The 72,089-nt window shown below is 42.2% G+C and overlaps 1 protein-coding gene across 1 annotated transcript; it reads left to right on the top strand.

The window, feature by feature from the left end:
• The first annotated feature begins 13,854 nt into the window (after positions 1-13,854).
• Positions 13,855-56,692, top strand: tnfaip6 (tumor necrosis factor, alpha-induced protein 6). Its single transcript, XM_068036261.1, has 6 exons — positions 13,855-13,951; positions 20,345-20,482; positions 40,193-40,354; positions 50,780-51,008; positions 53,736-53,776; positions 56,562-56,692. Exons 1-6 carry the CDS (start codon positions 13,858-13,860, stop codon positions 56,690-56,692), a joined length of 795 nt encoding a protein of 264 aa, XP_067892362.1. The 5' UTR covers positions 13,855-13,857.
• The last annotated feature ends 15,397 nt before the right edge of the window (positions 56,693-72,089 follow it).

Genomic DNA, 72,089 nt, shown 5'->3' with positions numbered 1-72,089 from the left:
GACGGGACTGAATTGACAGTGCGTTGCTCCCACCGCGATAAGAATCATATATTTTGATTGGGGGTTTTGTCCTGAGCGGTCGTAACACATTTAACAGTCAAACACATTGCTGTGGGTCTGGAGTTACATGTGGGCTAGACCAGGTGAGCACGGCAGATTTCCTTCCCTAAAGGATATTCGCGAACCAGATGGTTTTTTATGACAATCGATATGGTTTCAGGGTCACCATTACTGAGACTAGCTTTTCTAATTCCAGATTTATTAATTGAATTCAAATTCCACCAGCAGCCATGATGGGATTTGAGCCCATGTCCCCAGAGCATTAGCCTGGGTCTCTAGATTGCTCGTCCAGTGACATTACCACTATGCCACCGCCTCCCCTCAATTGGTATACAGTAAGATCCCACAGCCTGCAGTGAGGCAAGTTACCAGTTAATCTTTTTTGGAGGTGTTGATTGAAGAATAAATATTTACCAGGATAACTCCCCAGCTCTTTTTTGAATCGTGCTAAAGGATATTTTACATCTGCCTAAACAGGGAGACAAGGCCTCAGTATAACAGCTGAGCTAAAAGGCAACACCTCTGACAATGGTGCACACCCTCAGTACTGCACTGAAATGTCAACCTAGATTAGGAATCTGTGATTTATTTGCATAAATTCTTGGTCTCCAAGTTATAAAGAGGATGCAGTATATTGTGATTTTAAAACCTCAACTAAACAAAAGCAGACATGATTTTGGCAATGTGCATAATTAGCTATGAATTGATCTTAGAAGCAGTTCACAGCTGAAAAATAGACAGAAGAGATATCTGCGTTCTTCCAAATCTGGTTTCTTGCCTATCTCCAACTTCAATTACTCCACCATTGCTGGCCCCGCCTTCAGCTACCTAGGCCTTAAGTTCTCATCCTTATTTTCAAATCCCTCTTTGGCCTCAACCACCCCCACCTCTGTAACCTCCACCACCCCAAATACTCTTCGAGATCTTTGCATTCCTCCAATTCATGAGCATCCCTGATTTTAATTCCTCCACCATCGGTGGCTCCGCCTTCAGCTGCCTAGGCCCCATCTCTGGAATTCCCTGCTTAAACCTTTCTGCCCATCTACCTTACTCTCCTCCTTTAAGATGACCTTAAAACCTATCTCTTTGACCAAACCTTTGGTCACCTGTCCCCATAATTACTTACGTGGCTCGGTGTCAAATCTGTTCAATAACACGCCGGTGTAGCATCTTAGGACATTTTTCCATGTTAAAGATGCTATATAAATGCAAGTTGTTGTTGTTGGTGTGATAACATAGCTTGCAGCTCCTCTGCAAATTGATTAAAATACTTCTGCTGTGGTTAAACAGATTAAGGGTGCAGCTAAAATTCAGCTCCTGGCCTGATACCGGTAGCTCTACTTTGGGCTGCAACCAGGCCCTATCTTGATCTCACTCCCTGACTAAAGTTTCACTTCTGTTACCAGGAGAGAATGTTGTGCAACTGTCCACGTGGTCAAAACATTTTAATTTACTACAAGTAGGATTTAAACATTTTCAACAGGTACAAGGGGCTTCCTGGTCACATTTTAAATCCAGTTATTTTTTTTTTATTTCCAAAATATACTTTATTCATAAAAATCTGTAAAAATTACATTGCCAAACAGTTTCCAAACAGCACGAAAAAATACAAACATTGCAAAAGAGATCAGTTTCTTTCAATAATGTCATGAGTTTCTTCCCAACCCTTCCGTTTCACAATTGTCATGTCAATTACAGTTTTACATTTACAGCAATTGAGAATATTAACGATACAGTTCGAGGGGCTTCCCATGGTTCCAGCCCCTCAGTCCAGCTTGGTGGGGGAACCTTACACTGTGGTCTTTCCCCATTGAGCCTTTGCTGCGGCTGCCCCAAGCTTTAGTGCGTCCCTCAGCACGTAGTCCTGGACCTTGGAATGTGCCAGTCTGCAACATTCGGTGGTGGACAACTCTTTGCGCTGGAAGACCAGCAAGTTTCGGGCAGACCAAAGGGCGTCTTTCACCGAATTGATAGTCCTCCAGCAGCAGTTGATGTTTGTCTCGGTGTGCGTCCCTGGGAACAGCCCGTAGAGCACAGACTCCTGTGTTACAGAGCTGCTTGGGATGAACCTTGAGAAAAACCACTGCATCTCTTTCCACACCTGCTTTGCAAAGGCACATTCCAGGAGGAGGTGGGCGACCGTCTCTTCCCCAGCACAGCCAACGCGGGGGCACTGTGCGGAGGGGGCGAGACTTCGGGTGTGCATGAAGGATCTGACGGGGAGGGCCCTTCTCACCACCAGCCAAGCTACGTCTTGGTGCTTGTTTGAAAGTTCTGGTGATGAGGCATTCCGCCAAATGACTTTGACGGTCTGCTCGGGGAACCATCCGACAGGATCCACCGTTTCCTTTTCCCGTAGGGCCTTGAGGACATTCCGTGCAGACCACTGCCTGATGGACCGGTGGTCAAAGGTGTTTTTCCGCAGAAACTGCTCCACGAAGGATAGGTGGTACGGCGCCGCCCAACTGCACGGTGCGTTCCGCGGCAATGTGACCAGGCCCATCCTTCGCAACACCGGGGACAGATAGAACCTCAGCACGTAGTGACACTTGGAGTTTGCGTACTGGGGATCGACACATAGCTTGATGCAGCCGCACACGAAGGTGGTCATCAGGATGAGGGCCACGTTGGGTACATTTTTCCCGCCCATGTCCAGAGATTTGAACATCGTGTCCCTCCGGACCCGGTCCATTTTAGATCCCCAGACGAAGCGGAAAATGGCTCGGGTGACTGCCACGGCGCAGGAGTGGGGTATGGGCCAGACCTGCGCCACGTAGAGCAACAACGTGAGCGCCTCGCACCTGATGACCAGGTTCTTACCCACAATGGAGAGAGATCGCTGCCCCCACATGCCCAACTTTTGTCGTACCTTGGCTACTCGCTCCTCCCATGTTTTGGTGCACGCCCCGGCCCTTCCGAACCATATCCCCAGCACCTTCAGGTAATCTGACCTGACGGTGAAGGGGACAAAGGATCGGTCAGCCCAGTTCCCAAAGAACATGGCCTCACTCTTGCCGTGGTTAACTTTGGCTCCCGAGGCCAGTTCGAACTGGTCGCAGATGCTCATCAGTCTGTGCACGGACAGCGGATCCGAGCAGAAGACGGCGACGTCATCCATGTACAGGGAGGTTTTGACCTGAGTGCCTCCGCTGCCTGGGATTGTCATCCCTCTTATGCTCGCATCCTTCCTAATAGACTCAGCAAAGGGTTCAATACAGCAAACAAACAAGACCGTTATATACTACACTGCACTTACACGACATGCAATGCCAAACCAAAGAGGTGTGAAACTGCCTCCTCCAGGGAGTTTCACTCTGCTTCACAGTCAGGTTGGGCCCTGATGCTAGATTTGCATGATAACTTTAGCATCAGTGTCCAAAGTAGCACTGTGTCTACATCCAGTCCTTAACCCTAGCATCCAGCTTCTGAAGCTCAAGCAACTTAATTGTATTTGTGCTTCTATTTCTTACTCGCTAGTTTCTATGGTTTGATTTTTGTGGGTTTGGAGACATATATTTTGAATCTCACCACCTAGAGTGGTGGGGGAGTGGGGGAGCTGGGGCAGTAATTATTGGGGTCACTTTCGGGTTGAGTCAGCTCCAAGTTAATATTATTGGTGTTGAATAGATTGTAACTGAACCAATTCTCTATGATAGTAATAAAAGTAAAATGCTGCGGATGCTGGAAATCTGTAATAAAAACAAGAAATGCTGGAAATACTCAGCAGGTCTGGCAGCATCTGTGGAGAGAGAAGCCGAGTTAACGTTTCAGGTCAGTGACCATCAGAACTGGCAAGTATTAGAAATGTAAAAGGTTATAAGCAAGTAAAGCGGGGGTGGGGTAAGAGATAACAAAGGAGAAGGTGTAGATAGGACAAGGTCACAGAATAGCTGGCCAGAAGGTCGTGGAGCAAAGGCAAACAATATGTTAATGGTGTGTTGAAAGACAAAGCATTAGTACAGATAGGGTGTTAACGGACTGATAATTGAACAGGCCTGCCGGACTGAACATTGAGTTCAATCATTTCAGAGCATGACGGGCCCCCCATTTTACTTATATTTTTAGTTATTTTTTTCTTTTTCCTTTTTTTTGTGTTTGTTTTATTTTATTTCATCTTTGCTTACCCACTTTTTTTTTCATGTTTGTACTTGCGGCTGTTCAATTTTCAGTTTCTAATTTCTAATAATAATAAACTTTATGGAATGCCATGGAGTTAAAGGGGAAAGTAGCAGTATGGATATGAACAGGAACAGAGGGTGGTGGTGGATGGATGTTTTTCAGAGTCAGTTTTGGGTTCATTGCTCTTGTCAATATTTATAAACAACCAAGTTGTAGGGAGTGAAAGTACAAAATTTATGGCTAAGGCAAAACTTGGAAATGTTGTAGATGATGACGAGGATAGTTGTAGACTTTGGAATGGCATAGACAGAATGGTGAAATGGGCAGAAGCATGGTAGATGGAGTTCAATGCAGTAAAGTGTGAAATGATGCACTTTGGAAAGACTAATATGGAAAAACAGTATACTATAAATGGTACAATTTTGAAAAGTGTAGATGAGCAGACAGACCTTGGTGCCCAAATCCTTAAAGGTGGCAGGGCAAGTTGATAAGGCAGTTAAAAAAAAGCGTATCAATTACTTGGGTTAGTGAATAGAGAAATAGAATATAAAAGCAAATATATCATGCTAGAACTTTATAAATCACTGATTAGGCCTTAGCTGGAGTACTGTGGACCATTCTGAGTACCACACTTCAGCAAAGAGGAGGTTTACCAGAATGTTAACAGGGATGAGGGACTTCAGTTATAAGGAGAGATTGGAAAACTTAGGACTGTTCTCCTTGGAACAGAGAAGGTTAGGAAGGGATGATGGGAGGATTTGATAGCATAGCTGGAGAAAAACTATTCCCTCCAGCAAGTAGGTCAATAACCAGAGATCATAAATTGAAAATCATTGACAAAAGATCTAGATGGGAGATGAGGAGAAATCAGATTTCTGGTCTGGCAGAGCTTCAACATTAAAATTCTGATCCATGTTTTCAAATCCCTCAGGGGCCTCACCCTCTCCCTCTCTCTGTAATCTCCTCCTCTCCTCCAGCCCCACAACTCTCTAAAATATTTGATCTCTCCAAATCTGGTCTCTTGTGTATCCCTGATTGAAATTGTCCATCTTTGACAGTGTGGCTTCAGTTGCCTAAACCCTAAGCTTGGGAATTCTCTTCCTAAACCTCTCCACCTCTCTCTCATCCTTTAAGATGCTCCTTAAACCTATCTCTTTGACCAAGCTTTTGGTCACCAGTACTAATACTGGTACGTGGCTCAGTGTCAAATTTTGTTTGATAATGCTTCTATGAAGTGTCTTGGGATGTTTTACTATGTTAAAGGCACTATGTAAATACAAGTTGTTGTTGATGTTTCAGCTGCAAAAACACTTATGAAACTTACAACATCCTGGACCGAGCAGTCTGCTTGTTCAGCCTTCCTGCTGCAGGACTGAATATCTACCCCCTCCACCACAAGCACACTGTGGCTGCAGTACCTGCAGCATGCATCACAACAACTCACCAAGCTCACTTTGAGAGCACTGAACCGTCCTCTGCCCTGTAGCAAAGGAGACAAGACCTTGGGAAGAGCAAGAAGACCGTGGGAAAAACATAACCTCTGAGCCACACACCATCCTGACTTCGGCAAACCACTGCTCCTCCAGTGTCACTGGATCAAATTCCTGGAATTTCTTAACTCCCACCAGCATGGGAGCACTGTTAGCACTATGTCTGCGGTGGTCCCTGAGAAGGTCCACCATGACCTTAAGACAGCAATGAAAGAAGAGTAATAGATGCATCCTTGCCTGTGTTTTCTACAACCTGAGGACAAAAAGAATATACAATCAGATTCATAGATTGAGTTGGAGTGGGGGTTCTCAACCTTTTTGCTTCTGAGGACCGCTCACCAGCTTTAAAAAAATCCAGGGATTCCCTGTAACACAAATGAGTACTTTATCGGCATAAAAATTAGTTATACAGTTAACTTATATAGTTAATATTATTTTTGTTTTACTTTCTTAATGTGAAACTTGTTGCTGGTGCTGAGCAACAATTTTGTCAAGACGTGGAGATATATTAGACAAGCACACGTGCATGTCATGGTCAATGTTCATCCTGGCTCAGGTATTTTATTTTTATTGATATCATTGCTGAAAATCCAGCTTAGCGTAAGTAGGTTTGTTATAAATGGGACTGACACTTTCAGTGCTGCAGAAGAAGTGCTGAATTCATTGGTGCATTCACACCAAACTGTCTCCAGTGACATTTCATGAATTTGGTTCTGAGGGAGCTATCCAGTGAAATGTCAATGAGCTCTTCTCATAGCTTTGATGGAATAGAGGGTAGCAGATAAGCTTCAGTCTTCTCACTAAAGGAGTCTGCAGCCCAAAGGTACATTGCAGATGGTCATGACATCAATTCCTGAAAATAAGTATTAAATTTGTTGTATAGACCAGAAAGATATGCTACCAACTGTGATTTGATTACGTCAATTTTTGAATGAAAGTATGTAAAAGTGTTAACATCTCCATAGATCCCACAGACAACAACTTTCCAGGCTTGTAGTTTCCTTTTAAATGTGTCAGTTCTTTCATATTGGGCAGAAACAAAATGAGTTCTCCCACCTTGCATACCTTTATTCAGCTTATTCATTTCAATGTCTGCAAGATAACCCAGTTTAGTCAGCCACACGTCATCATTCAGCACCTTGGCAAGTTCAGCTTTCTCATCAGCTAAGAAAGTACTTACCTCTTCCCTGAGATGAAATATACAGATATATGGGTAAACAGTTTTCCTCAAGATATCCTTCTCACCTCTGTATTCATGAGCACGGAATTGTGCTCTGCACTCACTTCCTCACAAAATGCAGCAAGTGCAGTTTGTAGCTCAGGATTTAATAAAATTAACAAGTATTGTTGCTTTATTGAGAACACCATGAAGACCTGGTTCAATATCTCTTGCAGCAAGCACCTCTCAATGTAAAAAGCAATGTGTCCAAACAAAATGAGGTGCACAACCGCAGATTGCTCTCATTGCTGCAGCTCCTTCAGTGCAGACCTCTTTGCAATTTGTCCAACTGATTTCTGCTGAAGTCATGAAATCATCCGACAATGACCTCTTCGCAAAACAAAGCCTTTTATTTCCTCATTCCTCACATACTGAACATAGGCGAGTAAATGGGACATTTTTGAAATGTCTGTGGATTCATCAAGTTATATAGCAAAGTCATTGCCAGGCAGTTGATCAACAAAACTGTAATATTTCTTCTGACATTAAATCAATTCATCGTTTGACGGTGTAATTTGACATTGGTATTTTTTCCAGTTCCTTGGTCTTCTGTTCTCCAAACATTTCCTTTACGATTTCAATGGCACACGGCATTATTAACTCCTCAGGAATTGTGTACGATTTTTTTGCTTTAGCAATTTTCTGCACTGCTATGTAGGATGAGACTACAAGCTTTTTACCTGTGATAGTTCTGGATTTCATTACTGATTTAGTACTGACCAGTTCCTTAGCCTTTCACTCAAAAATCAAATGCTGCTCGTCCTTACATATTTCCATGCTTGCTAATTAAATGTCTCTGCAATTTGGAGGATTTCAATGATTCATTGGACAGTATTTGCCCACAAATTACACCATGAGGTTGAGGTACATCTTCAGTTCCCGTATAAATAAAACCAAACTTCACGTAGGTGTCTTCGTATTTCCTTAATTTTGCAGGGTTAATGGCGACTCTATGTTTTTTACTCATACCTTCACCTCCATGGTGTTCTTCAGTCCTTACAGTTGAACTTGATGAAGGAAGTTCTATGTCATCACTCTGAGGGTTTTGCTGTTTTGAAGTTGATGGTCGCATTAAAAATATCCATATCTGATATTTATGGTGTGTGTTTGCAACGATTTTTCCTGTTCTTTGTAATTTTTCTTGCTCCCACTGAAATAGCACCTTACGTAAAGAAGAATTTCTTAAGTCCTAAGTTTACATTATGTGTAAATTTGCTGCCCAAAGTCTGCTCCACCCCATCAACCATTTGCTTAACAGGAAATGAACCAGGACCAATAAGCACAGTGCTTACTACAGACACGTTTTGTTGGAATCGGTTGGACTGGACTAAAATTCCAGTTCAACGTCCTCCATTTTCGAAACAGAACCTTCCTCTTATTTCGATACTAAACTGCAGCATGACAGAGAAAGTCAGCACCTTAATTAACCACACCAGCAATGGCAGATGGCAGATGAGAAAAATGGAGAAATAAACAGGGCCCAGAGTGACTTTACCCACCTGATCTCAATACCATAAATCCTGAACAACAAAGGCAGCCCTTCTTCCCCATCCCTCCAAATATAGTCAAGGTCATTGATTCATAGGATGCGAGTGCCTATGCATCTATCATAGAAGCACATGGCCATGATTATAAAGCTCCAAGTATGAGGTACGAGGAAAAGGGTGATCACATATTCAGCTATTTTATTAGTTCAGACTAAAGTCATTAAAGGAGAGAATCACACCAGCCTCTGATTATTCTGACCTTGCCGCAGGCCCAGAGACCAGCAAGTTTCTTTCTTTCCCCGCACTTCACCCCTATCCAACACCAATGCAGCCTCTCCATCAACTCAATGATAGATGTATCTTCCAAGGTAGTTCTGAACCATACAGAGCAGGAAGCTGCCAGGGTTGATCCCTGACCTATGCTGAGTTACCAGATCTGAGCTAGGGGGACAGTATCGATGCTACAATTGGTCTCGAAGCCCCTGTTTACTCTTACTCAATAACAAACCCGAACACGGGTTCTTTGTTATTCATACATACATACGAACATATGAATTAGAAGCAGGAGTAGGCCACTCAGTCCCTCAAGCCTGCTCCACCATTCAACAAGATCATGGCCTATCTGATTGTAACCTCAACTCCACGTTCCTGCCTACCCCCGATACCTTTTACCCCTTCAGTTATCAGGAATCTACCTATCTCTGCCTTAAAAATATTCAAAGACTCTCCTTCCACTGCCTTTTGAAGAAGAGAGTTCCAAAGACACACGACCCTCTGAGAGAAAAAAATTCTTTCATGGGATGTGGGCATTGCTGGCAAGGCCAGCATTTGTTGCCCAACCCTAATTTGGCATTGATAACTGAGTGGTTTGTTAAGCCAATTCAGAGGACAGTTAAGGGTCAACCACATTTTGTGGGTCTGAAGTCACATGTAGGTCAGACCAGGTAAGGACAGCAGATTTCCTTCCCTAAAGGACATCAATGAACCAGAAGGGTTTTTATAAGAATCAACGATAGTTTCATGGCATCATTACTGAGACTAGCTTTCAGTTCCAGATTTTTATTAATTCATTGAATTTAAATTCCACCAGCTGTCATGGTGGGATTTGAATGCATATTCCCAGGGGATTAGCCTGGATTTACAGATTACTAGCTCAATGACATTACTAGTAGACCTTAATTTTTTTTTCATTCATTCATGGGATTTGGGCGTCGCTGGCCAGGCCAGCATTTCTTGCCCATCCCTAATTGCCCTTGAGAAGGTGGTGGTGAGCTGCCTTCTTGAACCGCTGCAGTCCATTTGGGGTAGGTACACCGACAGTGCTGTTAGGAAGGGAGTTCCAGGATTTTGACCCAGCGACAGTGAAGGAACGGCGATATAGTTCCAAGTCAGGATGGTGTGAGACTTGGAGGGGAACTTGCAGGTGATGGTGTTCCCATGCTGCCCTTGTCCTTCTAGGTGGTAGAGGCCGCGGGTTTGGAAGGTGCTGTCTAAGGAGCCTTGGTGCGTTGCTGCAGTGCATCTTGTAGATGGTACACACTGCTGCCGCTGTGCGTCGGTGGTGGAGGGAGTGAATGTTTGTAGATGGGGTGCCAATCAAGCGGACTGCTTTGTCCTGGATGGTGTTGAGCTTCTTGAGTGTTGTTGGAGCTGCACCCATCCAGGCAAGTGGACAGTATTCCATCACACTCCTGACTTGTGCCTTGTTGACGGTGGACAGGCTTTGGGAAGTCAGGAGGTGAGTTATTCAGGAGGTCAGGATTCCTAGCCTCTGACCTGCTCTTGTAGCCGCAGTATTTATATGGCTACTCCAGTTCAGTTTCTGGTCAATGGTAGCCCCTAGGATATTGATAGTGGGGATTCAGCGATAGTAATGCATTGAATGTCAAGGGGAGATGATTAGATTCTCTCTTGTTGGAGATGGTCATTGCCTGGAACTTGTGTGGTGCGAATGTTACTTGCCACTTATCAGCCCAAGTCTGGATATTGTCCAGGTCTTGCTACATTTCTACACGGACTGCTTCAGTATCTGAGGAGTCACAAATGGTGCTGAACATTGTGCAATCATCAGCGAACATCCCCACTTCTGACCTTCTGACCTTAATGCATGCTTAGAGACTGGGAAGTCTCTATCTTTCTGCCCCCTTTCCCCCACAAGGCCACGTGGTGTGCACACTTTCCATTGATGGTGCCCTCAACCCCACTTCCTATTTCAACCACCGGTTTAATGAGGGGAAAAAAGTCTCTTTTCAGCTGCCTGGCCTGCTTCCAACCATACAGGGTGGTTCAACATGAGGGGAAACAAAAGGATTGAAAGAATGGCTCACTACCTTGGCCCACGCAACTCATTAATCTTCTCATCCTCAACTCAGCATTCAAGAAGTTCTAACCCCCTCTATTTAAGTTCATGGTTAAAAGCAGTGAGTGAGCTATGTCTACAAATGTAGAAGCAATCAAAAAAACAATAAATCTATAGATGCTAGAGATACACAGAGGAAGTTGCCCAACCATGCTGAAAATGATGTCTGACAGTGAGACTCTGTATGCACAGCCTTCGTATCTGAGACCATTCCAGCTGTCTCAATACACAGAGCAACAGAAGAAGAGATTGCTAATGAGAAAAAAACTTGTGGGAGAATACTAAAGGGACAAACTAACTCACAGACCCCCTAAAATCTTCTCACAGATCTCTAGAGGTTGCTGACCCCAGGATAAGAACCCCTGAGTTACAGCATCTATCACATTCAGAAAGGGGGGAAAAGAGAACTTTGCTAATCTAGGTGCAAACTATTTAGTTCTTCACCGCTTGCCTATCAGACAGGATTATGTCAAGTAATTCATCCCACTGCATGTTAATTTTATTCTGCTGTGCCCAAATTATCACCGGTCACTCTAGATATGCAAGTCACATTGCACTGCTGTGCAATCCCCAGCACAAATTCCAATTCTGTCCCTCTCTTCCTGGTCACAACCTTGGCGTCCTATTTCATCCTGAGGTGAACTTTCAAACCCATATCCAATCCATCACCAAAACCGCCTAATTCTATTTCTGTAACATTGCCCATGTCCACCCTACCTCAGCCCATCTGCTGCTGAAACCATCATCTATTCCTTTTTTATTTCTAGACTCAACTATTCTGATGCCCTCCTGGGCAAACTCCCACCTAGCATCCTCGGTAAACTTGAGCATATATAAATCTCTGCTGCCTGTATCCTAACTCACACCAATTTCCATTCACCCATCACTTCTGTGCTCGTTGACCTACATTGGTTCCTGGTTTGGCAACGCCTCCTTGATTTTAGAATTCACATCCTTGTTTTCAAATCTATCCATGGCCATTTTCCTCACTATTTTTGTGATCTCCTTCTGTCCTACAACCCTCCAAAATATCTATGCTCCCCCAATTCTGGCCTCATGCATATCCCCAATTTGAATCACTCCATCACTGGCAACTGTGACTTCAGCTGTCCAGATCCCAAACTTTGAAATTCCCTCCCTAAACCTTGCCACCTCTCTCTTTAAGAGGATTCTTAAAACCTACCTCTTTGACTGAGGTTTTCGTCAACTGTCCTACTATCTTTTTATGTGCATTGGTGTCAAATTTTCCTTGACAATGCCAGTCACCTGAGTGATATAGCTGTGGGGAGCAAATTGATGTCACAGATGCCCTCTTTGACAGCCTGGAAGGAGCTGGAGACATAAAGATAAAGGGTGGTGGTGACCTTTGACTGCCATTGTTGGCAGTCTGATTGGCTGTTGGTCTCCTTGCAACAGCAGAGCAGATGATTCGTTGCTGAACCTAAATCTACTTAGATAATTGTTCTCGACCATTGCTCAGTTGCTGTCCTAAGGTTACTGCCAGATGGTTGGCCTGTGAAGTCCAGCCCCTGAAATATATGGGATAAATCCCCAGGCTAGGCGGAAGTGGGTTCACCACCGACTTTCACGTTGGAGTCCAGCTCCCGTCCATCCACCGTAAAATTCTGGCCCTCATGTTAGTTTTACTCTGAATACACAAGAATTCCTTTTGTGATTTAATCACTCCTGCCCTCCACCCTATCACAAACCTCCTTTTGTTCTTTCTCAAGCCCTTTCCCATGGCTCTGCAATTGCTTAAAAGTTGTTCAGCTCTAATGTCATTGACCTGAAACGTTAGCTTAGATTCTCCATCCACATATGCTGTTTGACCTGCTTCCAACATTTTCTGGTTTTGTTTCAGAATTCCAGCATCTGTCAAGACAATATTTCTTTTGTTTTTAAATAACTATAAAACGTCTCCATGTGGTTTACCATGAGTAAAGCAAATCTAGTTCAAAAAAGTTAAAACATGACCATGATCAATCATAGACTACTCCAGCCAAGAAATAATTGACCCAATAGAGGCCTCCTCAAGAAAAAAGTAACAGCTAACTTCCTGAAGTAAATAGCTAAAGATTTTACCACTCTTGGGTGCTCTGCAAACATGATGTATATGTGCATTTTGGAAACTCAAACATGTCTGTAAAGTTGTTACATGTAACATGGGATGTGATTCTAAAATAAATTTGAGTGAGTTTGGAAATAAACAGGATTAAATAGAATGGAAATGCTGAAAATCTGAAATAATAATAAAAAATGTTGGAAATATAGAACACATTACAGTCTGGTAAAGGGTCTCTATGTTAGCCTATCTTTTTTTTTCTTTTTAGCTACTCACAAACCTGCATTGTAATTCTAGCATTTTTTGCTTTTACCTAAGTGAATGTGGTTTGTCTAGCTTTGTGTACTACAGTTGGGAGAAATGGACACAGGGACATGCGTCCTTGGAAATGACCCTTCTTCCTGGTGATTCCAACTTTAGAAGAAAGAAAAGTTTTTTCATATCATCATTTGGGATGAAGTACAAAAATGGCATTAGATGCAGCCAAATCTCCAGACGTAACTAAGACCCCGCTAGTGAATACAGGGATTCTAATTAGCATGCCCTTACACAATCAGAGAACAAAATCATTGCACTTGCACTTTTGGAGAGGGAGAAGCAGCACAGTGGATGTGTTTGTACTTCTAATACCCTACACAATGATTGCATCATCTCAGTTGGGCAATGGCAGATCAGCTGCCAATCCTGTCTACATGACCCCCTAGAGACTTAACTAAAATAAGGGAGATATAAGATATTGAAATGTTACTTAGAAAACCATTACCTAATCTGCACTGTCACTTTTATTAAAACGCTCACTAATAATAATACATCTGGTATTACTTTGAAACTGTTTGAAGTAAAAGTCACCTATCTTACAATTAGTGTACTGTTGTAAACCAGCAACTGCAATCTCAGCAACCACAATAACCTCACAGCTATTAAACAGTTAGGAAGTAAAGAATGTCTGGGGACCAGATGTTGCAGCATAACGTGGTTTGCTGGAAGTTATATCTGCTTGTAGCTGTTACAGCAACGGCACTTACAAGAACACCCTTAAGCCTTGAAGTACGACTGCAACTATGCTTCTGTCCTTCTTTCTCTTAACTTTACTATGGCATGAGACAGGAACCTGGGGGCTGAAAAATGGAATACTGCACAACTCAATATGGTTAGGTAAGACTGCAGTTCTTTGTTTTATTTTTCCTGTTTGGTTTATAAAACAACAAACTAATTTCCCCATGGAGGAAGATTTTTTATCTCAGTTTGTGCTCTTTCATTTGTTAACACCAATCCTTTGGATCGTTTGTTGTGATTGTTCAAGCTGTTGAGAATCTGCAGCCTTCTGGTAAATGTTTTGGTTTTTCATAGTCCTGTTGTCCTTCAAAATGTGCATGCCTCTTACTGGTGGGCAAACTATCATCTTTCAGTTAATCAGCCCATTTCTGAATGTCTTATTGATTGTATGAAAGGTATTGTTACGACTGGGTGAGGAAGGGGTCTCAGGCTCCCCTCTGGCCCCTTTCCTGGTTTAGCCGTAACAGGGTTTAACTTTTAAAAGACGGTGTTTTAGCTTAACCCCTCAGTTTCTCAACTGCTCACTGTTCTCTAATTGTAATTGTAAATGAACCAATCAGACAGGTTTTCTTAGGTTTAAACAAGAAAGATGAAAGTTTATTAACCTTATCACTCTAACTCAGTTAAAATTACAAAAATATCCGACACAACCACGCTAGCATACATACGAGATAAACACACACACAAATAGATACAGAGGAGGAGAAAGAATTAAAGAATCACAGAATAACAGAATCACAGAATCGTTACAGTGCAGAAGGAGGCCATTCAGCCCATCATGCCTGCACCGGCTGTCTGAAAGAGCAGCTCCCTCTGTTCCATTCCCCTGCCTTCACCACATAACCCTGCACATTCTTCCTTTTCATTTAACAGTCTATTTCCCTTTTGAATACCTCAATTGAACCTGCCTCCACCACATTCTCAGGTAGCGCATTCCAGACCTTAACCATTCACTGTATGAAAAGGTTTTTCCTCGTCACTTTTGCTTCCCTTACCAAATACTTTAAATCTGTGCCCTCTCATTCTCAACCCTTTCATAAGTGGGAACAGTTTCTCTCTATCTACTCTGTCCAGACCCCTCATGATTTTGAAAACCTCTATCAAATCACCTCTCAGCCTTCTCTTCTCCAAGGAAAACAGTCCTAACTTCTCCAATCTAGCTTCATAACTGAAATTCCTCATCCCTGGAACCATTCTCATGAATATTTTCTGTACTCTCTCCAATGCCCTCACATCTTTCCTCAAGTGCGGCACCCAGAATTGGATGCAATACTCCAGCTGAGGCCGAACTAGTGTCTTATACAAGTTCAACATAACTTCCTTGCTCTTGTACTCTATGCCCCTATTAATAAAGCCCAGGATATTGTATGCTTTCTTAACTGCTCTCTCAACCTGTCCTGCCATCTTCAATGACTTATGCACATATACACCTAGGTCCCTCTGCTCCTGCACCCCCTTTAGAATTGTACCCTTTATTCTACATTGTCTCTGCATGTTTTTCCTACCAAAATGGATCACTTCACATTTCTCTGCATTGAACTTCATCTGCCGCCTGTCCGCCCATTCCACCAACCTGTCTATGTCCTTTTGAAGTTCTACACTATCCTCCTCACAGTTCACAATGCTTCCAAGTTTCGTGTCATCTGCAAACTTTGAAATTGTGCCCTGTACACCAAGGTCTAGGTCATTAATATATATCAGGAAAAGCAAGGGTCCCAACACTGGCCCCTGGGGAACTCCACTACAAAGCTTCCTCCAGCCCGAAAAACATCCATTAACCACTACTCTTTGTTTCCTGGCACTCAACCAATTTCGTATCCATGTTGCTACCGTCCCTTTTATTCCATGAGCTACAAGTTTGCTCACAAGTCTGTTGTGTGGCACCGTATCAAATGCCTTTTGAAAGTCCATGTTAACCACATCAACAGCATTGCCCTCATCAACCCACTCTGTTACCTCCTCAAAAAACTCCAGCAAGTTATTTAAACATGATTTTCCCTGAAGAAATCCATGCTGGCTTTCCTTAATTAATTCATTTGTCCATGTGACTACAGATTTTGTCCCTAATTATTTTTTCTAGAGGATTTCCCACCACCAAAGTTAAACTGACTGTCCTGTAGTTGCTGAGCTTATCTTTACACGCTTTTTTGAACAAGAGTGTAACATTTGCAATTCTCCAATCTTCTGACACCACTCCTGAGTCTAAGGAAGATAGAAAAGTTATGGCCAGTGCCTCTGCGATTTCCACCCTCATTTCTCTCAGTATCCTTGGAGGCATCTCATCCGAGGATTTGGAGTAGTGGATGGAATTCAGTTACTCTCTTTAGTTTTGCTGTAAGGTCTTTGGTTGGAATTGTAGTCTTGTAGTTCTCGCTGGGGCCCAAATGCACATTTTCAAATTTGCTGCTCTGGTACCAGAAGACTGACGAGGTCCTCTGTCTTGAGGCTTAAGCTGCTTCTATGGGTCCCTGGGACTTTGCTTGAGAGAGAGACAGAGAGAGGTACTTTTTTCTCTTTGGTTTTCAAATTGCTGTCTGCCCCAAATCTTTCTGTGATGAACAATTCAAACAGTCCCAGTCTGGCCAGCAGGTAAGTCATGTGACCAGCTCTTTGTTGGAAACAGCATCTTCTGGGGGAGGATATTTGATTCTTCAATGCTTACTAGACACACTCGTTGGTTTGGGGGGGGGGGTAAGTGGAGTGCTGTCTCTTACAAGATGAATGGCTCTCAATGTCCTTTGATCATTACTATTGACAAAACCCATCTCGTTATTTAATAAGGAGCACTCCCATTGTCCTTCTATGCAACTGTCTCTTGGAATGCAAATGTGTAGCCATGTTTTCGGCTGTTCAGCGCAGTGGTCTTTTTAAATAAGTTATGTTCAATGTCCAGTAAAAGTTCAAGTAGTGTTCCATATGACAAAATTAATATTTCCATTTGGCAGGTGTGGTTTCCGTCACAATACATTTAATTTTTAAAATTAATGTGCATTATATTTAAATAAATGGAACAAGAATTAGACTATATACTGTTAGTACATTATATGCTGTTAGCACACTATCTTACCAGCGTGTTTCCCAGGGAAGGGTTCAAAAAAAATGTTCCCATTCCTGATTTAAAAGGGAATTAAATAAATATATGAACAAGAAATGCTTCAAGGGTTTGGAAATTGGTTGATACAATTAACAAATGGCCTCTTTGAATTCTGTAAAAATTCTATGATCTCCAGAAACCCTAGCTAGAAAGTGTGCATTTGTGGACACTGAGTAAGGACAGAATCCAGCATAGCTGTGATGTTCATCACAGTCAAATAGCTGTCACACTCACTGTTTAGATTCATATGAAGGATAATTTCTTAGCTAAGGAGACTTACAGCAATGATAGAGCCCTGCCTTTGGGCCACAGAATCATAGAATGGTATCATGGCCCTGTAGTCTTTTTCGGAATATGCGGTTTGCCTTTAAGGCTTGCAAAGGATCAGTATTGCTTTAAGAGCCTGCAAGCCTTAGGAGTTATAGGAAGGTGCATTTTCGTTGCCTTAGAAACTGCCGTTTGGAGACTGGAATTCAAAGGGTTCATTCTCGTTACCATAGAAACAGCCACTGGGAATGAGTCTCATGCGATACATTTGTTTCAACTCAATTTTGAACAGGCTTATTAGTTGGAGACAGTTTGCTCTAATGGAAGACACAGACACAGGACACAGCTGTGATGACAGCACCTGGAAAAAGAGCTCTCAACCATTTAAACGGAAGGAAGAGAATTTTAGTCTGTTTATTATTATCTCTCAAAATTCTAAAAAAAAATCAAGCCAAAACAGAGATCTCTGGTAATTTAAATTGAAGAAAGGGAAGTTAGACTGTGACAATCTTTTATCCCTCAAAATCTGTAAAGTTAGCTTGATTCCATTGGAAGAGTTTGCAAGTCGTTAATTATTGAAATTTGCTGAAGAAGGAAAGCAACATCCTGTGAGGACTTCAACCAACTGTAAATTTGCAAGGACTCTAATTTTTTTTTATTTTAAATATTGTTTCTATCTTCATAGTGTTTAAGAATTTAGTTCTTCTAATTAAAGAGTTAATTTGTTGATTTAAAGACACCTGGTTTGGATAGCCTCATTCAGGGGTTAATAGATGGCACAATTTGGCTGGGTCTTTCTTTAATGTGGAAAGTTTTAAGTGATATATTAGCCGATCTGTGGAGCGATGGGATTGAACTAACAGTGCGTTAGTCCCACCACAATCAGAATCGTACATTTTGATTGGGGGCTTTGACAGGAGCAGTCGGTTGTAACAATGGTTACAACACAGAAGGAGGCCATTCAGCCCGCTGATCCTACGCCAGCTCTCTGCAGAGTAACTTAGCTAGTCCCACTGCCTGCCTTTTCCACATAGCCCTGCAAATTTTTTTTTTATCTGCGGACACTTATCCAATTCCCTTTTCAAAGCCACAATCAAATCTACTTCTAGGTAGTGCATTCCAGATCCTAACCACTCGCTGCATAGAATAGTTTTTTGTCATGATGCTGCCATCGGTTCTTTTGCCAATCACTTAAAAACTGGTTCTCGACCCTTCTGTGATGAAAACAGTTTCTCTGTATCTACTTTGTCTAGACCCCTCATGATTTTGCAAATCCATCAAATCTCCTCTCAACCTTCTCTTCTCTAAGGAGAACAAACCCAGTTTTTCCAGTCTATCCATGTAACCAGAGTCCCTCATCTCTGGAACCATTCTCTTAAATCTTTTCTGCATCCTCTCTAAAGCCTTCACATCCTTCCTAAAGTGTGGTGCCCAGACTAGGAATCAATACTCCAGTTAAGGCTGAACTAGTGTTTCATAAAGGTTCATTATAACTTCCTTTCTTTTGTATTCTATGCCTCTATTTATAAAGCCCAGGATCATGAATGCCTTTTGAACCACTTTTATTTTTTTTTTTATTTAGAGAAACAGCACTGAAACAGGCCCTTCAGCCCACCGAGTCTGTGCCGGCCATCAACCACCCATTTATACTAATCCTACACTAATTCCATATTCCTACTACATCTCCACCTATATTTCCCTACCACCTACCTATACTAGGGACAATGTATAATGGCCAATTTACCTATCAACCTGCAAGTCTTTGGCATGTGGGAGGAAACCGGAACACCCGGAGGAAACCCACGCAGACACAGGGAGAACTTGCAAACTCCACACAGGCAGTACCCAGAATTGAACCTGGGTCGCTAGAGCTGTGAGACTGCGGTGCTAACCACTTTCTAAAGCTGCCCTGCCACCTTCAATGATTTGTGCACATATACCCCCAGGTGTTTCTGTTCCTACATCTTCTTTAGAATTGTACCCTTTATTTTATATTTCCTTTCCTTGTTCTTCCTGCCAAGATGTATCACTTCACACTTCTCTGCGTTAAATTTCATCTACCACGTGTCCATCTAGTCCACCAGCCTGTCTATGTCCGCTTGAAGTCTATCACCATTCTCCTCACAGTTTACAATACTTTCAAGTTTTGTGTCATCTGCAAATGGGGAAGCAAAAAAGGGCGGATGAGAAAGATTGTTTTTCAATATCGTATAAGCAAAGATGTTCCTATCTAAATGAGCAGTGTATTTGTAAAGAGAAATCAGATAGATGCAAAAGAGTTGTGATACATTCACACATCTGGATTTTCACATCAGTATGCATATGCCATTGTGTCTCTCTCCCTTTCTTGTGTTGTGTATACAACCCTCTCCTTGGAACAGGGGTGGCAGAGGGTGGGGATCTTAACAGTTTCTTCAGTCACATTTTAAAGCTGTTGGTTTGCTTTATTAATACTTCCATAACATTGAGCTTGTGTTGTAAGAAATAACATACTACAGCATGACTTTGTGATTTTAAGCCTTTAAACTGGGTTTAAAGTTTCATCTTTGTTTTGGTTGAGTAAAGTTTTTGACTAATATTATTTCTTCAAGCTGAAATTTACTCTCAAAGTATTGCACTGTAAGACACTCCCAGCATCTTTATTGTATGGGAACATGATAAAAATGCTTGTTTAAAAAGTGATTCAAGATTTTTCAGACAATTTCCTCTACAATGAAAGATGATCTGGTACAAAATATGTACTTCCACCATTCCCAAGGCATTTAAAAATGTTTGTTCTAAAAATGTACTTGAGTGTGCAACCATTGTTGCCCTTGTATATCTATACTATTATAATAATCACATCCTCCCATATTATAGTAAATAATAAATATGAATAGTTCCACAGTTCGTAGCCTATATTTGTCCCATATTTCTGCAGTTTCTTTATATTATAATCCGTACTTTTTGAACAGTGAAAATCTTTACTGCTTCATTTTCATAGCACTAAGAAAATGACAAAAGTAGGAAGCAAAAATATGTGGGTCTATGTCTATATATGAACTAAAAGGTAAGTTAAAATGTTGACTTATCAATGCTGCAATAATGAAAGTGGATTGTATAGACTTACTGTTTTTTTCATATAATTACAGAACAAGCAGCTGGCGTTTATCACAGAGAGTCACGCAAAGGAAAATACCAGCTCACCTTTAAAGAAGCTAAAGTGGTCTGTAACTTCGAGGGAGGCACCCTTGCAAATAATGAGCAGTTAGCATTAGCTCAGAGAATAGGTAGGAAAAAGTTTGTGCATTTAACACATGGGATGGAATATCACTTAGTTAAATAGGCTATCGGCACAATGCTAATTGTAACTTAAATGACCCACTTTGTATTTTGTTATATTAATTGCACTAGGACAGTAAGCAGTGACATTTATAGATGTACTGTTGCAGTATTTTTTTCTTCTGACAGACAGAACTAAAGAGCTTCAATTGTGGGGAAAATACCAGATTTCTATTGTATTATAGACTGTGGTTAGAATGTTGAACTTGCTACCACAAGGACAGTTCAGATGAATAGCATTGATGCATTTAAGGGAAAGCTGGAAAAGTGCATGAGGGAGAAAAGGAATAGAAGGATATGCTGATAAAGTTAGATAAAGTAGGGTGGGAGGAGGCTTGTGTGGAGCATAAACACGGGCATGGGCCAACTGGACTGAATGGCCTGTTTCTGTGCTGTAAATACAATGCAATTCTATGTATTTTTGTTTGATGGTATCAGAGAGTAGAACTTAGAAGTGTTTTTTCTATTGTTATTAGTGACCTATTTAGTCCAATTCTTGACGTTATACTGTAAGATTGCAAGACTGTCATTTACAGTTAATACACTATTATCTTCAAAATGAACTACAATGTCCTTTTTCAGTAGTCAGGATATTTCACAAGAAATGGCATGATCCAAGTATTCACTCACACATGTAAAATACTATTACATTTGCACCAAAAGCAATCCTAATTGTATGAGTCTTTGTGAAAGTCATTGGGCAGAATTTTCCCAGGTGGTTGGAGGCGGGCTCGGGAGGGAAAGCCCCAGAAATTAATAGCAGATCGGCATCATGACTTGATTTTGCCCTCTGCCAGCTTTCCCTGGGGCAGGATTGAAGGAGAGTGAGGAACCCCCTTGGATCTGTCAGGTCTCCTCTCCATTCCTGTGGATGCTGCCGCCTTAAAAATCCAAATGCTGGTGAATCATCTGACACATGCCATGGTGCCTTTAACTAGAAATCCTTCTTTTGATAGAATGGATAGGTCATCACGTCTGCCCTCCCTAATTGGTCAGGGAACCCAGAGGCAGGATGACAATTGGTTTGCTCTGGTAAAGAGCTAATGCCAGGCGCACTGTTCAGAGAGTCGGGTTCCAGACCCAAAAATGGTCATGCCATTCTGGCAGGGACTAAGGTGGTAAGAGTCCACCCATTGTCTTCAGTTCCAAACACCAATTCCATTCCCTAGCCACCCACTCCATCCCTATCCATGACAATTTTTTGAGTCTGAACCAGTCTGTTCGCAACCTTGGTGTCATATTTGACACTGAGTTGAGCTTCCGATCTCATTTCCATGCCATCACTAAGACCACCTATTTCCATCTCCAGAACATTGCCTGACTCCACCCCTGCCTCAGCACATCTGCTTTTGAAACCCTCAATCGTGCTTTTGTTACCTCAACCTAACTATTCAAATGCACTCCTGGCTGGACTCCCATGTTCTACCCTCTGTAAACTAGAAGTCACCCAAAACTCTGCTGCCTATGTCCGAACTCACACCAAGTCCCATCCAGCCATCACCTCTGTGCTTGTTGACCTACATTGAATTCAGGTTAAGCAACATCTCGATTTTAAAATTCTCATCCTTATTTTTATATCCTTCTCTATCTTTGCCCCTCCCTATTTCTGTAATCTCTTCAGCCCTACAACCCTCCGAGATATCTGTGCTCCTCCAATTCTAAGCATTCCTAATTTTAATCACTCCACCATTGGTGGCCATGGCTTCAGCTGCCAATTCCCTAAGCTCTGGAATTCCCTCTCTAAACTCCCTGCCTATCTACTTCTCTTTCCTCCTTTAAGATACTCCTAAAAAACTATCACTTTGACCAAGCTTTTGGTTATCTGCCCGAATATTGCCTTATGTGGCTTGGTGCCAAATTTTGTTTGATAATGCTCCTGTGAAGTGCTTTGGGTTGTTTTACTATATTAAAGGTGCTATATAAATGTTGTGAAAGAATTGTTGCAACAAATCAGCACCGGTGTAATAGGCTTTCTTCATTGTGCAGGTGAGACATTTCAAAGTATTGAATAACATTGGGTATTCACGGCAGTTGAACAGCATATGTTAAATAGCAACTTTTTTTATGTTGTGCTATTCCCCTATATTATTTTGCTCCATAATTGCTAACTTTTTTAAAGTCCCTGGTAGTCCCATCATAGTTATTTTGTGAACACTTAATCGACCCACTAGTCTTGACAGTTATAAATGCTCTTAAACCATTTGCATACAAGTCCTAATTGTTACAAAAATATTTCCAAAACTAATACATGAAAATGTGCTCGGATCATGAGGAACAGTTCCTGAGCTGTACAGAAGAGCTGTGACTTTTTTTTCCAACCACTGGTTTTTCTGCAAATGTCAGAGTGAAAATAAACTGCGATAAAACTGTGCCAGAATTAGTCCATTGCACAGACCTGTAGGCTACCTGGTGGACTCTGAATGCAGGAATGTCAGTGAATTTGCTGGCACAAACCCTCAGGTCTCAAATCTTCAAAGCACGAGAAGCAGATGGTGGCCTGTCTTGACTCATAGGATACAACGTGTACAGAAAAGAAATGCTTACTGCTTCTTGCAACTTCTCCTCAAAGCCATATGAAAGGCAGCAAAAAATAGCCTGGCAAGGAAATACTGTGCCAATTACACAGAATCATTCTTTATTGTGCAGAACAATGTGTTCCTGGCCAATGAAGTACATAGGCAGGCTCTTCAAAAGGTGTGAAAAATAACTGCAGCTTACCTGTAGAATTGACCCTTTGTCCCTGTGTATATACTGCAAACTACCAAATCAGAGCACCTGCTTCCCCTACTTTAAAACTTGCCTTTGCGTTCAATGGCTTTTCAGGCCCTGTCCACCTCCATTCCCCCTCCACCCAGCCCCCTTGGTGCGTCTGAAAATTCAGCCTTTTATTTCTCTTTCTGTACACAAGTTGACTAATTCACCCTATTTCCTTGTTAGCCGTTCCTCTGTTTCTTTCTCAATACTTAACATTGGTTAAGGAAATGCACTGTTGGTCCCATCATTTACCAAGGTCCTAGATGCCCTGTGGCCCCTCGTCGAGCCATTATCAGCTCGCACCTTCAGCAAGTTCTGGCGCAAAAATAATTTTTGAGCTGAAAGGTGCAGGACAAAGTTCAACTAATGGGGCATTCAATGAGATGCCCTGCTCCAACAAACAACAACCAAACAACTTGTACTCATATAGCACCTTTAACATAGTAAAGCATCCGAAGGTGCTTCACAGGAGTGTTAACAAACAAAATTTGGCACCAGTTGATCTGGCCCAAAATGGTTGAAAAAGATCAGACGAGCCACAGGCTCTTATTCAGATATTAGTTACATTATTCTGAAGGAACACATTTTTATATTGAAATCTTTCTTTTGATTTTCTTCCAATATTTTTATTGAGTTAAGTTATAGAGTTTAATTTCCTTTTTTGAAAAACTCACAGCTATCCAGTTTTAATAAATACCTCTTACTGGAACTTGCTGCAGTGTATTTTTCAAGGAACCAACTTAGCATTAACTCTGGATAGTGATCATTTCTGAGTTGAAAAGGAGTTTTTGAAAATCTAAGTTAGAATATAATAGGAATGAAATGAAAACAACAAGCCCTACTGCAAATTCAAACATGGGCATTTGGGCGCATTGTAAATACTTAATTCAATTTATCACAGAATCATGGTATGATACAGCACAGAATGAGGCCATTTGGCCCATCACACCTGTGCCAGCCCTTTGATACAGCTATCCAACTAATTCCACTCCCCTGGAAATGTTTGTCCCTTCAAGTAGTTTTCCAATTCTATTTTGAATATTGCTAATGAATCTGCTTCCACGACCCTTTCAGCCAGTGCATTCCAGACCACAACAACTTGCTGTGTAAAAACATGTTTCATCACCTCGCCTTTGGTTCTTTGGCCAATTACCTTAAATCTGTATCTTCTGGTTACCAACCCTTCTGCCACTGGAAACAGTTTCTCCTTAATTACTCCATCAAAACTATTCATGATTTTTGTCACTGGCAAAGCCAGCTGCAGTGGGTGGGGTGGGGGGGGGTCCTCTGCCATGCGTTGAGGTCATCCGGTAAAACGAGGCAATCTCCCTGCTGGCTTGGGGAGAGGGGGGCCCTGTTCTGTGGGCAATCTGTGGCCCCAGAGGGCTCCCACAATCAAACAAACCACCCCACAGGATCCCCCTCCCCCTCCCCCTCCACTCCTCAGGGCCTGCCAGACTGGCCCCAGCAACCCTGCTTGCTTACCTGAGGTCTGGGGTTCCAGCACTGGGCCTATGTCCAAGGCCTCTGCCAGTGGCCACTACTTCTGGTGGTGATGCTGATACTACTGAGTTGCCAGCTGTGATTGGCCGGCAGCTCTTGGAAGTGGGATCCCCGTCTTTAAAGGGATGGGGACCCCGCTGCCGGGCTGTTAATTGGCCTAACGTCATAGAATCATGCCTGGCAGGGTGGCTCCAAACGGCCCAACCTTGCATTTTCAGAGACCCACTGTCAGCACAAAATTCAGCCCAGTATTCTAAGTTTATGTCCCTATTTATATAACATAAAATCCTATTGGTCTTTGCATGGCTTTACCTATCTGTGTTCACATTTTCATGAAGTTATGTGCTTTGGGCTGGATTTTATGGGCACCCATGAGATGCAGTCAGAGTTGGGGGGGTCCTGTAGAACCGCAATGGGAGGCGAGGGGGGGGAAAAGAAGGCCCTTCGCCGTCCTGCCTATTCACAGCCACTTAAGGGCCTCTTCCCCCTGCTGCTGGAATTTAACCAGCAGCGGGGAATGCTTCCACCACGTGGGGAGGTTGCCTCTAAATATGAGGTGCCTGCCCTGCGGGCTTGGTGCGGGGAGTGTCTCTCCTCCTTGGGAAGTCTGTGGCCCATGGAGGATCCCCTTCCCCCAGGACTTCACACCCACCTTCCTTGATGGGGTCTTCCAGACTGGCCCCAGTAACCCCACCTCACTTACCTGAGGTCCAGTGTTCCAGCGCTGGGCCTGGGTCCAAGGCCTCTGTAGTATCAGCAGAGACCACCACTGGCAGCTCTTGGAGGTGGGATCCTCATCTTTAAAAGGACAGAGATCCCGGCACCAGAACCTTCATTTCCATCGGCTGCACAAAATCCAGCCCTTTGTTACAAACAGATGACAGATGATAGCGATGGCTCCCCATTTTCCACCTCTCGACTGAACAAAGACAGCGTATTTTTTTAAAAAAATGTTTTAAACCCTGAGTGTTTCAATTGTCAAGAACAGACAAATGACAGGTTATTTCGTAAGTTTTAAAAGAAATATAAATGTTTGTTATTCAACACCCGAAATATATGCAACTACCACCCACTCTCACACTCATACAAATACACATACACTAAGGAAGAGATAGAGATTATAAGGTAACATGCATTTATGTCTTCTGAATTTTTAAGAGTCCTCTGTTGCACTTGCTTTTCCCCGGGGTGAAGACTTGAAACGGTGCAGCTCTGTAATCTTTGCCTTGAACACTGAAGAAAAATACTTGGGAAGATTAAGAGGATGGATGCACTGTTGCAGACTTCCCTTGTTATATTTTAGTCAAAGTGCCGTGGCAAAACCCTGGCACGATTTCTCAGGTGGGGAGTTCAAGGCCAACTCCAGTATCTGCCTACATGTGGCTTAAAACTGGTGTTAGGCAGGATCCTTTCTCTTCAATGGCACAGATGTTTCTTTCATTGTCTTTTGTCTGCCCAGAATATATCTTTATTAAAACACCTTAGCAGTAACCTAGTTTCTGTCATGTGACCAGAGTTTCTCTTCCATTGAATTCATAAATAGTTTTTGATGGTTAGGCCATTGTCAGACAATGGAGTTCAGATGTCACTCAATCACTACCATCTTGATAAAGTAGTGCTTTTCTCACCCATTCTCTGGAGTTAAAGCTTGAAGTCAAAAAGTCTGCCATAGTATTGTTAACCCAATCGGTTGGAGAGATGCAGCCATTACCATAGAAAGGGCCATTTGCATCTTAATGACTTCTCAAAGATATGTCCAGAAAGATAGTTTATTTTAATGACTTCACCAAGACTTGTCCAGACATGAAAATTAGCTCAGGGTTCTTGCAGTTTCAGGTGTATTGGCAGGAAAGAAAAGGTCACCTGACCTCTCAACTCCATTTTGTTTTACAGAAAAAATGTCCATTTTGGGTTTATTTCATAAGTTAATTTTGTAGTTCATAAGTTTGTATTTCATGCGCTTGACAACTTGAACACATAGGTCTCTCTGTCCATCCTTCTTCGGTGTCTTCCTATAAGTGTGTACTTTAATTCCTTACTTGTGCTCCCAAAAGTTATTACCTCGCGTTTACCCACATTTTATTGCATCTGCCACTTGTTTGTCTATGCTGTTAACCTCTGCCTCCCTGATGTCTTTTAGTCAACCACATTGTTGGCTAAATCTCCCTTTTTTGTGTCATCAGCAAATTTTGAGGGTCTCTTCCCAATACCCAAATGCAAATAATCAATATGAACTGCAAATAAAACTGAATCCAGCATTTTCCAGCACTCATTGCTGGGGCACACCACTTCCAACCACCTCTAGTCTGAGCAAACCCCTTTACCTCTTTACTTCCTGTCCATTAACCAAATCTGTATTCATACTATTTTATTTCCTTATACACCTGAATTTTTCTAACGAATCTCATCACACTTATCAAACAGCTTTTGAAAGTCCATATATAAACTGCACTGCATTTCCATTATCTATTCAGTCACTTCTTCAAAAAAAATTAAATTTATCAAATATAAATTGTCTTTAACAAATCGATACTGACTATCCTTAATTAATCAACGCATTTCTAAATCCTTACTAATATGATCTTCAATTATGGTCAGACTCTCAGCTTGGCTGGCAGCTGTAGAATGGTCACAGAATCACAGAATTACAAAATTGTTACAGCGCAGAAGAAGGCCATTCGACCCATCGTGTCTGCACTGGCTCTCTGAAAGAGAAATTCATTCAGTTCCATTCCCCTGCTTTCTCCCCGTAACCCTGCACATTCTTCCTTTTCATATAACAGTTTATTTCCCTTTTGAATGCTTCCGTTGAACCTGCCTCCATCACATTCTCAGGCAGCGCATTCCAGACCTTAACCACTCGCTGCATGAAAAAGTTTTTCCTCACATCACTTTAGCCTCTCTTACAAAATACTTTAAATCTGTGCCCTCTCGTTCTCAATCCTTTCACGAGTAGGAACGGTTTCTCTCTATCTACTCTGTCCAGACCCATTATGATTTTGAATACCACTATCAAATCACCTCTCAGCCTTCTCTTCTCCAAGGAAAACAGTCCTAACTTCTCCAAAATAATCTATCTTCATCACTAAAGTTCCTCATCCCTGGAACCATTCTCGTGAATCTTTTCTGTACTTTCTCCAATTCCCTCATGTCTTTCCTCAAGTGCAGCGCCCAGAACTGGGCGCAATACTTCAGCTGAGGCCGAACTAGTGTCTTATACAAGTTCAACATAACTTCCTTGCTCTTGTACTCTATGCCGCTATTAATAAAGCCCAAGAATAATGTATGTTTTATTAACCGCTCTCTCAGCCTGTCCTGCCATCTTCAATGACTTATGCACATATACACCCAGATCCCTGTGCTCCTGCACCCTCTTTAGAATTGTACCCTTTATTTAGTATTGTCTCTCCATGTTCTTCCTACCAAAATGAATCACTTCACATTTCTCTGCATTGAACTTCATCTGCCACCTGTCTGCCTATTCTACCAACTCGTCTATGTCCTTTTGGAGTTCTACACTCTCCTCCTCACAGTTCACAATGCTTCCAAATTTTGTATCATCTACAAACTTTGAAATTGTGCCCTGTACACCAAGGTATAGGCCATTAATATATATCAGGAAAAGCAAGGGTCCCAACACTGGCCGCTGGGGAACTCCACTACAAAGCTTCCTCCAACCCAAAATACATCCATTAACCACTACTCTTTGTTTCCTATCACTCAGCCAATTTCACATCCATGTCCCTTTTATTCCATGAGCAATAACTATGCTCACAAGTCTGTTGTGTGGCACTGTATCAAACACCTTTTGAAAGTCCATGTACAGCACATCAACAGCATTGCCCTCATCAACCCTCTCTGTATCCTCCTCAAAAAACTCCAGCAAGTTATTTAAACATGATTTTTTCTTAAGAAATCCATGCTGGCTTTCCTTAATTAACCAACATTTGTCCACGTGACTATTAATTTGGTCCCAAATTATTTTTCTACAAGTTTCCCCACCACTGAAGTTAAACTGACTAACCTGCAGTTGCTGAGCTTATCTTTAAACACTTTTCTGAACAAGAGTGTAACATTTGTAATTCTCCAGTCCTCTGGCACCCTTCCCAATCTAAGTTAGACTGAAACATTATGGCCAGTGCCTAAGCAATTTCCACCCTCACTTCCCTCAGTATCCTTGGATGCATCTCATCCGGTCTTGGTGCTTTATCCACTTTAAGTACAGACAGCCTATCTAATACATCCTCTTTATCAATTTTAAACCCTTCTAGTGTCTGAATTATCTCTTCCGACACCAATGCCTGGGTTGCATCTTCTTCCTTGGTAAAGACAGATGCAAAGTATTCATTTAATACCTCAGCTATGCCCTCTACCTCCATGTGTAAATGCCCTTTATGGCCCCTAATCGGCCCCACTCCTCCTTTTACCAGCCTTTTACTATTTAAATGTCTATAGAAAACTTTGGGATTCCCTTTAATGCTAGCTGCCAGTCTCTTTTCATGCTCTCTATTTGCTTTTTCACTTCCCCTCTGGACTTTCTATATTCAGCCAGGTTCTTCATAGTATTTTCTACATGGCATCTGTCATAAGCACACTTTGTCTTCTTTATCTTAGCCTCTACCTATTTTGTCATCCAGAGAGCTCTTGATTTGTTTGCCCTACCTTTCCCTTTCGAGGGAACATACCTTGACTGTGCCCGAACTATCTCTTCGAAGGTTAACCCATTGTTCATCTACTGTTTTCCTGCCATGTTTTGACTCCAATTTATTCGCCCCATTGAAGTTTCTTTTCCCTCAGTTACTTATTCTTACTCTGGATTGTTCTTTGTCCTTTTCCATAGTCAGTCCAAACATTGTGATACAACGATTACTGTTGCCTAAATGCTCCCCTACTGATAATTGATCCACTTGGCCCACCTCATTCCCAAGAACCAGGTCTAGCAGTGCCTCCTTTCTCATTGGACTAGCAACATACTACTGCAGAAAATTTTCCTGAACACACTCGAGGAACTCTTACCCCTCACTGCCCTTTACACAACTATTCAGTCTATGTTTGGATAATTAAAGTCCCCCATTATAACTACCCTATAATTTTGCACCTCTCTGTAATTTCCTTGCAAATTTGTTCCTCCATGCCCTTCCCACTAGCTAGTGACCTGTAGACAACACCAAGCAATTTAATTCCCCTTTTTATGTTCATTAGCTCTAGCCAAATTGATACTGTCCTCGACCCCTCTGGGACATTCTTTTTCTCCAACATTGCAATGCTCTCCTTAATCAATACCACCACCCTTCCCCTTTTTACACTTTCCTGAACACCTTGTATCCAAGAATATTGAACACCCAGTCCTGCCCTTCTCTGTGCCAGGTCTCTGTTATAGCAACAACATCATATTTCCACATGGCAATCTGCGCCCTGTACCTCACCAATCTTATTTACCAAACTCATTGCATTCACATACATGCACAGTAACCCTGATTTAGACTTTATTACTTTCTGCTTTATTCTGACCCCACCTAATAACTTACTATTCCCTACTCTAGTGCTATTTACCCCACTCAGTATTTTGTGCACCTTGGTATTCCTCTCTGATATTTGCTCCTGGTTCCCACACCCCTGACAAGTTATCAGTTTTGCTTCCCTCCAATCTGAACTCCCTCTCAGGTTCCCATCCCCCTGACAATCTAGTTTAACACCCTCTCCAAGTGGCCACTTGGTATCGAAGGATGTTGGTCGGCTGTAAAATCATATTACGTGAGTCAGAGTTTTCAGAGAGGGCCAAGAAACAAAAATATTCAAAAGATTAATTGAAATACTGTTCCCAGAAGGAAGAGATAAGCACCAACTTCATGTAACAGGCAGAAAAACTGACATGGAACTTTCTACAGAGGCATTACATTGCCAAATGCATCTGCTGTCAATTAGAAAGTAGATGTAAAGTTCCCCAGAGAGTATGTCAGATGAATTTCAATTGTGCATGTTTTGGAGTGTGTTCAACTGGCTGCTTGGGGTCATGCCAACGATATCTGAAAGAGTCCTCTCAGTAACAAAATAAGAGAGAACAGAATAATAGTGGTCATTCAGCCTACTAGCCTCATGGATTATGTACAATCTTATCCAGACTGAGCTCCACTGAACCCATTTGATTTCTTAACGAAAGGTTCTTCGTGTTTCTACTTGTCTACCTCTTAAAAAACTGAGTCCAGCAAAACTCCAGAATATTTGTCTAACTTTATTTTCTACATTATTCATCCTTAACTATTTCTGTCCTTGCCATAGTATTTCCACAGTCCTAGCAGCTTAAGAATGATCAAATCGCACATAGCATTTGATCTTCTAGGTCCATTCTTCTGCTTACTACCCTCCATTCTACAGGTAACGAGATAACTCAAGCCCCCTTGGTATTTGTTCCTTCACCACAGTGAACAGTTCATCTAGACCAGCTCTGCCAACTTAAGTTCCTTATACAATCGTAGAATTATACAGCATAGAAGGAGGCCATTTGGTCAATTGTACCTGTGCCAGCTCTTTGAAAGGTCATCTTTGCTGTTGAACTTTGAAAGCAATTATATTCTTTTTAGGGTCAAGTGGCCAGAAATCATATTACTTCAAATGGGGTCTGATCGCATCTTATACATCAACAATACAAGGAGTTAAAGGACTGTTTTGTACAGAACTGTAAATTTTACATTTTCATTTTTTTTGAGCACACTGAAGTAATAAACTTAAACATAAACATTTTCCATAAATTTTTAAACTTGTCATAAATGTTGGCAGTATACAGAGACAAAATTACAAATCAAATTACACTTATTGAGTTTCTAGTCACAGAGAACAATTCTTGGTAAAGAGGAAATTACATTTTGGGAAAGAGGAATTAATTCTGTTGACTCTTTGCCACTGTCAATTACTATGATACAACTTGCTTCAAAGTTGAATAGAACCCTCCTCAAATACATGATCTGGGTTCGATTCTGGGTACTGCCTGTGCGGAGTTTGCAAGTTCTCCCTGTGACCGTGTGGGTTTTCACCGGGTGCTCCGGTTTCCTCCCACAGCCAAAGACTTGCAGATTGATAGGTAAATTGGCCATTGTAAATTGCCCCTAGTATAGGTAGGTGGTAGGGAATATGGGATTACTGTAGGGTTAGTATAAATGGGTGGTTGTTGGTCGGCACAGACCTGGTGGGCCGAAGGGCCTGTTTCAGTGCTGTATCTATAAATAAATAAATAAACTGCTGTGAGCAAAGCTATATGTTACATTTTGGTTACAATCTCAATTTAAGCAATGGTGCTTTGGAAAGAATAGATTGAAAATAGCATTCTTATCCAGTTTTTTTTATTACAATGGGAGAGATTCCATATTCCAATTTACCATCATGTTACTGTGGAAACAGACAATCTGCTACCATAAATAAAAACAAGAAATGCTGGAACAACTCAGCAGGTCTGGCACCAGCTGTGTAAAGAGAAGCAGAGTTAACGTTTCGGGTCAGTGACCCTTCTTCGGAACTGACAAATATTAGAAAAGTCACAGGTTAGAAGCAAGTGAGGTGGGGGTGGGGCAAGAGATAACAAAGGAGGTCTAGATTAGACCAGGTCACATAGCTGAACAAAAGGTCACGGAGCAAAGGCAAACAATATGTTAATGGTGTGTTGAAAGACAAAGCATTAGTACAGATTAGGTGTTAATACACTGAATATTGAACAGCAGCAAGTGCAAACCTGAAAAAAACAGTGGGTAAGCAAACTGAACAAACTAAGATGAAATGAACTAAATGCAAAAAAAAGATTGTAAAAAATGTAAAAAAGAATGTAAAAAAAAGGAAGAAAAAAAAATTACTAAAAATGAAAGTAAAATGGGGGGCTCTCATGCTCTGAAATTATAGAACTCAATGTTCAGTCCGGCAGGCTGTAGTGTGCCTAATCGGTAGATGAGATGCTGTTCCTCGAGCTTGCGTTGATGTTCACTGGAACACTGCAGCAATCCCAGGACAGAGATGTGAGCATGAGAGCAGGGGGGACAAAAACAAAAAAACAAAGAAAATTACAGCACAGGAACAGGCCCTTCGGCCCTCCAAGCCTACGCCGATCCAAATCCTCTATCTAAACCTGTCGCCTATTTTCTAAGGGTCTGTATCTCTTTACTTCCTGCCCATTCATGTATCTGTCTAGATACATCTTAAAAGACGCTATCGTGCCCACGTTTACCACCTCCGCTGGCAATGCGTTCCAGGCACCCACCACCCTCTGCGTAAAGAACTTTCCACGCATATCCCCCCTAAACTTTTCCCCTTTCACTTTGAACTCGTGTCCCCTTGTAATTGAATCCCCCACTCTGGGAAAAAGCTTCTTGCTATCCACCCTGTCTATATCTCTCATGATTTTGTACACCTCAATCAGGTCCCCCCTCAACCTCCGTCTTTCTAATGAAAATAATCCTAATCTACTCAACCTCTCTTCATAGCTAGCACCCTCCATACCAGGAAACATCCTGGTGAACCTCCTCTGTACCCTCTCCAAAGCATCCACATCCTTTTGGTAATGTGGTGACCAGAACTGCACGCAGTATTCCAAATGTGGCCGAACCAAAGTCCTATACAACTGTAACATGACCTGCCAACTCTTGTACTCAATACCCCGTCCGATGAAGGAAAGCATGCCGTATGCCTTCTTGACCACTCTATTGACCTGCGTTGCCCCCTTCAGGGAACAATGGACCTGAACACCCAAATCTCTCTGTACATCAATTTTCCCCAGGACTTTTCCATTTACTGTATAGTTCACTCTTGAATTGGATCTTCCAAAATGCATCACCTCGCATTTGCCCTGATTGAACTCCATCTGCCATTTCTCTGCCCAACTCTCCAGTCTATCTATATTCTGCTGTATTCTCTGACAGTCCCCTTCACTATCTGCTACTCCACCAATCTTAGTGTCGTCTGCAAACTTGCTAATCAGACCACCTATACTTTCCTCCAAATCATTAATGTATATCACAAACAACAGTGGTCCCAGCACGGATCCCTGTGGAACACCACTGGTCACACGTCTCCATTTTGAGAAACTCCCTTCCACTGCTACTCTCTGTCTCCTGTTGCCCAGCCAGTTCTTTATCCATCTAGCTACTACACCTTGGACCCCATGCGACTTCACTTTCTCCATCAGCCTACCATGGGGAACCTTATCAAACGCCTTATTGAAGTCCATGTATACGACATCTACAGCCCTTCCCTCATCAATCAACTTTGTCACTTCCTCAAAGAATTCTATTAAGTTGGTAAGACATGACCTTCCCTGCACAAAACTATGTTGCCTATCACTGATAAGCCCATTTTCTTCCAAATGGGAATAGATCCTATCCCTCAGTATCTTCTCCAGCAGCTTCCCTACCACTGACATCAGGCTCACCGGTCTATAATTACCTGGATTCTCCCTGCTACCCTTCTTAAACAAGGGGACAACATTAGCAATTCTCCAGTCCTCCGGGACCTCACCCGTGTTTAAGGATGCTGCAAAGATATCTGTTAAGGCCCCAGCTATTTCCTCTCTCGCTTCCCTCAGTAACCTGGGATAGATCCCATCCGGACCTGGGGACTTGTCCACCTTAATGCCTTTTAGAATACCCAACACTTCCTCCATCCTTATGCCGACTTGACCGAGAGTAATCAAACATCTGTCCCTAACCTCAACATCCATCATGTCCCTCCCCTCGGTGAATACCGATGCAAAGTACTCGTTTAGAATCTCACCCATTTTCTCTGACTCCACGCATAACTTTCCTCCTTTGTCCTTGAGTGGGCCAATCCTTTCTCTAGTTACCCTCTTGCTCCTTATATATGAATAAAAGGCTTTGGGATTTTCCTTAACCCTGTTTGCTAAAGATATTTCATGACCCCTTTTAGCCCTCTTAATTCCTCGTTTCAGATTGCGCCAACAATCCCGATATTCTTTCAAAGCTTCGTCTTTCTTCAGCCACCTAGACCTTATGTATGCTTCCTTTTTCCTCTTAGTTAGTCTCACAATTTCACCTGTCATCCATGGTTCCCTAATCTTGCCATTTCTACCCCTCATTTTCACAGGAACATGTCTCTCCTGCACACTAATCAACCTCTCTTTAAAAGCCTCCCACATATCAAATGTGGATTTACCTTCAAACAGCTGCTCCCAATCTACATTCCCCAGCTCCTGCCGAATTTTGGTATAGTTGGCGTTCCCCAAATTTAGCACTCTTCCTTTAGGACCACTCTCGTCTTTATCCATGAGTATTCTAAAACTTACGGAATTGTGATCACTATTCCCAAAGTAGTCCCCTACTGAAACGTCAACCACCTGGCCCGGCTCATTCCCCAACACCAGGTCCAGTATGGCCCCTTCCCGAGTTGGACTATTTACATACTGCTCTAGAAAACCTTCCTGGATGCTCCTTACAAATTCTGCTCCATCTAGACCTCTAACACCAAGTGAATCCCAGTCAATGTTGGGAAAATTAAAATCTCCTATCACCACCACCCTGTTGCTCCTACATCTTTCCATAATCTGTTTACATATTTGTACCTCTATCTCACGCTCGCTGTTGGGAGGCCTGTAGTACAGCCCCAACATTGTTACCGCACCCTTCCTATTTCTGAGTTCTGCCCATATTGCCTCACAGCTCGAGTCCTCCATAGTGCCTTCCTTCAGCACAGCTGTGATATCCTCTTTGACCAGTAATGCAACTCCTCCACCCCTTTTACCTCCCTCTCTATCCCGCCTGAAGCATTGGTATCCTGGGATATTTAGTTGCCAATCATGCCCTTCCCTTAACCAAGTCTCAGTAATAGCAATAACATCATACTCCCAGGTACTAATCCAAGCCCTAAATTCATCTGCTTTACCTACTACACTTCTTGCATTAAAACAAATACACCTCAGACCACCAGTCCCTTTGCTTTCATCATCTGCTCCCTGCCTACTCTTTCCCTTAGTCACGCTAAGCGGAGATGTTCTGCTCAATCCGCAAGCAGGACCCTGAGCTTCCGGTTGCTTGCCATTTCAACACTCCCCCCTGCTCTCATGCTCACATCTCTGTCCTGGGATTGCTGCAGTGTTCCAGTGAACATCAACGCAAGCTCGAGGAACAGCATCTCATCTACCGATTAGGCACATTACAGCCTGCCGGACTGAACATTGAGTTCAATAATTTCAGAGCATAACAGCCCCCCATTTTACTTTCATTTTTAGTTTTTTTTTTCTTCCTTTTTTTTTACATTCTGTTTTACATTTTTTACAATTTTTTTTTTGCATTTAGTTCATTTCATCTTAGTTTGTTCAGTTTGCTTACCCACTGTTTTTTTTCAGGTTTGCACTTGCTGCTGTTCAATATTCAGTGTATTAACAGCTAATCTGTACTCATGCTTTGTCTTTCAACACACCATTAACATATTGTTTGCCTTTGCTCCGTAACCTTTTGGTCAGCTATGTGGCCTGGTCCAATCTAGACCTCCTTTGTTATCTCTTGCCCCACCCCCACCTCACTTGCTTATAACCTGTGACTTTTCTAATATTTGTCAGTTCCGATGAAGGGTCACTGACCCGAAATGTTAACTCTGCTTCTCTTTCCACAGATGCTGCCAGCCCTGCTGAGTGGTTCCAGCATTTCTTGTTTTTATTTCAGATTTCCAGCATCCGTAGTATTTTGCTTTTAATTTAATCTGCTACCATAATTTGGATTATTAGAATCATTGCTTTAAAACATGGGAAACCAGAACAAGGAATGGAAAATGAGGTAAACTATCAACCCAAAAACAGGGAAAGGCTGCCACTGGATTATTTCCAAATAATCAACAGTAGATTATTATTCAATAACCTGGCAAAGATTATGGTTATCAATCCTTCATGTTCTTGACATTAATGGCTGATGCTCTAAAGAGTTCACGAATGATAATTTTGGGCGGCACAGTGGCGCAGTGGTTAGCACCGCAGCCTCACAGCTCCAGGGACCAGGGTTCAATTCTGGGTACTGCCTGTGCGGAGTTTGCAAGTTTTCCCTGTGACCGCGTGGGTTTTCGCCGGGTGCTCCGGTTTCCTCCCACAGCCAAAGACTTGCAGGTGATAGGTAAATTGGCCATTGTAAATTGCCCCTAGTGTAGGTAGGTGGTAGGAATATGGGATTACTGTAGGGTTAGTATAAATGGGTGGTTGTTGGTCGGCACAGACTCGGTGGGCCGAAGGGCCTGTTTCAGTGCTGTATCTCTAAAATAAATAAAAATAAAAAAAACCATGCTGACATTGACAACTACGATTATAGAATCTCTTTTGAAAAACAATCCAGTCAGTCCCACTCACTCATTCTTTTCTACTTCCCTGCAATTCTTTCTCCTTCAAGTACTTATCCAATCCCCTTTTACAGGCTATTATTGAATCTGTAACCATCATCTCCAACAAAGCAGAATCGAACCATCTCCCTTTGACATTCAACAGCATTACCATTGCTGAATCCACCACCATCAACATCCTGGGGGGGTTACCATTGACCAGAAACTTAACTGGTCCAGCCGTATAAATACTGTGGCTACAACAGCAGGTCAGAGGCTAGGAATTCTGCAGCAAGTAACTCACCTCCTGACTCCCCAAACCTGTCCACAAGGCACAAGTCAGGGGTATACTGGAATATTCTCTACTTCCCCAAATGAGCACAGCTCCAACAACACTCAAGAAGTTTGATACCATCCAGGACAAAGCCGCCCGTTTGATCGGCACTCCATCCATCACTTTCAACATTCACTCCCTCCACAGTGACAGCAGTGTGTACCATCTACAAGATGCACTGTAGCAACTAACCAAGCCTCCTTCGACAGTACCTTCCAAACCCACATCCTCTACCATCTCGGACAAGGGCAGCAGACACATGGGAACACCATCACCTGCAAGTTCCCCTCAAGTCTCAGGACCTAGGACTGCTTGCGTGCCAAACTGCGTAAGCAGCATGGGCTAGACAGAGCTAAGTGATCCCATAGGCAATGGATCAGGTATAAGCTCTACAATCCTGCCACGTCCAGCCGTGAATGGTGGTGGCCAATTAAACAACTAATTGGAGGAGGAGGCTCCACAAATATCCCCATCCTCAATGATGGGGGAGCCCAGCACATCAGTGCAAAATATAAGGCTGAAGCATTTGCAACAATCTTCAGCCAGAAGTGCCGAATTGATGATCCATCTCGGCCTCCTCCTGATGTCCCCAGCATCAAAGATGCCAGACTTCAGCCAATTCAATTCACTCCACGTGATATCAAGAAATGACTGAAGGCACTGGATACTGTAAAGGCTATGGGTCCTGACAATATTCCAGCAATAGTACTGAAAACTTGTGCTCCAGAACTTGCTGCGCCCTTAGCCAAGCTGTTCCAGTACAGCTCTAGCACTGGGATCTACCTGACAATGTGGAAAATTGCCCAGGTATGTCTTATACACAAAAAGCAGGATGTCCAACCCAGCCAATTACCGCCCTATCAGTCTACTCTCAATCATCAGTAAAGTGATGGAAGGTGTCATCGACAGTGTTATCAAGTGGCACTTGCTTAGCAATAACTGCTCAGTGACGCTCTGTTTGGGTTCCACGAGGGCCACACAGCTCCTGACCTCATTACAGCCTTGGTTCAAACATGGACAAAAGGGATGAACTCAAGAGGTGAGGTGAGAGTGATTGCCCTTGACATCAAGGCAGCATTTGACCGAGTATGGCATCAAAGACTCCTAGCAAAACTGGAGTCAATGGGAATCAGGGGGAAAACTCTCCACTGGTTGCAGTCATCATACCTAGCACAAAGGAAGATGATTGTGGTTGTCGGAGGTCAATCATCTCAGCTCCAGGACATCACTGCAGGAGTTCCTCAGGGTAGTGTCCTAGGCCCAACTATCTTCAGCTGCTTCATCAATGACCTTCCTTCAATCATAAGGTCAGAAGTGGGGATGTTCGCTGATGATTGCACAATGTTCAGCACCATTCGTGACTCCTCAGATACTGAAGCAGTCCGTGTAGAAATGCAGCATGACTTGGACAATATCCAGGCTTGGGCTGATAAGTGACATTCACACCACACAAGTGCCAGGCAATGACCATCTCCAACAAGAGAGAATCTAACCATCTCCCCTTGACATTCAACGGCATTACCATCGCTGAATCACCCACTATCAACGTCCAAGGGGCTACCATTGACCAGAAACTGAACTGGAGTAGCCATATAAATACCATGGCTACGAGAGCAGGTCAGAGGCTAGGAATTCTGCGGCGAGTAACTCACCTCCTGACTCCCCAAAGCCTGTCCACCATCTACAAGGCACAAGTCAGAAGTGTGATGGAATATTCTCCACTTGCCTGGATGGGTGCAGCTCCAACAACACTCAAGAAGCTTGACAACATCCAGGACAAAGCAGCCCGCTTGATTGGCACCCCATTCCAAACATTCACTCCCTCCACCACCAACACACAGTGGCAGCAGTGTGTATCATCTACAAGATGCACTGCAGCAATGCACCAAGGCTCCTTAGACAGCACCTTCCAAACCAGCAACCCTTACCACCTAGAAGGACAAGGGCAGCAAATACATGGGAACACCACCACCTGCATGTTCCCCACAAGCCACACACCATCCAGACTTGGAACTATAATCACCATTCCTTCACTGTCACTGGGTCAAATTCCTGGAACTCCCTTCCTAACAGCACTGTGGGTGTACCTACCCCACATGGACTGCAGCGGTTCAAGAAGGCAGCTCACCACCAACTTGTCAAGGGCAAGTAGGGATGGGCAATAAATGCTGGCCTGGCCAGCAGCGCTCACATCGCAGGAACAAATTTTAAAAAACCCTGTCAGGCAGTGCATTCCAAATCCTAATCACTTGTGTAAAATGTTTTTTCTGCATCTCATCTCTGGTTCTATTGCCAATCACTTTAAATTTATGCCTTCCAGTTATTGACCCTTTAGCCATTTGAAAAAGATTTTCTTTCTTTACTCTATATAAATCCTTAATGATTTTAAACACCTCTTTCACATCTTTTATCCTTAATATAAAAGCAAAATACTGCAGATGCTGGAAATCTGAAATAAAAACTGAAAACACTGGAAATACTCAGCAGGTCCGGCAGCATCTGTGGAGAGGGACTAAATGTTAAAGTTTCAGGTCGATGACCTTTCATCACGGAGTTCTCCCTTTTGCCTTGCACCATCATCCCTTTTGTCACTTAATCACACTTGTCTTCCGCACTATCAAAAACCTTCCCATTTGTTCTTCCCTTCCTCTTTCCCTGGCAGTGTACTTGTTTAAAAACAAATACTGAATGACCAATCAGGAGACCTGCTTTAAATAGATTTTCAAGTGCCCTACAACAATCAGGTTAACTCTGCTGTTTATTATTTATGCAGGGTTTCACGTGTGTGCAGCTGGATGGCTTGCTGGAGGAAAAGTCGGGTATCCAATAGTAAAACCCGGAGCCAACTGTGGACATGGAAAAACTGGTGTCATTGACTATGGATATCGAGTTAATAAAACAGAACTATGGGATGCTTACTGCTACAATCCACATGGTTTGTTCAATACAGCTACACTTTATATTTAATTTCCTCAATTTTACAAGTTATAATAATTACAAATGCAGCCATATAGAACTACTGGACGCAACAGTTAAACTGTGACAGCACAACCATATCAACTATAATCATACGAGCCATTGTGTGTTATTGCAGAGTACTAAATTTATGAACAGGGTTTATATATAATGCATTAGAAAATTATGTTTTCTCCTACTTTCATTTAAAGTGAAAATTGTGGTCAGTTCAGTTGTTACAATGCTAGAAAACAACAGGTCCATTAGGAGTTCAAATGCCAAACCTGAATTGCAGTCACATCGAGCCTCCCTTAAAGGCTAAGTTTGTGCAATCTCAACTGAATCATCAATGGGTACGAGGAAACAGTTTCCTTCACTTACTTTGTTGTTTCAAGTGAGACTGGAGGAAAATTGGAGGTCCCTTCCCTAGGTGTGGCTACTATCAGGGCAGGGATGAAACAACAAAATGCTTCTCCAACTGTTGTGTATTCAGAGTAAAACTAATGTTATGATCCTATAGTTTTTTTTTTCTTTTCCGGGAAGTATGTGGTGTGCCTTTAAGACTGGAAAAGGATCAGTACTGCTTTAAGGCAGCAAGCTCCAGAGTCTGTGAGTCAAAGAGTGCATTCTGGTTTCCCTTGGATGCAACCGTTCGGAGAACAAGGACAAAGATATAATGTTGCCGATTGCTTTTTGAAAACTAGCAAAAAACTGGCTTTTGACACAAACAGACAGCTGGACGAGCATGAACCTAACAGAGTTCTCTGATAATTTAAACTAAAGGAAGGTGAATTTTAGACTGATCACTTTTTCACCCCTCAAATTTCTAAAGCCAAATTGATTCATTGACGTGTTTGTGAGTTGTTGATTGGCTGAGGTCATCACTGGATGAAAGAGAAGTTAAAGTTTTGGATGTAGGACATTTTCTTTATCCCCATCGGACGGCTGTGAGGACTTCAAGCAACTTTGGACTGTTCCACATTGGAAGATTCCACTTTGGCAGGAGCATAAATCTGCAAGGACACTAATTTTTTCTATTTTAAATTTTTTTATATCTTATCAGTGTTTAAGAATTTAATTTTTCTAATTAAACAGTTAATTTGTTGATCTGAAGTCCTGAAGACACCTGGTTTGGTTAGCCTCATTCGGGGGTTAATAGATGGTCAACTTGGCTGTGGTTTTCTTTCATTTGGAAAGTTTAAAATGATATGTTAAGCGATCTGTGGAGTGACAGGATTGATTTGACAGTGCGCTACTCCCACTGCAGTCAGAATTATATATTTTTATTGGGGGCTTTGTCATGAGTAGTTGGTCGTATCACCAGCATGAGGTCTTAACTGGGAGCAGCCATGTTGAAAATTTTTATTTACACCTCCCAACAGAAAGAGTATCAGAGAGGCAGTATACAAAACATATTGCAATACAATAATCCAGTTTAATACAGTATACTACATTCCCTTGCCACTTAATTTTTTTCAGTAAAACGTAAAATGGTACTTGCACATAATTTCCCAGAATAACAATAACAATACTCTGAAATTTAACAGAATCACAGAATCGTTACAGTGCAGATGGAGGCCATTCAGTCCATCGTGTCCACACCGACTCTCTGAAAGAGCAACTTCATCAGTTTCATTCCCCTGCCTTCTCCCCATAACCCTGCACATTCTTCCTTTTCATATAACTGTCTAATTCCCTTTTGAACGCTTCAATTGAACCTGCCTCCACTACATTCTCAGGCAGTGCATTCCAGACCTTACCCACTTGCTGCGTGAAAAAGGTTTTCCTCATGTCACTTTGGCTTCTCTTACCAAATACTTTAAAGCTGTGCCCTCTCATTCTCGATCCTCTCATGAGTGAGAACAGTTTCTCTCTATCTATTTTCTCCAGAACCCTCATGATTTTGAAAACCTCTATCAAATTACCTCTCAGCCTTCCCTTCTCCAAGGAAAACAGTCCTAATTTCTCCAAACTATCTTCATAACTGAAGTTCCTCATTCCTGGAAGCATTCTCATGAATCCTTTCTATACTCGCTCAAATGCCCTCACATCTTTCCTCAAGTGTGACGCCCAGAATTGGATGCAATACTCCAGCTGAGGCCGAACTAGTGTCTTATACAAGTTCAACATAACTGCCTTGCTCTTGTACTCTATGCCCCTAGTAATAAAGCCCAGGATACTGCATGCTTTATTAACTGCTCTCTCAACCTGTCCTGCCATCTTCAATGACTTATGCACATATACACCCAGGTCTCTCTGCTCCTGCACCCACTTTAGAATTGTACCCTTTATTCCTTATTGTCTCTCCATGTTCTTCCTACCAACATGAATTACTTCACATTTCTCTGCATTGAACTTCATCCATCACCTGTCTTCCCATTCCACCAACCTGTCTATGTCCTTTTGAAGTTCTACACTATCCTCCTCACAATTCATTATGCCTACAAGTTTTGTATTATATGAAAACGTTGAAATTGTGCCCTGTACACCAAGGTCTAGGTCATTAATATATATGGAAAAGCAAGGGTCCCAACATTGATCCCTGGGGAACCACTACAAAGCTTCCTCCAGCCTGAAAAACATCCATTAACCACTATTCTTTGTTTCCTGTCACTCAGCCAATTCTGTATCCATGTTGCTACCGTCCCTTTTATTCCATGAGCTAAAACTATGCTCACAAGTCTGTTGTGTGGCACTGTATCAAATGCCTTTTGAAAGTCCATGTACACCACATCAACAGCATTGCCCTCATCAACTATCTCTGTTACCTCCTCAAAAACATCCAGCAAGTTATTTAAACATGATTTTCCCTTATGAAATCCATGCTGGCTTTCCTTAATTAATTCGCATTAGGTTGGGTTACATGCTTGTTATTACTGTAATCACAAGAAAAACATAAATAAAGGTATGGCAGGGTTGCTTCAACTTCGAGAGTTGTACTTCCTGTGCTATGTGGGAGTTCCAGGATGCTTCCCACATCCTGGAGAACCATTTGTGCAGGAAGTGTCGTCAATTGAAGCAGCTTGAGTGCCGGGTTTTGGCCACACTGCAGTGCATTCATGAGGATGACAGCTACTTGGACAGCACGTTTATAGATGTGATCACCCCACAGCTTAAAAGTATGCAGGGAGAGAGGGAATGGGTGACCACCAGGCTGTCAAAAAGAATCAGGGAGGTAGTGCAGGGGACTCCTGAGTACATCTCACTCTCCAACAGGTATTCAGTTCTGAATACTGAGGAAAGTGATTCTTCACCTGGGGAGTGCAGTCAGAGCCATGTCCATGGCACCACAGGTGGCTCAGCTGCACAGGGGTACCGGGAAGACTGGAAGAGCCATAGTGATAGGTGATTCAATAGTCAGCAGAACAGACAGGTGTTTCTGTGGCCACAGACATGAATCCAGGATGGTGTGTTGCCTCCCTGGTGCCTGGGTCAAGAGGGATGTGGTCTTGCAGTCAGAATTTAGGGAGCTAGGGAGGAAATTAGCAAGCAGGACCTCAAAAGTAGTAACCTCCGGATTACTCCCAGTGCCACACGCAAATGAGTATAGAAACAGAAGGATAAGACAGATGAATGCGTGGCTGGAAAGATGGTGGAGGAGGGAGGGCATTCCTGGGATTCCTGGGCCATTGGGATTGGCTCTGGGGGAGATGGGACCTGTATAGGCCGGACGGGTTGCACCTGAAGAGAGCCTGGACTGAGTTCCTCACGGGACATTCTGCTAGTGCTTTGGGGAGGGTTTAAACCAGTTTGGCAGGTGGATGGGGACCTGAGGGTAGACTCAGTTGGAACGAAATCAGAAATGAAAATGGAAGGCAGAAAATTAATGGATGAATCTGGAAGACAGCGGAAACGAGGGTTAGAAAAAAAAATTGAGTTTGGCAGTGCTCGAGGGTATCTATTTCAATGCAAGGAGTATAGCAAATAAAGCAGATGAGCCAAGGGCACAGATAGACATGTGGCAGTACGATATCATAGCTATTACAGAAACATGGCTTAAGGAGGGACAGGAATGGCAGCTCAACGTTCCTGGTTAAAGGGCTTTCAGACACAATAGGGAGGGGGATATGAAAGGAGGGGGAGTGGCAATTTTGGTCAAGGAAGCTATTACAGCTGTAAGGAGGGATGATATGTTGGAAGGTTCATCAAATGAGGCCAGATGGATTGAGCTAAGGAACAAAAAAGAGGCAATCACACTGCTGGGAGTGTACTATAGACTCCCAAACAGTCAGAGGGAGATAGAAGAGCAGATATGTAGGCAAATCTCTGAGAAGTGCAAGAACAATAGGGCAGTAATAGTAGGGGATTTTAACTATTAACTGGGATAGTTTTAGTGTGAAAGGAATTGAGGGAGCAAATTCTCGAGGCGCATTCAGGAAAACTTTTTGCCCAGTATGTAGCAATTCCAACAAGAGAGGGTGCAGTTTTAAATTTAGTTTTAGGAAATGAAGATGGGCAGGTGGAAGGGGTGGCAGTGGGAGAGCATTTTGGTGGTCGTGATCATAAGTCAGTCAGTTTTAACATAATTATGGAAAAGGACAGATATAGAACAGGAGTTCTCAAATGGGGTAAGGCCAATTTTACTAAACTGAGGAGTTATCAAAAAATGGACTGGAAACAGCTACTTGAAGGTAAATCAGTGTCAGAACAGTGGGAGGCATTCAAGGGGTAAATTCAAGGGGTCCAGAGTAAACATGTTCCCACAAAGAAAAAGGGTGAGATGGCCAAATCTAGAGCCCCATGGATGTCAAGGAACCTGCAGGGTAAGATAAGGCAGAAAAGGAAAGCTTATGTCTGATACTGAGAACACAATACTACAGAAAGCCGAGAGGCATATAGAAAGTGGAGGGGTGAAATCAAAAAGGAAATTAGGAAAGCAAAGAGAGGGCATGAAAGAATATTGGCAAGCAAAATCAAGGTGAACCAATAGATGTTTTTTCAATACATTAAGAGTGAGAGGATAACTAAGGAGAGAGTAGGGCCCATAAAAGAGCAAAAAGGTAACCTATGCGTAGAATCAGAAGATATTGGTATGGTTCTTAATGAATACTTTGCGTCTGTCTTCACAAAAGAGGGGGACGATGCAGATATTATAGTTAAGGAGGAAGAGTGTGAAGTATTGGATGTGATAAACATAAGGAGAGAGGAAGTATTAATGGGATTAGCATCCTTGAAAGTGGATAAATCACCAGGACCAGATGAAATGTATCCCAGCTTATTAAAAGAAGCAAGAGAGGAAATAGCAGAGGGTCTGACCATCATTTTTCAGTCCTCACTGGATACAAGTGTGGTGCTGGAGGATGGAGAACTGCTAACGTGTACCTCTGTTTAAAAAGGGAGCGAGGGATAAACCAAATAATTAAAAGCTAATCAGTCTAACCTCAGTAGTGAGCAAATTATTGGAATCTATTCTGAGAGACAGGATAAACTGTCACTTAAAGGCACAGGTTAATCAAGGATAGTCAGCAGGGATTTGTTAAGGGACGATGTTGTTTGACCAACTTGATTGAATTTTTTGAAGAGGTAATAAGGAAGATAGATGAGGGTAGTGCAGTTGATGTGGTCTACGTGGATTTTAGCACGGATTTTGACAAGGTCCCACATGGCAGTCTGGTTAAAAAAATAAAAGGCCATGGGATCCAGGGAAATGCAGCAAGCTGGATACAAAATTGGGTCAGTGGCAGGAAACAAAGGGTAATTGTTGATGGCTGTTTTAGCATCTGGAGGACTGTTTCCAGTGGCGTTCCACAGGGCTCAGTACTGTGTCCCCTGCTTTTTGTGGTATATATTAATGATTTGGATGTAAATGTAGGGGGCATGATCAAGAAGTTTGCAGACGACACGAAGATTGGCCATGTGGTAGACAGCGAGGAGGATAGCTGTAGGCTACAGGAAGATATCGATGGTCTGGTCAGATGGGCAGAAAAGTGGCAAATGGAATTCAACTTGGAGAAGTGTGAGGCGATGCATTTGGGGAGGTCAAACAAGGCAAAGGAATACACGATTAATGGGAAAATACTGAGAAGTGTAGAGGAAGTGAGGAACCTTGGAGTGAATGTCCATAGATTCCTGAAGGTATCAGGACAGGTCGATAAGGTGGTTAAGAAGACTTTCCTTTCCTTTATTAGTGGAGGTAATACAAGAGCAATATAAGAGCAGGGAGGTTATGCTGGAACTGTATAACTCATTGGTTAGGCCACAACTTGAGTACTGTGTGCTGTTCTGGTCACCTCATTACAGAAAGGATGTAATTGCACGAGAGAGAGTACAGAGGACATTTACGAGGATGTTGCCAGGACTGGAAAAATGCAGCTATGAGAAAAGGATAGGCTGGGGTCATTCTCTTTGGAACAGAGAAGGTTGAGGGGAGATCTGATTGAAATGTACAAAAGGTTGAGGGGAGATCTGATTGAAATGTACAAAATTTTGAGGGGCCTGGATAGAGTGGAGGTGAAGGGTCTATTCACCTTAGCAGAGGGGTCAGTGACTAGCTGGGCATAGGTTTAAAGTGATTGGTAGAAAAATTAGAGGGGAGATGAGGAAAAACCTTTTCACCCAGAGGGTGGTGGGGTCTGGAACTCACTGCCTGAAAGGGTAGTTGAGACAGAGACGCTCAACTCATTTAAAAGGTGTCTGGATATACACCTCAAGTGCCGTAATCTGCAGGGCTACGGACCAAATGGGATTAGAATAGTTGGATAATTTTTCGGCCGGCAAAGACACAATGGGCCTCGTGGCCTCTTTCTGTGGCTTAAACTTTCTACGATTCTACGATATATAACCAATAATTCAGTGTAATTTACATGTTAAAACTGTTTTCCTTAACACCAGTATGTTTAACAGAAATATCATAATTGACAAGAAGTAATGAAAAGAACAACTTATTTCTTCTTCATTCCCACATCCTTTCAATTAACCTATTTTTCTCTTTCTGTCTGGATATCTTCTTCCATTTTCATTAGCTTGACTCTGCTCTCTCAACGTCTCAGGCTGTGTCGACCCTGAACTTTGACGTTGACTACCAACTCTACTTAATGGTTGAGACTGTGAAATTGATCGATTAGTCTTAATCAAAGACCTTGACTCACTCTGCCCTACTGGTGGATTCTATGATACCAGCAAACTTTCAGTTTCTTTGTGACTTTCACTTTCTTTCTGACTTCAACTTGGAACGGTAGGAACTTAGACTATAGGAGGTTTCTCATGCTTTCCCTTTGTCAGATTTCCTCTTTCAAACAAATGATCGACATGACACTCACGGAGTCTCTCTCCAACCTTCACTAGATATGTGAATTGACCTAGTCTTTTTATAACAACTCCAAACACATACTTTTCCTTATCATCTCGGTGGATTTTCACCATGACCTTCTGACCAGCACTGAATTCTCTAACTTTCATGCCTCAAGTATCATGACTCATCTTCACTCTGTCTTGCTTTTCTCTTACTTTGCTACTGACATTTGGCTTAAGCAAACTAAACCTTGTCCTAGGAGCTTGTTTAAACACTAACTCATAAGGTGAGCAACCTGTTGTAGACTGTGGAGTTATTCTGTAAGAGAACAGAAAATTGCCTAGCCTGTGTCAAAAAGAAACATGGAAATTACGGCCTAGCTCATCACCTAACAAATACCTCTGCAAAAACCTCTCCACAATTTGTATACTTCTTTCTGCAGCACCATTCGATGCTGGGTAACATGGTGGTGTTAGAGTATGTTTGACTCCATTTGTACTCAGAAATATTTCACACTCTTCTGATGTAAACTATGGACCATTATTTGACACCAACACTTCTGACAATTCATAAATTGCAAAGCAACTTTTCAAAACCTCAATAGTTTTGGCACTTGTGGTATTGGGCATAAACTCAACATTTATCCACTTGCTTTAGCTATCGACCTAAACAAAATACCCTTTACCTTCCACTTCAAAGAAATCAACATGTACTCATTCCCACAGTTTTCTTGTATTTGACCATGGAATAAAAGGAACTTTGGTTGGATCATGTCTCATTCTGAGAAACATTTCACAACTTTTCACCAACTCTTCAATATCTCTATCTATCTTTGGATACCATAAATAGCTTATTGCTACTGCTTTCATGAGGACAATCCCTGTGTGCTCTATGTGAAGTTCCTCTAACAATCTCTCTCTAAATCTTGGTGGAATAATGACTCTTAAACCCCATAGGAGATAACCTTGATCTACCTTAGTTCATTTCTATGTGTAAAATACTCCTGCAGTTTCTCATTATCACAATCTTTAGACCAGCCATTCATGACATAATTGAGTACTTTACTGAGCACCACATACTTGCGAGTTGCTTCAGAAATTTATCTGGCAGACACTGGCCTGTCCTTTGTATATGTAAAGTAATCTATAGGTAACTCATGGGCTAAAAATGAATCCATATTAAGGGGAAATCTCAAAAGAATATCCACATTTGTATGATCTGCTGACTTACGATATTTAATATTGTACTGATGAGCCATCAGAATCAACACCCATCTCTGAAGTTGTGCTGCCGCAAGAGATGGTAATCCCTTCTTTGAACCAAATATGATTGTAAGGGCTTGGTGGTTAGTTAGCAAAGTGAACCTTCTACTGTCTTAGTGCTAATTAAAATGTCATCCAAGAAACAGCACACTCCTTTCATCCCACTTAGTACCTGATCCGTGATGCTCAGGAACACTGTGGGAGCAGTAGACACTCCAAATGATAATCTTTTGTACCGGTACAACCCTTTCTGTGTCTGAATGGTAAGCAATTCCTTGCTCTTGTCAGTTAATTCCAATTGCAAATATGCATTTGACAGATCTATTTTACTGAAGATCTTCCCATTTGCTAAATTAGAAAACAAATCATCACTTGTAGATAGTGGGTAAGTATCATTTTCAATCACCTTATTTACCATTTGTTTATAATCCATACAAATTCGAACAGACCTGTCTGCTTTTTGAACAATGAGTGCAGCCCATTCACTGCTCTTCACTTTTTTAATTGCCCCTCTTCTTTCTAATCTATCCAGCTCTTTACTTACTGCTTTTAACTGAGCATAAGGCACTGGCCTAGCTTTGAAAAATGTCAACTGTACATTGTTCTAAATGCAACCTGGAGCATTACTGTTTCCTCTTTTGCAGCATGTCGCCTGGATATGATGGACTTTCCCACAGACATAGCATTTTGACTGGAAATGGGAGCATTTGGATGGTTGGTGGCTACCATGGCAACAATAGCATCTAAATTTCTGACACTGAGTCTGTGAACTTGGCTGCCTGGTTCCTGCTGAAATCTGGTGGACCTCCCCTGCCGGATCAGGAAAAGAACTTCTTTCTGCCATTTCCATGGCTGTAGCTTCATCACAGACCTCCTCCCACATCAGCTTACTGCCTTTACACAAAAGCTTGGCCTGAATTGGACCTCCAATGGTTGACTTCTAAGTTGACACCCTAACCACAGTGATGAGACATTTCTTTAATTCAAGAATATAATCTGCAATAGACTCAATTGGCAACTGCTTCCTTCCACGAACAGTAACTCGGAGCGCAATTTTGTTCTTAGTCGAGCCATAATATAAGTCCAGAATTTCATTTATTTTAGAATAGTCCAAAGTACTGGGGTATAGTGGGCGACTTTGGTTAAACACCACCTCAAACGCATCCGGCTTCATCTTGGTGAGGAAAACGTTCATTTTATCCTGATCTCCGATTTTGGTAGCTTTAAGCCAAATGTGTAAACTTCATTCATAATTACACTAGGCCTCTTTGTCAGGACTGAATTCCCCCATTGTCCCAAAATAAGTGTTCCGTGCCATATTTTTAACATTACGTACTCACTTAGTTGTAACTGAACACGAATTGCAGACAAGCAAAGCAATCTTTCAAATCGCTCAAACTTCCTCAAAATCGACTTTGGGAGTTCCAACAACTGTGTCAGAATATTCTTCAGACTGTAATCTCTCACATTAAATGTAAAAAAAAATTATATCCTTTCGTCGTCATGTTTCTGTTGTGTATTTAGAGTAAAACAAACATGAGACCTTAACTAGGAGCAGCCATGTTGGAAACTTTTATTTACACCTCCCAACAGAGAGGGCAGTGAAGAGGCAGACAAAAGATATTACAATACAATAAGCCAGTTTAATACAGTATACTACACAAACTAAGAAACACAGCAATGTTTATGTCGGAGACTACACTGACCTCTCAATAAAAAAGGGTGAGGTTGGATGTAAGAAAACTGCTTTACAGTAGGAGTTGTGGTTTGGATAGACATCTGAGTGTGAAGAAATAAAGACAGAATTTTGCCCCAGCTTTTTTTCTCCCTGTGCATAATTTTCACAAAGAAGTTTTTTTTTTAATGTTTATGACAAAGTATAATTCCTTTGCTTGCGTTTTCTGCTCCTCAGCAAAGCAATGTGGTGGTGTTCTAACAGATCCAGAGCGCATTATCAAGTCCCCCAACTACCCAGATGAATATGAGCATCAACAGATCTGTTACTGGCACATCCGACTAAAGTACAAGCAGCACATCCATTTACGGTTTCTGGATTTCGATGTAGAAGATGACCCATCCTGCTTCTCTGACTACCTTGAAGTTTATGACAGTTACGATGACTTACTAGGCCTTGTTGGCAGGTAAATGTTTATTGGTACAATGGAATAATAATGTGATAGAACTGCATTATGGTAATGCAGTGATTTTGGGTAAATATCAAACCTTCCCAGTTTCACAGATTTCAGATTTGCTTTAGGACACTTTATCACCTTTGTGCACAAAATGTCGAAATTAACTAAAATTCAGAATCGGTTTCAAAATCCATTTAGTACTGCAAGAGATGTGTTGGAAATGTCTAGGCATTTAATTTCCCCACAAAAGACAATGATTGTAGGCTTAGTTTCGGTATAAATGAGAAATACGTAGAATAGATGAGGTTGGTAGTTAAATATATGATAATATTTTGGTTGATTTCTATGTAAAAATGACTTTTCTCCTTCTGCATCCATTGATTTAGGTTAAATGTATAAACAATTAAGTCACCATCAAGTAAATATCTGGATTAGAAGAGAATTCTTGGGAAATAAATGTTGCTTCTAACCAACATGTTTTTGAAGTGGCAGAATCTAATGTATGCATGTGATCCTTCAAACATCATTGGATTGGAGGTGACTCCTGGTGCTTAAATGAAATTGGCAAATAATCAAGGATTCTATGTTTCCAAGTCAGATATCTTATGCCCCTGCCTGACCTCTCCTGACCAGGTATCGCAACCCTGTGCAGAAGTTGGGATTATGTGCACATAAAAGATATTACCTGATCTGGCTCAAGTCAGACTTCCAACTCCTATTGGTCTTGTTTCAGACAAGTGAGGTTATGGTGTCATGTAACATTTATCAACCTTAAAGTTATTAAAGAGCATTGTTAATTACCTTTTTTGTACTTAGCAAGAAAGTTTTCATTGATGATGAAAAAAAATCTTACTAACCAAATACTTTGTTCCTGTTTGTATGATTTCTTCATGGCTTTCTGATTGGTCTTGTTAACCATCACATGCTTTGCCAAAACTAATCAGATCCCAGAAATTTGAAAACAGCTAATTTGATAACCAGTTCATTCACTACGTGTAGGCAATGCCATGGAAGATACCGTATCAAATACTGAATAGCTTTATTACTGTAATATTATCCCTAAGCTGGCACATTTCTGTCAGCCATGAAGTAAAGTTTTTTTAATAAGATCTTAAATTATTTTTTTCTTTCTAATTAAATTTTGTTGCCGTAGTGTTATAGTGGTCCGGCCAACTTTAAAATAATAATATGGATTTACCTTCCTTCTTAAACATGTTTTCTCACAAAATGAGATTGTCTTTTAATTTTCTTCTTTCTCGTCTGTAGAGTTTACGATCCTTTAATCTTTCCTCATACAAAGTGAGGTGGAGTGTGAAATGGGCAACTGATTCACCGTCGCCTGTTTTCGGCTACAGCCCAAGAACAAAGCAGGAATTAATTTTTACACAGGAGGTTGTTAGGCTGTCAAATGCACTACCAGAGTTAGAGATTGAAGCTGAGACTGTGTCAACATTTAAAAATAGACTAGATAGGTGATTGAAAGAAAGAGGGATATGGGAGCAGGGTGGACACATGGAATTAGGACTACTGTTTGTGTGGAAGGTAACCATTACCATGGACTGGTTGGGCTGAACATTTATTTCTTTATTGTGATTTATCCACTTACCATATGGATTTCCCTAACCTGAAATCTTAGGATGATATTCTGGTCTTGTATAGGGCACTTTGTGGAGCAAATGGAACATCTGAAAAGTTTATTTTCCTGCCTGTGTCCAGCGCCCTCCCCCACCCAGACCCCGCCACCGCCACCCACCACCCCCCCCAACCCAGACCCCGCCACCGCCACCCACCACCACCCCTCCCCCCCCAACCGCCCCACCAACCTTCCCAACAGCAGCAATTGACTCTATTCTTTTATACGGGCAAAGCAAGGCTCAAGCACCTTGGTAGTCTGTCCTGCAAAGTAAACAGGCTGGGAGACTATTCAACAGCAAGTTGCTAAATGTTCATTGGAAAAGGGAGCAAAAGAGCAAGTAAAAGGACAATACTCAGCCTTTTCCCTCTATTGAGAGTTATGGTAAAACAAAACACGTATAACAATCAATCACACTCACACATCACTTTACAAGAGCGTATTTGAAAATGTCCAGGTGGCAGATTCTAGCATGTGCTGAGTAACCAGCTAAAATTTCAAATGTAATTAGTGATTTATGTCTGAGTCATAAATATTGAGTAGCCGCCCTGTGCTCCTGTTCTTTCATAGTTACTGTATCTATATCTAATGTTACAGATGCTCATTTTTCCCTATTGGATTTTTTTTTGTGTGCATTTCTGTCATAGCTTATCCTGGGAATCTCACAATGGCAAAGAGACATATTCCCCGTGTTTGACGCCATCAAAAACACTCTACTAATGGTGTGGCATATAAAACTTTGGAATAAGAGCTTTGCTCTTCTATTATTTGCTTTAAAGTATATTTTTGGAACAATGTAAAGAGAGAGCCAAACCATGCATCTACTTGCACAAGTCTAAACTGGGAATACAACAAGTGTTCACTCCCTAGGATTACTATCCCGGTGGATCATAAGCAAGATTTCTTGCTATCTACCAAAAAAAACCCTTAGGTACATATCAGCAATCACTGTGTTACACACTAGCAAATATGGTTGAGCTGAAAATGAATCTCTGATTATTCTGCAGACCTCAAATCCAATACTCAGTTTCAAACTTAAATCCTTACTATGAATCTCCATGTCTAACGTTCAATTTCAAACTTCATATTTTCTGTTTTTTCAGATTTTGTGGAAATAAATTACCAAGTGACATCATTAGCACAGGTAACCATGTGACTTAATACAAAATGCTATAAAGCAATATGCTAGACGAGAAATACTTCTGAATGTGTTAGAATTTTCTGAGATCAACCCACTTTAAGCAACGTTGAAAATAATTTTCTTATATTTTTATAACACCCTTCATTGAGTATAGAATCAATGCTTAAGTTATTTGTGGCCTAAGTATCTGAGCAAACCTTCTTTTAATGCAAGTGCATATGGCTCCACTTCTGTTGCAAACTAAGGAGGCACTTAGTTGCTAATAGCCATTCCAGTTCAATACAACTGCAGCAAAATGTTCACTTTGAACTTAAATAAACCAAACAGATTGTCTCTGTGGTCCATGGACTAGCTTTCACGTCGAAACAACCTCAAAATGATAATTCAGATGCATATAAGAAAATGATTGATCACAGGAGAATAATGAATTCTAATCCCTTTGATTCTCGAACTACAACAGGTAATGTTGGCAACGGAAAATTTAAATGCCACAAGGCTCAGCTCATAGTCCAACAAATTTCAAATGTCGCAATCAGTCTTCTGCCTAACTTGGATATAATGGATAAAAGTTGAGTCCAAGGCTTATTTAACTATTACATATATAACATCATAGAAATTACCGCACAAAAGTAAGACATTTGGGCCAACACACTTGTACTGATGATAACTCTTCGACTGGAACTATCAGGTCTGAAAATCTACAATCCCATTTCACCACTGGTAACAATGCGGAAAGGGGCTTCCACAGCACTCAACTGACCCCATCATTATTACCAGGGTCAGGCAATTTAAATAAAGAGGGCCGGTGTCTGTGCTTGCATTGGCACAGCAGGGATGCCCACTAGAAGGGAGGGATAGAAATGGTAGCACTGTCCAGCATTGGAGAAAAATAGGTTTGGCTGAAGAAAGCAACCAGTTGCTGCAAGAAACCCAGCCTTTAGCACTTTGAGGGGTCCCATATAACACATAGCAGGCATACAGAATGTTGTTTCTACCCAGATATTGGTGACGTCCTCCCACCAGTCCCACCTCCCTCTGTGACATTAGTTTCAAAGGAGCCTCCCCTTGGCCTCCTGCTTCCCATTCAGAAACCCAAGCACACAAACAGCTTGGGGTTTAGGCATAACAGAGTCCTGCTTAATTTCTGACCCTGCTAACCTCATCTGCCCTAATAATGTCCCCATTAAGACTAAAGCCAGGCGGAAATTTGTGCCATCTACTCTAATGTTACTTCCCTCCCCTTTTCCTGTGTCCTTTTGCATTCTCCCTTTTCATGTGTTTACTGGATTGCATATTAAACACTGCTATTGGGGCGAATTTTACAGACCCCCCCAATGTCAGGGGTCATGGCGGGGGGTGCCAGAAAATGCCTCCGGGAGAGGCCTGCCATGGACCTAGAGACCAGAAAGGCCCGGCCCCATATTGCCCACGGCAGTGAGGTCTCATGGTGGCCCCCCTGCCACATGGCAGCAGCATCAAAATTTAAATATGTAAATTTATTAAAAATAATGAATTAAGTACTCACCCACTCCCACCATCGGTCCCGGTGCGATATTCGTGCTGGTGACCGGCACACCCGTGCCTTTGGATCTCTGTTCAGATATGTGAGGCGTAACACTGGTGGGGAGGGGGAAGCAGTGTGAGAGGGGGGGAGCGGGGTCAAACTAATTGGTATAGGGGATGGTGGGAAGGGTTAAAGATAAAAGTTTATGAACTTTGTGGGGGGTGGGGGAAGGTCAGGTGTACAACGTAAATATTTTGGGGGAGAGAGGGCAAGGAATGAACTGTTTGGTTATTGGTGGGGGTGGGAGAGGGGCTAGAACTTAATTTTTTAAAAATAAATTTAAAATGCAATGTCTCTTTTAAAATTTAAATTATAATGTAGGGCTCGAAGCCCTTTAAAAATAGCATTGGTGCCTGCACAGTGGTGCCTGACGCCGTTGCTGGGGACGGACCACTCGCCCCTTCCACATCATCAGGGGGCGCGGTCCGCCCCGGCTATTTAAATCAGCTGCCGCGCTGAATAGTGCAGTGGCTCTGTGATGTGAGGTCCGCGCGGGCGGACCACCATTTTTGAATGACAAGCTTATAAATTCCTGTCCATTGTCTCTAGCAATGTAAAAATCCAACTGATCATGACCTGTTTGTGTTTCCCAAGCTTTTCACTCCTTTGTGAGATATCTTGACTGAAGTTTTGGATGTCTGCAGATGTATAAAGTACTATTATAAGATGATAAATTTTTCTGTGGACATTCAACATTTCCTATTCACTTTTGTCGAGTAGGTGTTTTATTTCTGATTCTGAAACAAAAATAAAATTTATGGAAAGTTACGGGGAGGCAGTGGCGTAGTGGTATTGTCACTGGGCTAGTAACCCAGAGACCCAGGTATTGCTCTGGGGACATGGGTTTGAATCCCACCACAGCAGAAGGTGGAATTTGAATTCAATTAATCTGGAATTAAAAGGTAGTCTAATGATGGCCATGAAACCATTGTCGATTGTTGTAAAAAAAAAACCATCTGGTTCACTAATATTCTTTTGGGAAGGAAATCTGCTGTTCTTACCTGGTCTGGCCTACATGTGATTCCAGACCCACAACAATGTGGTTGACTCTTACATGCTCTAGCAAGGGCAATTAGGGATGGGCAATAAATGCTGGCCTGGCCTGCGATGCCCACATCCCATGAATGAATAAAAAAAAATGGCTTTTTAATTTATTGACATTGAGGATGGCAAGGTACTACAAGGCAAATAAAACTCATCAATTGTGTTTTCCTTTTGCTATAGGTAATGTTATGACTTTGAAGTTCTTGTCAGATTCTTCAGTTACAGGAAAAGGTTTCCAAATTGTTTACAAGGCTATCAATCCAACTGTTCCAGACTCAACCATTGGGACGGAAGACACCACCATTCAATGAAATCACACTGATCCCTAGGCCTCCAAATCAAACTCGCTGTTCAAAGAATTCAGTTAATTGTCTCGTAAATGATTAAAGATAGGTTAAGAATCTCTTCTATCCAACAATTACACTCATTACTTAGGTTTTTGGAATCGATGCATCAAACACAAACTTGACTTGGATTTGGCTTTTCTGAATAATAGCATTCCTTTCAATTGCTGCATGGTCTTCATACTCAGTTGCAACATAATCCACAAAATTAGCCATCAACATAAAATCTTCTGTGTGCCCAAACTGTTACCTGGTTTGAGAAAACATAATCTAGAATAGTTCAATTCATCTGTAACAGATATTTCATTATCTTATTTTAAAAAAGGCTGCCTAATGCAATAAATGCCAATAAACAAGCACCGTAATTCCCAAAGTACCATATAACGCCTGAATGCAAGAAAATCTGAATATTGAGCTTTCTTTTAATGTATTCTTTTTGCTTTTACTCAATGTTATTCTGAACGCTACTCCATAATGTTGAACACTTCAATCAGCCAATTAACTTGCTATTATTTCTTACTACAAATGTGTCTAAAAGTTGTGTTTAGTACAGAAAATATGTTTATATATATATAGTGCATGATTTGCTTTTGAGAGGTGCAGGTTATTCATGCAGAGACCTAATTCAGTTACAAATTTACTGTTAACATCCAATAAAATGTTCAAATAATGATTCTGTTTTGTTCTTACTGCAACATTATTAAGTAAATAATAAAATGATGTCAGTCAAAATTGAATTTAACCAACAGGAAAACTCCAATTGTACCATTAAGTGACACTGTATTAATAGTATGCCGACATGCAAACCACCCAACATTTTGAGGGGCAGTCAGTGCGTCAATGTTTATTAACAAAAATCAGCATTGCCTCCCAAAAAGGTTAGTTATGAAAAAAGACAAGAAACAGTCAAAGATGGAAATACTCAATTGGAGGAGAGCTAGTTCCAGTAAATTGAAAAAGGGTCTGGCCCAGGTGGATTGGAATCAAAGATTGGCAGATAAAATAGTAAATGAGTAATGGCAGACCTGCAATGAGAAGATAGTTTGGGTACAGACTGGACGTATTTGCACGAAGGGGAAAGAAAGGGCATTGAAAGCTAGATTTCCTGGGATGACTCAAGATATAGAGATTAAAATGAAATAGAAAAAGGAGATTTATGATAAATTTCAAGTCCATAATAGAGTACAGAACTAAGCTGAATATAAAATGTACAGAGATGAACTGAAAAAGAAAATAAGAGGGGCAAAGAAAGTGTGCGAGAATAGATTTGCTGGTAACATAATAGGGAAATAAAGTCTTTTATAAATATAGAAACAATCAAAGGATGGGTGGGACTGATTAGAGACCAAAAAGGAAATTTTCTTGTGGAGGCAGCAGGCATGGCTGAGGTACTAAATGTGTAGTTGCTTGGAACTTGAGTATTGATGAAGAAAGAGGCATGCTGTCGAAGCTTTTTGTCTTACACTCATCAGGACAGACACAAGAATGCCAAGTTTCAAAGGGAGCAACAATTTATACTACATGAGAAAAGGGTGCTGACTGGTTGGCAAGTCGACTCTGATTGGTCGAGGTGTTGCCATGGAGAATGCAACAGGGAACTATTGTCCCCCATGCTTTTGTTTAATTCAAAAAAGGTGCAACACCCGGATATGTTCCCTTTACCTGCAGAGGTCAGGTCCCTGCAAATGTATATATGTAGCTTCTAGCAAGCATAAGTGAGCCACATTATGAACCCAATTGGTAATCTTAAATTGACTGTTACTGTAATGCTTAGCGCACTCTGGATTTTTCAGTAAGTGCTGTCCAATCATGAAATCACATCTAACATTAGACATTGTGTTTTGAGTTTTGCAATAAGGGCTGGTGGAGTACAGTCAGTACCCTGCCTATCGCAAACAGTTGAATGGACGTGCTGTTTGATACAATCTGCCAGTCATTGGGACATACAACCAACGTACCTGACATTGTATCGGTACTGGAATTCATATATCACAGTACTCATTTCTGAGGTAGGCAGGACATCCTTTTGGCTTGATGGCAGCATCCCGTTCATGGAAAACACTATGCTACTGCATAGTAGAAGTGTGAAACAGCCAGCTTCATCTGTTCCTCAAATTTTTGAGATATCTTACCTTTCCAGGGTAATTTGAGGTAGACTGGACACTTTTCAGGTCTGAAAGTGTGGCCTTAGGCCCATTCATGAGTATGTGCAATATTCAACAAGCAATGATCTGATTGGGGTAGCCATTACCCTGCAGGATAGCTTTGATGCGCCCTATTTTGCCATCAAGCTTGCACGGTGAGCAAATGGCTCGGGCCCTATTTACGAGATTGCCAATAAGGCCAATTTTTTTTATTCATTCATGGGATGTGGGCATCACTAACAAGGCCAGCAATTGTTGCCCATCCCTAATTGCCCTTGAGAAGGTGGTGGTGAGCTGCCTAGATTGAACCGCAGTAGTCCATCTGGCGCAGGTACACCTACAGTGCTGTTAGGGAGGGAGTTGCAGGATTTTGATCCAGCGACAGTGAAAGAACAGCGATATATTTCCAAGTCAGGATGGTGTGTGACTTGGAAGGGAACTTACAGGTGGTGGTGTTCCCTTGCGTCTGCTGTCCTTGTCCTTCTAGGTGGAAGAGGTTGCAGGTTTGGAAGGTGCTGTCGAAGGAGGTGTGGTGAGTTATTGCAGTGCATCTTGTATATTGTCATGCTTGGCCCCCACCTGCCAAGAATGAGGTACATCAATTTTGTCATGAACATTGATTTTTAACTGTTGTTGGAGTGAGGAAATGACTTGTTAAACAAACCAGCTATGGCTGGAAAAAATAACATTTACATACTAACAGACATCGCAGGTGAGGAAACACATTCCAGGGCCTGCCAGGGAGGATACAATCCACAAGGGCCAGGACTGGTTAGACCAGCTGGTCACATGACTACCTGGTTGTTCCAGGGTTTTCTTTTGAACTGGCCAGAGAGTTTGAAGGCAGAGTGTCTGTTTGTTCCTGGACTGAGAAGATCTCTCCTGTCTGCTCCCATCTCTTTCTCGCAAGCCTCTGAATCCACTGAAGACACATGAACCCCAAGAGAGAAAAGTCTCCTACAATGAACAAGGTTTAATAATAATACTGGGCTCCAACAAAAAGCAAGATCTACCTACAATCAAGGACTCTACAGCGAGCTCGAAGAACCGTAACAAAAACTCTTCAGATATTGCCTCCAACTTTTCTACTTTATTTTTCTTCTCTTTTGTGTCTCTATTTGCATGTGTGTATCGCGTATGTATGCTCGTGTGGGCGTGTCGTGTACCCGTAGGCGTTAACCGAATTAGAGTTTAAGTTTAATATTAAAATTTCAACGTTTCTTCTTTAAACCTAAGAAAGCCTGTTTGTGCTGTTTTCTTTGCCTTATAATTGGAAAGCGGTGAACAAGGATTCGCCAAGGGGAAGCTAAAAACAGTGTGTTTAAAATTAAATCCTGTTACGGTAAGACCAGGTGAAGACTGAAAGGGACCCCTAGACACCTTTCTCACCTGGTCGTAACAATATGGTACACCCTTCTGCCACTGTGCGCAGTGGTGGAGGGAGTGAACGTTTAAGATGGTGGTCGTGTGTGCTGATCAAACGGGTTTCTTTGTTTTGTATGTTGTTCAGCATGTGGAGGTGTATGGGCATGATTATTATGCATCTGTCTTTGCTCCCCAATGTCATAATGAAAGGGGAGGAGATAGTAGAGAAATTGGATAGGATAAAAATAAAGGGGAGGTACTTAAAAGGTTGGCAGCATTCAAAGTAGAAAAGTCACCTGATCTGGATGGGAAACATCCTAGTTTGCTGTGGGAATTAAGGGTGGAACTTGGGGAGGCTCTGGCCACAATATTCTAATCCTCCTTTAGTTAAGGGAATCAGTAGGAGAGGACCAGAGGATTACAAATGCTACAACCTTGTTCAAAAAAGAGGACAGGGATAAATCCAGTAACTAAAGGCCTGGCAGCCTGATGCAGATGGTGGAAAACTTTGAAAAACAATAATCAGAACAAAATTAATTGGCACAAAAAATACAGTTAATAATTGAGAGCCAGAAGGGATTTGTTAAAGGAAAATCGTATTTGACTAACTTGATTGGGTTCTTTGATGAAGTAAAGGGTTGATGAGGGTAGTACAGTTGACATTGTATATATGGACTTTCAAAAGGTGTTTGATAAAGTACCACATAATGAACTTGTTAGCAAAATTGTAACCAATGGAATTAAAGGGGAAGTGGCTGCACGGAAACAAATTGGATTAGGGACAGAAAGGAGAGAGTTGTGTTGAATGTTTTTTTTTTAGACTGGAGGGCAGTATGCATGGTGACTCCCAGGGGTCAGTGTTGGGGCCACTGCTCTTTTTGATATTTGTTAATGACCTGGACTTGTTTTCAGGTGACACGAAACTTAGAAATGTAATAAACAGTGAGGAGGATAGTAATAGACTTCAGGAGGACTTAGGCAGATTGGTGAAATGGGCAGACATATAGCGGATGAAATTTAACGCAGAGAAGTATGAAGTGCTTTATTTCGATAGGAAGAATGGGGAGAGACAATATAAACCAAATGGTACAATTTTAAAGGGGGTGCAGGAAGAGAGAGACCTGGGGGTGCACATGCACATGTTTTTGAAGATGGCAGGATAAGTCGAGAAGGCTGTTAAAATGGCAACAGAATCCTTGACTTCATAAATGTGGGCATAGCATACAAAAGCAAGGACATTATGCTAAACCTTAATAAAACACTGGTTATGCCCCAGCTGGAGCATTATGAGCAATTCTGAGTACCACACTTTAGGAAAGATCTCAAGGCCTTGGAAATGATGCAGAGGGGATTTGCTAGACTGGTACCAGGGCTGAAAGACTTCAGTTGCATAGAGACGAGAGAAACCGGGGTTGTTCCCGTTAGAACAGAGAAGATTAAAGGGAGATTTGATAGATGTATTCATAATAATGGAGGGTTTTGATAGAGTTAATGAGAAACTGTTTCTCGTGGCACAAGGCTAGTTAACGAGAGGACAGAGAGTTTAGGTAATTGAGAAAATAACCAGAGGGGTCATTAGGATAAAAGATTATGCAGTGAGTAGTTATGAACTGGAATGCATTGCCTGAAAGGGTATGGAGGCAGATTTCATAATAACTTTCAAAAGGGAATTAGGTAAATACTTGAATTGGAAATATTTGCTGGGCTATTGGGAAAGAGCAGGGCAGTGGGACTAATTGGACAGCTCTTTCAAAGAGCCGGCACAGGCACAAAGGGCTGACTGGCCTCCTTCTGTGTTGTACCTTTGTATGATTCTATGTAGGAAATAGATAAGAAGCTGAGGGAGGCAGAATGGATGGTAAAGTGAGCGGAGGAAAAGAGAAAGGACGGAGGGTAGTTAAATAGTTGGAAGCAGTTCACTTTGAGAGGGGGAGTGAAATTGGATGGATGAGAGTGAAAGAGGGAGGGAATGAATTGCGATGAAGAGGAGAGGGAAGCAGGCAAAAGCCTAATGAAACTGACTTTAATGGCCCTATCCTTCAACAGTGAAAGGTTTCCAGGCAAGGGGTGTGTAAGAACAAAGCATTTTATTTGAGTATGCAAATGATGATGATGAAAATGCATGTGTGTAGTATAGACACGACATTGCCAAATCCAAATAAATAAGTACTCATCTACCTTGACAAACATCGAGAGTGTTTCTTCCTTAACTAAAATGCACGTCTTCTGACTGCTTTGGAAAAGACTGCTTTGGAACCACTTCCCATGCAACTTTGCACTTTGTTGAGGTGCGTCAAGAATGGCAAACCTCTATGCCTGCACCAGCCCCAACATGACTTCCAGTTTTTTCTCACAGAATGAAGCAATCCTATCTGTAGCCTGGGGGTTATCAGGTCTGATATTTGTGTCTCATATTTTGCACGAAGCTGATCTCCAAATTGAATCTTTTCTTGGCCATCAGAAAGTACAAAGATAGCTTCAATATTTACACCAGCGCTTTTCCTTCAGAAATTGAGCCCCCCAAACCTCTGTACTCTCCATGCACCTTGCAAATGCTAGATACTTGTGGGAATAGGAGGCGGCCATTTTGCCCCTCAAGCCTGTTCCATCATTCAATGAGATCATGACTGATCCGTGACCTAACTCCAAAGACCCATCTTTGCTCCATATCCCTTTTTATGGTACGACCGCTCAAGACAATGCCCCCAGTCTATATATATATAAAAAAAAATTCTGACTGCGGTGGGAGCAATGCACTGTCAATTCAGTCCCGATGCTCCACAGGTCGCATGATACATATCTTAAAGCTTTCCAAATCAAAGAAAGCCACAGCCGAATTGAAACAATCTAATAGCCCCCCGAATGAGGTGAACCAAACCAGGTATTAAATATCAACAAATTAACTGTTTATTAGAAAAAAAAACTAAAATCTTAAACACTAAGATAAACCAATACCTAAAGACCTTATAACTTATTTAAAGAATCTAACTCCCGCATTCGCATACATATACCCAAGCTATCAGTAGTTTAATTAGCTGCCTGAAACATAGAAAGAATAACAAAGTCTTTGTTGCTCTATGTTCCCTATGAAATGGAATCTTCAATGTAGACACAGTTCAAGATTGCTTGAAGTCTTTGCAGTTGTCCAATGGGAAAAAACAAGTTCTTCAACGATAGGAAATTCAGTAGTCTAGTTCAGCAGTTGAAGTATTACTCTTCTCTTTCCAGTGATGAACACAGCAGGTCAACAATTCGCTACCACTTTCAAAAGAATCAATCTGGCTTGACTTTTTAGAATTTTGAGAGAATGATAAATAAATTGACTAAATTCTCTTTCTTCAGTTTAAATGATCTGAGAGGTCTCCTTTCAGGTGCTAACACACAGCTGTGTCAACTGTCTCTGCAAAGCCAGTTTTCAAAGTCAAATGGCAACATTGTATGTCCTGTTGTCCCTCTCTGTATAGTTGTATCCAGGCAACCAAGATGCACCTTCACTTGGTAACTTCTGAAGCTGGCTGCCTTAAAGAAGTACTGATATCTTACAGCCTTAAAGGCACACCGCATATTTCCCGGAAAAAAAAAGGATCATGACACCTCCGCTCCTGGCGAAATGAAACACCATTCCCGAAATGTGTTTCATTACAATGAAAAAAAAGGAAACTGAAAAACATTAACATTTTTTTTTTGATATATAGTATACAATTTTTCAAAAATGGTGAGACTACAGCAACAAATTCCATAACATTTTCAGCTTTAAAGTTTTCAAAGGTTGTCCCAATTAGCCCATTATAAATTTCCAAACATTGTCCCCCAGCTGTTTTGTGTTTTCCTTCCAAGTGTTCCTATTGTCCATCACCTCAGCCAGGTGAACTGCACAGCTAGGAGCACTAACCACTATTGGGTTCACTATTCTCTGAGAAGTTAACTGTGTGGCATCACTTGACACTGGGAAATCCCATCCAGTCTAACAGAAGCTGACTTTTTCTAATTTTGGGGCGTTAAAGGAATTTGACAGTATCCCTCCAACACATCTGTATCTTTAAGACACATGGTGTTTCCTGTTCTGTCCATATAGTCTTCTAAATGAGAATTTGGGTAGGAGTCTGCCTTCTTTACCGCAGTTACTTTTCTAGAGTCCATGCAGGTTTGAGCCGACCCACCAGGTTTAGGTATCAAAACCATCTGTGAATTCCAGCTGTCCTAACCAGGTTCAACTAAGCTGCCCTTCAGCATGCAATGGATCTCTGCTTCCACTTGGGCCTGTCTGTCTGGACCCAAGTGGCAAGGATGCTATTTTAAAGGAATGGTTCCCCCTTTACCACATCATGTGTGGCTAAGGTTATACATCCCTGCTTATCCCTACAAACTCTTTTAAACGTTGTGAAAAGTCTGGTTAGCTCTTCACATTGTTTTGCCTCTAAGTGTAGAAGCATATTGTCTAATTTTCCTAGCCATTCTGTATTCGCTAATCTGATAGTTGGAGGTTCAATCTGAGAATTTCCTAGGCCTGCTTCTGCCTCATCCTCACTATCCTTTTCCTTCTCCTTCTCAACAGTCCCGATTATCTGACATACCTGTACTGGCTTATCCTGTGTGGGGTCAGATCAAAAGTAAGCTAATCAGCTAACAAACTAACTGTGGAGCTGTGTAGCCTATTTATAAAAAATAACAAGCAGAAGCTAACAGGACAGCTGCAGATAGCTTAATAGTAGCCTATTGTTTAACAATCAGCCTAACAGTTCAAGGAGGGGGGATGTGAAACTACTAAAATAAAATGCAAAAATAAAATGCTGGGACGAATGAACCAATCATGCACTGATAACAGAAGTCTGCAAACCACTCAGAAACAAGGGGGGGGGCGTTACTAGTTTTGTTTGAATAACTATAAGAAAGGCTTGCTGTAGTGAGCGCATGTTCTGTTGTTTTGTTCTTTTGCATGTTCTTTTGTTTGCTTTTTGTTCTTTTGTAACCTTGGAATGTAACAACCATATACTGCAATCAAGTTTCTAAAAGTTACGGTCGGACTTCGTCTCTCTTTGTAACTGATGGGATCCAACAACTTGGCGTAGTCGGCAGGATCGCTGGAGGATAAAGACCGAAGCCCTGGACATCGGACCTATATCGGCCCCCAGAGGTAAGGACTCCTCTTTACTTTAAAAAGTCCTCAGCCGTTGTCTAGTTTCGGTACTCCACCAGGCGATCCCGAACTCTTCCGAGGCTCGAGACCCCCTTTATAGACGTCTAAATCGGCGGTGTTCGATGGTAATACACAAGCCCGGCTAAAAAGCTCCACGGCACCTGTATAAAAAGCCCCACGGCTCGAGACCTCCTCCCCCACACAAAATTGGTACAATGACTGACGAAGGAAACCGACAGATGCCAACCACCGTAAAAGGCAGGCGGGCACGCCCCGCCAGACGTTTCCGAAGACGAAATTCTTCGGCAGTTAAAAGAATATATAGAGCAACAGTTTAATTTGGCTAAAACCTGTACTGGAATTGAACAGAAATATGGTGCCTCCAAGGGACAGTGGTCCCTGGAAGATATAAAGAGAGTTTGGGGAAAAACAACCCGTTTAAAGGATAAAGAACGGACCCAATGGTCCTTTGTCGTAATGGGCCAGATTCAACAGCGTAATGAAATTATCCAACAAGCTCAACTGTCTCAACGCGACCGCGACCTGACTAATGCAAAGGACCAACTGAAGGCGGTCTGCGAACAACTGAGAAAGGAAAAGCTTAAATTAGAAAAACTAGAAACTGAAAAAGCAAGGTTGGAAACCGAAAATAAAGAACTTAAAAAACAATTACAAGACGGACAGGCGACCCAACCGAAGGGACCACCCTGCGGACCCCGCCGACCACAACCGTCTGGAGTTGTTACTAAAAGAACTACGAAAAACGCAACGGCGTGAAGCCGGTATCGAGGAAGCTGAGTCCTCCAGCGAAGAAAGTGATACTGATGATGAGTTTCCTTTTGTGCGGCTCACCCCCCCCCCTTAAACAGAAACACGTTAAGGTCAAGCAGGAAAAGAAGACTACAGACAGTAACGAGCTGATCACGTCTGAGCACAACACTTATTGGATGCATGTCCCGGTGGATCCCGAGAAAATTGATAAATGGTCTAAAGAATTGCCTGACCCGAAAAAGGGGAGTCAGAAGACGTGGGAACAGTTGGAACGTCTGAAGGGAATTTACCACCTCCACCCATGGGACAGAGTACAAATTTTGACTGTGATGGTGCCCGGGCGAGCGGGGCGAAGACTGAACAGAGAGGTCCAAACTGCTTTGGGCGAGGATGAGCAACAACTAGATGCCGGATGGGTTGCGATTAGTCAGTGGCTGCGAGCGTTCTGTCCCGCAAAGACGGATTGGAATAAAATTACAGCCTGTCAGCAAAAAGGTACCGAAGAGGTGCGGGAGTATGAAGAGAGGTTTAGATCTGTTTGGCTGGAACACTGGATAACGGACATTGCTCCAGAGGATCTGGATGATACCCGTTTTGTGCCTTTGAAGTCTGCCTTTGTTGCGGGGCTAAAACCAGAATTATCCAAGATGCTGAAGGTAACATTACCAGAGTGGGAAGGCACAGGAGTAACCTACGTGCAGTTGATTGCATCGATGCAGTCAGTTGGGCAGGAACATGGGAGCAAAGCTCCAAGCTCTGCAGGCGGGTTGAACGCCCAAGACAGGTGACCCAGGGCATGCCACTACTGCAGAAAGGAGCGAGGTGTGCTGGTTAAAACACACAGTACCTCCAACAGCCCTGTGTGGCCAGTACGGAAACCAAACAGGACCTGGCGGCTTACTGTCGACTATAGAAAGGCTAACCAGTGTATTGATCAAAAGGCTCCTCTGGTAGCTGACCCGTCCACGATATTCAATGCCCTGAGGCCAGAACATGAATGGTTCTCTGTTATCGACATGGTCAATGGATTTTGGTCGGTGCCACTGGCACCCGAGGTCCAACCATGGTTCGCCTTTACTGTTCAACAACAACAGTACACCTGGACCTGGCTGCCACAGGGTTTCCACAACAGCCCTACGGTATTTCATATGGCCCTACATAACCATTTGAGGGAGTTACCTCCCATGCATTCCACGGTCATCCAGTACGTGGACAACATCCTGTTAGCCTCTGAAATGGAAGAACAACACGAACAAGATCTGCGTACTATACTGGACCACCTTCATCGGAGAGGACACAAGGCCAGTATCGACAAAGCGCAAATAGCCCAAGAAGAGGTCGTGTACCTGGGACAAAAGATTTCGAAAGGAAAGAGGGAACTTACCCAGGACAGGACCACAGCCATCCGGGCTGCCAAACAGCCCACCACTATCCAGGAGATTAGGTCCTTTTTGGGTTTGTGTAACTTCAACAGAAATTGGATCGACTCCTACACACAACTGGCTCAACCGTTAAATGATCCCTTGAAAGGGAAGCGGGCCTCAAAGGAAGCGGTCACCCTTACGAGGGACCAACATGAGGCCTTCGAGAATTTAAAGAGGACCTTGTGTTTGGCGCCGGCACTGGGAATCCCCGACAAGGGGAAACCATTTACCCTGTTTGTACATGAAAAAGAGGGATACATGACCGCCATATTGACACAGGAACATGGGGACCAACAGAGACCTATTGGATACCATTCAAGAAAACTGGACACCGTGGCCCTAGGATGGGGCAGTTGCCTAAGGGCCATGGAAGCCACATGCCAAGCTGTGATGGCTACTGCAGGTCTGGTATTAGATCAAAAGCTAACAGTGAAGTGTCCGCATACCATCCACACATTGCTGTCCATGAATAGAGTATCCCAAGTGACAGCAGCCAGATGGACCCGATGGACAATGGTCCTAGAGGCCCCCAACCTCCATATAGTCTGAGCCAGCCTGGTAAACCCAGCAACTATGCTCCCGTTGCCTGGGGAACAAGAGGGGGAAAAGCATGACTACGTGGAGGCTATGAGAGAGACAGAGGAAATAACCTTAGCGGCGGAGGAGGCATTGCACAATCTGGATTTAATCCTTTTTACAGATGGCTCCTCCTCTGTTGACAACGGTGCCCGGAAAGCAGGATGGGCGGTGACAACCCTACACGATGTTAGGGCGACTCCGAACAGAACTACGGGCCTGAGTCCATTTGAAATAATAACAGGGAGACCCATGTCTCTGCCGGGAACAATTGATATGCGAAAAGCTGATTGTCACCTGATGAGTGACGCTCCACTAGAATATTGTCAGAACTTAACAAATGCTATCAGTTCTGCTTCCTCGCAGGTATCGGCAGCTTGGGGTGACCCCACAAGAAGGAGGGCATGACATCGTCCCGGGAGTCTGGGTCTACGTGAAGAAAATGCATAAAGAACCATTGGGCGCAAAGTGGGAGGGACCTTTCCAGGTGCTACTGACCACCCAGGCAGCAGTTAAGGGAAGAAAGCCTGGATACACGCCTCTCACGTCAAGCGGGCAACCTGTGACTAAACACCGACCTATCAGGACAATTACCATTTGCCAATATGTTCAGAATTTTTATTATCCTCTTTGCATGCATTTTAAGTATCTGCTTACTTTTGGCGAACCAAACCTTTCCACTTTGGGGAACTAATCAATGTCCAGGGAAATGCACGTAGATAGAAAAACTCAAACAACCCCCAACTCCCACCTTATGGAGTTGGGCGACCGGGTGGTTGGGCTCAATAGGGACCTCAATGGTACAGGGTTTGATCATCTTTTTTGTTATAATCATAATTTTGTATTTTACGTTTTTGATTATGTGCTGTTGTAAACAAGTAACTGAATCCCCTGCCAAGCTTATGCCCTTAGAGCTCCCACCTTCCCCTTCTGTGGCACAAGTGGGCAACGTATTAAGCGCAACCCCTCCGGGTGTTGAAGGCTGTTTCTAGACAAGTAGAGACCATTAAAGGCAACTAGGTAGGATTGATGGAATGATTCTTTAAGAAGTTTGAAGAATCAAAGGGGGGACTGTGGGGACAGATCAAAAGTAAGCTAATCAGCTAACAAACTAACTGTGGAGCTATGGAGCCAATTTATAAAAAATAACAAGCAGAAGCTAACAGGACAGCTGCAGATAGCTTAATAGTAGCCTATTGTTTAATAATCAGCCTAACAGTTCAAGGAGGGGGGATGTGAAACTACTAAAATAAAATGCAAAAATAAAATGCTGGCACGAATGAACCAATCATGCACTGATAACAGAAGTCTGCAAACCACTCAGAAACAAAGGGGGGGCGTTACTAGTTTTGTTTGAATAACTACAAGAAAGGCTTGCTGTAGTGAGCACATGTACTTTTGTTCTTTTGCATGTTCTTTTGTAACCTTGGAATGTAACAACCATATACTGCAATAAAGTTTCTAAAAGTTACGGTCAGACTTCGTCTCTCTTTGTAACTGATGGGATCCAACATCCTGCTCCCTGCGATAATATGCCTTTAGCATATTAATATGACACAACTGGTTCTTCCGGCGATCAGGGGTGTCAATCACCTATCTTACCCACTCTTTTGATCACTCTATATGGGCCACTGAACTGCACTTTTACTGGTTCTCCCTGTAACGGTAACAACACTAATATCTCATCCCCTGGTTGAAAATCATGGGCTTTGGCATTCTTGTCTGCCATTTTTTTTTTTATATTGGCTTAGGGTGTTTTACGGTGTTCCTGAGCTACACCGCAAGTTTTTGTGAGCCTTTCCCGGAACAGTTACATAGTCCAGTATCGAAGATTCATTCTTTTGTTCCAAGAATCTGTCTTTTATAAGTTTTAGAGGACCTCTTACTTCATGTCCGTAAACCAATTCAAAAGAACTGAAGCCTGTAGACTCTTTCAGTGAGTCTCTGGTGGCAAATAAAAGAAAGTCTAGTCCTTTAACCCAGTCATGTGGATATTTGTAATAGTATGTTCTAATCATCATTTTGAAAGTTTGATTAAATCTCTCTAAAGCTCCCTGTGACTGTGGGTGATATGCTGAAGATTTCAACTGTCTAATCCCCAAATTGCCCATGACTTCTTAAAATATCCTAGACATGAAATTAGAACCTTGATTTGATTGAACTTCAAGTGGCAACTCATATCTTGTAAAGAATTGGGTTAACTTTTCTACTACTATTCTAGCAGTAATTGTCCTCAAAGGAATAGCCTCTGGAAATCGAGTAGCCATATTCATGACAGTATGTATTGATGTCCCGCTTTTGTTTTTGGCAAGGGTCCTATACAGTCTACTAATACCCTACTAAATGTTTCCTCAATCACTGGTATGGGAACAAGCGGTGCCGGTTTTATAGCAGGTTGTGGTTACCCTACAAAATTGTCTCACATCCTTTGTAAGACCTGGCCAGTAATACTGTTGGCTTACGCGTGAGTTGGTCTTCCGAATTCCTCTATGTCCTACAAAAGGAATGTCTTGTGCTAACCTTAATAATCCTTGGTGATATTTAGGTGGTACTACTATCTGTTAAACAATTGTCCAGTCTTCGTCGGCAGGTCTATGAGATGGTCTCCATTTCCTCCTCAAAACCCCGTTTGCCATATAATAGCCTTCGGGAACTCCTTTCACCTCAGCTCTGACAGAGCTGTCTGTGCCATTTGGTATATCTCTCGATCAGCTTGCTGTGCTGCAATGATAGACGATCTATTAAACATCTCATTTGGATTATCTAAATCCACAAATAAGGTTTCAGATACTTGGCTATCTGTTTGTGGTGCCCCTTTACCTCCAACAATGGATCCTGTTTAGCCATTGCTGGGTAACTACACACAAAGGAAATATTCCCGGAACTTGTTCCTGTAATTGCTCAGTTTCCTTAATTTCACTTGGTTGCTGTGTAATTATAGGAGAAACTGATACTTTGATCCAGCCATATCATTTCCTAGCAGTAGATCAATTCCCTTTATGGGCAAACTGTTGACAACACCTACAGTTAGTACCCCAGATATTAAGTTACACTCTAGTAAAGGCCTGCTACCGAACCCGACGGGACCCACCGACGTGTTGGGTTTGGGTCCGGTTGTACTTCCGGGTCCGGCATTTGGGCTCGGGTCGGACACACTCTATCACAGGTAAATGGTTCCAATGTTAATTTAATTTTTGGACTAGAAAGGTGGTTTTGTTACAGTTATTTTAAACTTGTGCAGATCAGCAACAAAGTGAAAAACAGAAGGTAAGTTAACTGATGGTCGGGTTAGGTCAGATCAACTGCAGGAAAAAATGGAATGACCTGGGCTCGGGCCGGATGTGGTTCTGTCGGGCTCGGGTCGGGTTTTTTTTTGCTGTCCCAAGCAGGCCTTTACTCTCTAGGCGTACTTTATGCAAAGGTATAGGTATATACTCCCCATTAATTCCATTAACTAAAACTTTAGCGTTCAAGGCATTCTCTGGTGGAAACCTTATATCTTTCCTCAGCAAGAGTGTTTGGGTTGCTCCTGTATCCCTGAGTATAATGATAGGTTTTCCTGCCTCATTTATAGGATATGGAGTTACTTTCCCCTTGGACAAAAAATTCATCATAACTTAGGTATTTTATTTTTAACCTCTACAATCTTTCAGCTTTAGTATCTGGTTTCACAGCTGTCATTAAAGCTACAGTGGTCTGCTATCCTCTGAGTCAGAATCTTTTCCTCTGCACTAACTTTGCGTCAACAAGTCTTATGGGTTTACCTCGTGCTTTCCAGCACTCTTAACAAAGATGACCCGTTTTGTTGCAATGATAACACTTTGGCTTGCGAACCTCACTTCTACCTTCAGCACTTTCCTTTCTGACCTGAGGAGGTGACCCTGGGGCATTCCCAGCTGTTCCTTCTTGTCCCCTGCTACTTGCCTTCCTTTCACTCTCCCACTTTC

Source organism: Heterodontus francisci, chromosome 7 (genome assembly GCF_036365525.1).
Source record: "Heterodontus francisci isolate sHetFra1 chromosome 7, sHetFra1.hap1, whole genome shotgun sequence".
NCBI lineage: Eukaryota > Metazoa > Chordata > Chondrichthyes > Heterodontiformes > Heterodontidae > Heterodontus > Heterodontus francisci.
This window is presented reverse-complemented; position numbering and strand designations above follow the sequence as displayed.

Coding starts and splice junctions, on each gene's coding strand:
- tnfaip6 (XM_068036261.1), top strand. CDS start 13,858: ATGCTTCTGTCCTTCTTTCTCTTAACTTTACTATGGCATGAGACAGGA. Junction 51,009..53,735: donor TTACTAGGCCTTGTTGGCAG/GTAAATGTTTAT, acceptor CTGTTTTTTCAG/ATTTTGTGGAAATAAATTAC. Junction 53,777..56,561: donor AAGTGACATCATTAGCACAG/GTAACCATGTGA, acceptor CTTTTGCTATAG/GTAATGTTATGACTTTGAAG.